The 71,166-nt window shown below is 38.2% G+C and overlaps 4 protein-coding genes and 1 non-coding gene across 13 annotated transcripts; 2 read left to right on the top strand and 3 right to left on the bottom strand.

The window, feature by feature from the left end:
• The first annotated feature begins 14,128 nt into the window (after nt 1–14,128).
• Nucleotides 14,129–30,459, top strand: LOC122297172 (nucleolar protein 6). Of its 7 annotated transcripts, none has more exons than XM_043107166.1 (29): nt 14,131–14,560; nt 14,689–14,747; nt 14,901–14,974; nt 15,767–15,929; nt 16,041–16,202; nt 16,420–16,585; nt 16,662–16,778; nt 16,889–17,022; nt 17,113–17,263; nt 18,900–18,967; nt 19,287–19,385; nt 19,564–19,679; nt 24,982–25,156; nt 25,245–25,355; nt 25,456–25,534; nt 25,666–25,809; nt 26,590–26,703; nt 26,926–27,047; nt 27,132–27,214; nt 27,296–27,420; nt 27,504–27,624; nt 27,744–27,884; nt 28,237–28,333; nt 28,450–28,575; nt 29,315–29,407; nt 29,494–29,599; nt 29,679–29,821; nt 29,896–29,982; nt 30,090–30,459. In XM_043107166.1, the coding sequence occupies exons 4-29, from the start codon at nt 15,801–15,803 to the stop codon at nt 30,219–30,221; spliced, it is 3,141 nt and encodes a 1,046-aa protein (XP_042963100.1). In that variant the 5' UTR covers nt 14,131–14,560; nt 14,689–14,747; nt 14,901–14,974; nt 15,767–15,800; the 3' UTR covers nt 30,222–30,459. The 7 variants fall into 7 exon arrangements, 6 of the variants coding, with proteins under 6 accessions (XP_042963100.1, XP_042963084.1, XP_042963074.1 ...); XM_043107150.1 differs by having other exon boundaries at nt 15,761–15,929; XM_043107140.1 differs by having other exon boundaries at nt 15,755–15,929.
• Nucleotides 30,460–31,699: 1,240 nt separating this feature from the next.
• LOC122297168 (60S ribosomal protein L6, mitochondrial) lies at nt 31,700–33,171 on the bottom strand. The gene is made up of 2 exons (XM_043107115.1): nt 32,976–33,171; nt 31,700–32,282 (listed from the first exon to the last, which is right to left on the bottom strand). The coding sequence occupies exon 2, from the start codon at nt 32,242–32,244 to the stop codon at nt 31,936–31,938; it is 309 nt and encodes a 102-aa protein (XP_042963049.1). The 5' UTR covers nt 32,245–32,282; nt 32,976–33,171; the 3' UTR covers nt 31,700–31,935.
• Nucleotides 33,172–33,978: 807 nt separating this feature from the next.
• TRNAQ-CUG lies at nt 33,979–34,050 on the bottom strand. Its single transcript has one exon. It is a non-coding gene; the product is annotated as a tRNA-Gln (tRNA).
• Nucleotide 34,051: 1 nt separating this feature from the next.
• LOC122297163 (pyridine nucleotide-disulfide oxidoreductase domain-containing protein 2-like) lies at nt 34,052–42,239 on the top strand. 2 transcript variants are annotated; one of them, XM_043107092.1, is made up of 16 exons: nt 34,056–34,420; nt 34,581–34,742; nt 35,605–35,784; nt 35,959–36,016; nt 36,710–36,760; nt 37,643–37,725; nt 37,948–38,035; nt 38,524–38,565; nt 38,652–38,726; nt 38,922–38,990; nt 39,425–39,540; nt 40,222–40,334; nt 41,059–41,138; nt 41,319–41,439; nt 41,667–41,733; nt 41,836–42,239. In XM_043107092.1, the coding sequence occupies exons 1-16, from the start codon at nt 34,164–34,166 to the stop codon at nt 41,969–41,971; spliced, it is 1,698 nt and encodes a 565-aa protein (XP_042963026.1). In that variant the 5' UTR covers nt 34,056–34,163; the 3' UTR covers nt 41,972–42,239. The 2 variants fall into 2 exon arrangements, with proteins under 2 accessions (XP_042963035.1, XP_042963026.1); XM_043107101.1 differs by lacking the exon at nt 35,605–35,784 and having other exon boundaries at nt 34,052–34,420.
• A 3,840-nt stretch (nt 42,240–46,079) lies between these two features.
• Nucleotides 46,080–49,673, bottom strand: LOC122297154. Of its 2 annotated transcripts, none has more exons than XM_043107067.1 (7): nt 49,500–49,673; nt 47,909–48,016; nt 47,688–47,817; nt 47,391–47,575; nt 46,818–47,100; nt 46,510–46,676; nt 46,080–46,410 (listed from the first exon to the last, which is right to left on the bottom strand). In XM_043107067.1, exons 1-7 carry the CDS (start codon nt 49,633–49,635, stop codon nt 46,250–46,252), a joined length of 1,170 nt encoding a protein of 389 aa, XP_042963001.1. In that variant the 5' UTR covers nt 49,636–49,673; the 3' UTR covers nt 46,080–46,249. The 2 variants fall into 2 exon arrangements, with proteins under 2 accessions (XP_042963001.1, XP_042963010.1); XM_043107076.1 differs by lacking the exon at nt 49,500–49,673 and adding an exon at nt 48,106–48,269.
• Nucleotides 49,674–71,166: the final 21,493 nt, after the last annotated feature.

Genomic DNA, 71,166 nt, shown 5'->3' with positions numbered 1-71,166 from the left:
GAATTTTGTATGCCATGCCTCCCTATCGTCCTGTCAGACAAGGCATGATCGTTACTACATGTTGTACATTACACAACATGATAAAAACGGTAACTCATACTGATGAAATCATTTAGGGTGTAATGAATCATTGGTCAGAAATGCAGAATATGGCTACAGAAAATGAATCAGGCCAGACATCTCATGTGGTCGATATGTCCAGTGAATCGGCCCAAGCAATGGGGGCAATGAGGAATGCGATTTGCATCACACATGATTTCAAAAGAAAGTGACCAATCAGGAGATTGAAGAATAGGAGCAGTGGTTAGCAAAGTTTTAAGCCGACAAAAAGCTTCTTGACACTCGGGTGTCCAATCAAATTTTACATCATTCATCAATAGCTTACATAGAGGCTTAGAAGTAGAGTTAAAGTCTGTGATAAATCTCCTATAAAAACCTGCATGCCCAAGAAAAGATCTAATGTCTTTTATTGACTTAGGTGTAGGAAGTTTAGAAATCAACTCAATTTTTGCTCTATTTACTTCAATTCCTCTAGATAAAACAATATGTCCCAGAACAATACCCTGTTGTACCATGAAATGACACTTCTCCCAATTAAGTAGCAATTGCTTCTCTTCACACCTGGCCAAAACAGCTTGTAAATTGGTTAAACAACTCTCAAATGAATCACCAAATACAGAAAAATCATCCATAAACACTTCTAGGATGTTCTCAATCATGTCACTAAAAATGCTAAGCATGCATATTTGAAAAGTTGCTGGTGCATTGCATTAACCAAAAGGCATTCTCCTAAAAGTAAAAGTACCAAAAGGACAAGTAAAGGTGGTCTTTTCTTGATCCTCTGGTGCTATTTCTAATTGATAGTAACCGGAGAACTCATCTAAGAAACAATAAAAAGCATGTCCAGCAACTTTTTCTAATACTTGATCAAGAAAAGGCAAAGAAAAATGATCTTTCCTAGTGGCGGCATTCAACTTCCTATAATCTATACACATGCGCCAACCAGTAGGAATCCTAGTAGGAATCGATTCATTTTGTTCATTTTTAACAATGGTAAGCCCAGATTTTTTTGAAACTACATGAATGAGACTTACCCACTTGCTATCCGAGATGGGTTAAATGATACCCACATCAAGCAATTTTAGCACCTCATCTTTAACCACTTTCTTCATTGTGGGATTCAACCTTCTTTGCATTTACCTAGAAGACTTTGTATCACCTTCTAAATAAATCCTATGGGTACACTCCAAGGGATTTATACCTTTTATATCAGCCATTGTCCACCCAATAGACTTTTTATGCTTCTTAAGGACATCTAGCAATTTATCTTCTTGTTCACTAGTTAAGTGAGAAGAAATTACAGGGAAGGTGCTTTGTGGTCCTAAAAAAGCATACTTAAGAAATCATACTTCAATTCCAATGGAAGAGGTTTTGAAGTCCAAAGTTGGGGATTGCTCCTCCGAAAGCTTGAGGGTTAATGTCAATGATGGAAGTTGCTCAAATTTTGGCCTTCATGGTGATGTAACTTGCTGACCTATTGAGGAAACAAAAGACGAGTCATTAACATTATCAAATATTTTCAAATCTTCTTCAAATTCCTCTAAAGAATCAATAAGTTGAAAGTAATGTGCAGAATTTTCATCAATGAAATTTTCCAGCAAATTCACTTCATGAACGTCCTCAACTTCTTGCAGTTGCCTGCAAAGATTGAAAATATTTAGCTCCAAAATCATATTTCCAAAACTCAACTTTAAAACTCCACTTTTACAATTTATGAGTGCATTAGAAGTAGTCAAGAAGGGTCTTCCTAAGATAACAAGTGCTTGGAAAGTAGAATGAGTAGTCAATTGCATGTCGAGTACGACAAAGTCTACCGGATAGTAGAATTTGTCTACTTGAACCAAAACATCTTCCACAACACCTCTAGGAATCTTAATAGACCTATCAGCCAACTGCAATGTGATAGAAGTAGATTTCAACTCACCCAATCCAAACTGAACATAAACATTATAAGGCAATAAGTTCACACTTGAACCTAAGTCTAATAATGCTTGGCCTATTTTTGAGCTCCCTATCATGCAAGTTATGGTAGGGGATCCTGGGTCCTTGTATTTGGGAGGAGTGTTGGTTTGGATAATAGCACTAACCTGCTCAGTAAGAAAAGCTTTCTTTTGCGCATTCAATTTTCTTTTTACGGTGCATAAATCCTTTAAAAATTTAGCATAGGTAGGAATCTGTTGAATAGCATCTAACAATGGTATATTAATCCTAACTTGCTTAAAAATTTCAAGAATTTCAGCGTGATGCTTATCTTTGTGCAAAGGGGCTAACCTTTGAGGAAAAGGTGCAAGTGTAGTGCTTGGGACACTTTCAGATTCCAAAGGATCATGTGCCTCATTTTCAGAAGGAGGTTTAGAAGTGTTACCATTCTTTTCTACCTCTTGAGCTGGAATGCCAATCACCTTACCACTTCTCAAGGTTGTAATAGCCTTGACTTGCTTGACATTTGAATCTCTTGCCACACTTTGAAATTGCTGGTTTTGGCCTTGGGGATTAGGCTGAGATTGTGCAGGGAACTTCCCTTTCTCTTGAGCACTCATGGTTGTAGTCAACCTTGTGACTGACCCTCGAATCTCAGCAATGGCTTGTGAATTTTGACTGTTGATAGCAGCTTGGCCTTACATGAATTGCTGAAAATTGGTGGACAGCTGCTGGAAGTTGGTGGATAATTGCTGAAAATTGTCTTCAAGGTTCTTTTTCTGAGCTGAGACCATATGGTTAGCATATTGAGATGGTCCTGAACCTCCTGGGGTAGTGTAGGGTGCAAATTGTGAAGGACCAGCTATGTTGGGTGCAGGTAACGCAGCTTGTTCACCCCTCCAACTGAAATTAGGGTGACTTCTCCATTCCGAATTGTAAGTGTTGGAATAAGGACTTGAAAAAGATTTAGCAACCATATTAACAGCATTAGATTGATCCAAGAGAACTTCTTTAAAGGCAGGAATGGTCGGGCAATCATTAGTTGAATGCCCTTGGTCTTCACAAATATTACAGCTCAAGGTAATCTGAGGTACAACTTGTATTTCATTCACTTTCTTCAATTCTATGGTTTCTAATTTCTTAGAAATCATAGCCAACCTAGCATTCAAATCATCTACTTCCCTCAGATTATATTTCCCACCCCCTAAAATTTGCCTTGAACTTTCTGACTTATCATGAACATCAGATGTATCCCATGATTGTGCATTTTTAGCCAGATAATCAAAATATTCAAAAGTTTCCTCAGGTTCTTTGTTAAAAAACTTTCCATTACATATGTTTTCCACAAATTGTCTCATTTTTTATTGCAACCCCTCATAAAAAAAAAACTAATGACCCTCCAATTCTTATATCCATGATGAGGACATGCATTTAAAAGGTTTTTGAATCATTCCCAACAATGATAAAATGTTTCCACATCCTTTTGACAAAAATTCATGATTTGTCTTTTCAAAGCATTGGTTCTATGCATGGGAAAAAATTTCTTTAAAAACTCAGTTTGCATTTCTTGCCAAGTCCCAATGGATCTTGGTCTTAAAGAATTCAACCATGTCTTAGCCTTGTCTTTTAAGGAAAATGGAAACAGTTTCAATCTTATGACCTCATCAGTGCATGTTCTATCCATGAATGTGGAGCACACTTCTTCAAACTCTTTGATATGCAAATAGGGGTTTTCAGATTCCATACCATGAAAGTGTGGTAATAATGGAATCATCCCTGGTTTGAAATTAAAAGCATTTGCATTAATAGGTAAAATGATGCAAGAAGGTGTGCTAGTCCTAACAGGCTGAAGATATTCTCTAAGTGTCTTGTTCAATTCACCATTTCCCTATCATGATGCTCTTCTTCAGCCATCTTACTATGAGTGTCAAATGATGATTCAAATGCTAAATTAAGAGAAACAGATGATGAGGTTGATGATTCAGTCCTAGCAAGTCTATATGCGCTATCCCTAGCCCAACCAGACATGCAAGTTCAGCAAAAAACAAGATAAAAGTAAACAAGTAAAATGAGAGGGAAAGATATCACCCGGGCTGTGAAGAGGTTCACAGCTCCATAAACGTCCTCTGAGGAGAAAGAAAATGCTCTGATAAGCACCAGTTGTCCCCGACAACGGTGCCAAAAACTTGACTCAGTCTCGAATGTGCTTCCAAGTGTAGAAGTGTCAAGTTGTATCAAGGATAAGTCCAGGATCGTATTCCACAGAGACAAAGGGTTATCAAAGCGTATATGAGATTTTTGAGTAACAAGTGTGTCGATTATGAGAGATGAAAATAAAATTAAAATGCAATGCAAAAAAAATCAAAGTTGAAATTTGAGTTTCTAATAAAAAAGGCAAATTAACAAACACTTGGGTTGGGTGTGAGACTCTCTTTATTTTGAATCCTAGATAATTTTCTCGATTAACAATCCAATTAAGGCATTGATAAACAGAAGATAAAAAGTTGTGCTCAAGTTTTGCAATATTTTTCTAAGAGATTCTCTACTTTACTAGCCAAACACACATTAACAATCAATCGAGAGAAGTCTTGATAATTTTCAAACTTTTGTTGTGCCTTACGTCAACAACAAATCAAGAGTAAGAGCCGCAATCTATTTTCAATTTAAATCCAACTAGTAACATAGTGAAATCAACAGTTATCAACAAAATATTGCATTAAACTAGAACCTAAAATAAATTAAATCTCATTCCACAACCCAAGTTTCTAAAATTAGCTACACATGATGTTTCTAGCAGTAAAAATAAATCTAAGTTGAGTCATGACAAAATCTGAGAAAATATCCGAATGAGATAAATCCTAGAGATGCCGCCACTGCCCGCAGGAAAACAAACACTAAAATGAAAACTGAAATGTAAATTGCAAAAGATAAAATGAAGAACAACCCAGAAGAGAAATGAAGAAGCAGCCGAATGGAACTTAAAAGAAAGGTCTTAAGAGAAATAAAATGAAAAGCAGTCAACAATGCTGTCCAACCAACCGGAAATAAAACCGACCAAATAAAAACCAAGAAGGAATGAAAAAAAGAAGCAACTCAACGAACTAAAAAATGTAAAAACTTTGCCCACCGAACAAATAAACTAAAAAGCTGAAAGAAAGAATTAAAACTCTACTCTGCTGCCTCGGTCTGGAACGAAAGTGAGGTAAGAAAATGACATGAAAAAAAAACTACCGAACGAAAGCAAAAAGAAGAGGAAAATAGGAATAATGAAGCCGCTTGCTACCAAACGAAAAGAAAGAAAGAAAAAGCTAACAACTAATCTACTACTGCTGCTGCTGCTAGCTTCTAAACGAAAAAACAAAGTAAAATAAATATGTCTATTCCTCCGTCTAAAAAGCAAGAATGAATAAATACAAAACCAGCCGCCCAAGTCTAAACCAAGAGAAAAGAAAATAAAGAAACTAAAGACTCTGCTCCTCCTACCTCCTAAACGAAAAGTAAAGAAGAATAATATGAAGACTACCCTACTGCTACCAGCTAAACGAAAAAGAAATGAATAAAAACAAAAACTGCCGCCTAAGGGTCTAAACGAAAAAGTAAGCTCCCCTTACTCCTAGGTTTGAAAACCAAAAGAAAAAAATCATGCCACTGTCTAAACGAAAAAAAATAGCATTCTGTCTAAACGAGAAAAAAAATGAAATAAAGCTATCCAAAAGCAAATGATGAGCCGCTCCCCTTCTGCAGCCTGCGTCCAGCGTGTTCCTGCTGTTTTTCTCAGCTGAATGCACTTTATGAAAATTCTGAAATGCCCCTTCATCTTGTGTTGATTTTCTCTACTGTCCTACTCCTCATCCAGCTGGATTTTATTCTCTTTTAATATTTTCATAAATGCCCTGCAGTACATTAAAAATGAATTTCTTTCAAAGGCAAATATAGAACTTTATGTGTATAAAATATTGGCATCAATTAATTTGACATTCAATATTAGTATTTGATGCATAATTAAGTGTTCAATCCTTATTTGATAAAATAAATTACTCATTTAAACAATTTAATTATGCAATTCTAACCCTTTATCACCAGACATCTCATGTGATCGACATGTCCAGTGAATCAGCCCAAGCAATGGGGGCAATGAGGAATGCAATTGCTTTACCGATGTGCGCACATAGATTTGGGCAATGAATATTCTTGTTGACAAATCTTAAGAGAGTGCAAATGTTGTATGAGAATAAATCAAACAGGGTTTCGTATGTAGGCCATGTATATAATATGTTAATGTACTTGATAGAATGTTGAAAGACGTTGCATGTCGTGGGACTAGGAGTAAGGTTCGGTTTTGAGAGTGCAATAAGACAAAAAATTTAATGAATAATAATAAAATAGTACGTAAATGAGTGATGATACACGTGTCGTCCAGCAATGATTGTTGGGCTCGTATATTGGGAAAAATTTGTTGACTATTATTTTTTCCTTTTTTTAAAAGATTTTGTAACATATTTAAATATTTTATAAATCATAAAAAATTTCCATTTAAGATTTTTTCCTCTTTTTTAAGATTTTGTAACATATTTAAATATTTTATAAAAAATAAAAAATAAATAAATACACGAAAAGTCATTACTTAATCATTAAGTAAAGAAAAAAATTATATTCCAAATTAATTACTTGGGCGGTCAAAAATATTATTACTTGTTTTTTATTTTTTATTTGAAACATTGAAAAAGTTATGATGATTAGTTATTGTATATGTTAAATTTGAATTATGTTTGAGAATAAGATGGAATGAGATGAAATAAGTGTTAAAGAAATTTTGTGTCTCATATGATGTCCCAAACATGTCTTAGGATGGCGGAAAAGATATGGTAAAATGGCAAATCTGACTTCTTATTCTAAGATTTGTTGTTTTAATAATATTTCAATGGGCAATTTTGATAGAATTCGAGCATTGGTATTAGATTGGCCATCCTAATTTTAAAATTTTGTTTAATTTTAATTAATTACTCAAATTTTAAAATATATATTAGATTAGTCATTACACTCTCTATAATATCAAAAATATTATTCTTGTTATTTCTTATTTATATTTCTTTAATTATTTTTTTGTTTTTAAATGAAAATTATTTTTATTTTCATAATAATCAATAGCCTCTTCCAATCATATTCATTTTCATCAATTGACCGCAACAATTTATAAAATTAGCATCTAATTGATAGTTTTTGTAGATGTTAAACAAATACAATTATTATGCACATTCACAATTCCATAAGCAATAAAAAGATTGAGGTGGAGATGACTCGTCTATGACTCCATCAATTACTCATCTTTTCTAATATATCTAATCATTACAAAAAAGATCAATATATGAGAACCGTGCATACAAAATCAACTAATCTATAATATAAAGAATATTGTTGTATATTCCATCCTAGGGAACAGATTTTTGCTTGAGAGACATGTAACATCTATGACACACCCATGTTGAGCCGAATTGACCCCAAGTGCCCCCACATCAGTCAGATTGCATCAGGTATATAATAACAACCATTCTTTCTGGTAAGAGAATTTCTTCTTTCAACTCTCAAATTTGATATTGTTTCGTTGTTGTAAAGATCAATATACAACAGAACAAGGCATTTTGTCATTAATTTGTAGGCAGTCATGTGTAGGGAACAAATGTGTGCATAATAAGAAATGTATAAAAAAAAAAAAAAAACCCATTACACAGGCTCCATCAGCAATATGCATTGTGCAAAGCTTAAACAGTAGCCTTTCTTTTGCCCTAGGTGTCTCCTATCTTACATGCATTCAAGTTGTCAATAAAGCTACATATCATTAACCACATAGGGCATTAAACAAAACATGCATTCATGTTTTACCACTGGAACAATTATGTTGGCCCCCTGAAGCTTGATATCTAAATAAGATCGTAATCCTGGTTTTGCGTTTTACAAAAATCCCTTGTCAGAAAAAATCTACAAAAACCAAAAAGGGTAAAGTCAACACAATGCAATGTGCATACAGTTAATATGCACAACCTAATCAATACACATAAATTTGACAACACATTTATCCAAACCAAACAAAAACTATTACAAATGTTAAAACCCAATACAAACATAACAATTTTCGCTCTTGAATTTTTAGATTCTTAACTCTCTGTCTCACTTTTTCTTCCATTTTCTGAACATTATACTCGTGATGTAATACATCATCCCACGTCTTCGGTGCCTTATTCACTCTTGCACGGAAATTCTCCTCTAATAAATGAAGTATATCCGCCCAAACGAAAAATTCACACTTTGCATTTCCCTGCACCCAGTACGAACTCTCAATTGACATAATAAAAAGCCACCCACACGAAGCAAATCATATGCTTAAAATAATAAATATAAAATTGCTTTACCGTATTATAATTTGGGCAAGCAAAAAATCTCCTTCCAGGGTTTTTCCTTGTGTGGGACGTCTTTTGGTATATTTTCAAACCATACCAACAAGTTGGTGATTCAAGTACAAAGTTATTAACCAAAGATGATAATTGAGACGATGGCATGACTGTAGTTCTAAAAAACCAAATACAAATATCAAACACAAGATTCAAATACAAGATTCAAACACAAGGAACCATGTAGGAAGCAAAATAACAAAAACTTGGCATATAGTTACTGAAGTACCTACAAAACAATTTTATCTTATAAGTAATTTCAAATAAATATTAGCCCAAAGTTTAAAAAATTTATCTGAATATGTCGGAAGTAAACAAGATTTGGAAGCCTGATCCATATAGTGAGAAATGATATTCAAGTCTACAATTGTGGTAGAGCTATCTGATTAAAAAGGAAAAAAGAAAAACAAGCCCAAGTTTATATGGAATGTTACAATGAATGCGTATTGATTAGGTAATCAATACTCATTCATTGGTGCACAGTTTGCATATATATCTAATCTTTATGCCTAAAAAAAGTACGAAGTTAGCCTGACCATGAATTTAGAAAGACAAGTTAGAAAAGAAAAGGCATGCTTACAAATTCATAATAACAGGATTAAACTCTCTCTCAATGAGAAGGTTTAATATGTGAAATTTTTAATTATATAGAATTAAGTGTATGGTCCGAATTCGATTCTAGAATTTTTACTCTTATATTATATGAAATTACTACTTCCATAAAAAATTTAAAACAATAGAAAGAGAGATTTAATAATTATAAAATCTTAGCATGCATAGATCCCATTAACCTATGTTTATCTGTTCTTTATTCATGACTAAACCTTAGTCAATAGGTCTTGTATGAACCGTCCTTTTGTCTCCCTCAGCCTTTAGTTTACAAGACCAGTTTTTCTTTCGGTTCCCTCTTTCCAAATTTCACTAGGCATGAGGCCAAAATAGGATCATTAACTTTTCTTTTGTTCTTAATTAATTTTCCGTTCAGTGCCTTCTAATCTATCAAACTATAGGCAAGGCAGGTCTAGAAAAGGGATGCAATCAAATAAAAAAAACCATATGCTACTGTCAACATGTGAAGGAGATGCAATTCATAATACCATTTTAAAATTTCTTTCCAGATGTAAATAAAACAATACGCGAAAGAGATCCACTTGGATCTGAAAACAAGTCACACCAAGTGGATCATTGACCAGCACTACGCTAAATCCCTCAGTCTATTTGAGGCATTTTTTGTCGGCAACCAAACATGAAAGACAACAATTATATATAATGACCCATTTATATATAATCCCAAAATAATCACGCAGAGTCATAGACCCAGTGTACTCCCCCTGGGCATACCCAGATCATCATTTCGACAAAAAAAAAGGAGGAGGGGGGGGGGGGAAATGGGGAAGATATATGCTGAAAAACTAAAAGTTAGGGATAGGGGAAATAATAAAAAGAGATTATCAGGAGTACCGAAACAGAACAAACATTTTATAAAAATGAAATGGAAATTTTGATTGTTATTTTCCGACCAAATGGGTTGCTGCAAGAATGAAGCCAGGGGGAGAGGATTTCTACTTGACTCACAGGTGGCGAGGAGCTCGTTGCTGTGCTGTTTCGGACGTAGTTCGTTTGGGCAGGGGAATTGGAGCAGGTTGTTGCTTAGGGAGATCAGAGCACCTCGTTGATCAGTTTGGGATCGGAGCATCTCGTTGGTTATTGGTGCAGAGGAGTAGACCGAAATTTTTTTCCCTCTCCGTCGGGAAAAAAACCCTTGGCGTTCAAGAATGGAGGGCACAGATGCAGGTTCTGTCTCATGAGAAATTATTACACCAGTGGTATTGCGTGTGTCTATCACGTGTATGTTTTATATGCATTTCCGTATAATAGTCGTGGGACCCACTGCGTTCCCATTTCCAAAAAAGTAAGTTAAAATTTTCATCTCAACTTTTACTTCCAAACATATCTATATGGGACCCACACGAAATTTTCAACTCAACTCAAAATTTTTAACTCATATTAGCTTAACACTATTTACAAAATTCTCATCTTATCTCAATGGCCAAACAGAACCTAAATGTACTTATAAAAAACTTAGTTCTCTACGTGTAAGTTATTGATATGTTGAAAATCATGATATTTGAAATTCAAATTAAAAGGAAACTTTTTTTTTTGAAAGTTGAATTTCAAAAGAATATTAACAAAATGAGTACTGTAAATAAATATTTTTTTAGAGTAAAAACAATCCACATTCATTAACTTAGTAGCAAATCAGATATTACAAGTGCTCTAAGGCACTCTGGGATAGACCCCGTATTTACACACTTGGACATGCAAAGCAAAGCATCTTTAGCAAGTACATGAGCTATAGTCCCTCTTTACATAACAAATATGCCACTTATCTAACCCATTTAGAACTTGCTTAATTTCCTCCACAATGTGCCCAAACTTGGATAAGTTCTCCTCAGATCTCCTCGTAGCATCAATCACTAGCTTAGGATCTCCTTCTAGTATCACTTGATTAAAACCCATCTCACAACAGAAAACATTTGCACTCAAAATAGCCCTGGCCTCTGTTGAGGTAGAATCAACACAAAACAGCTAAGACTTTCCCATTCGAATCCCTTACTATCACCCCAATACCTATCCGAGAATTCACTTTGTCAATTGTAATATCCCAATTTGCCTTAACTTATAACTTGTTAAGTGGTAACCAATCTTACTATGCAACTTGTCTATAACTGCTATGGAGTACTCTTTTTGTCCTGGCTTTTTGGTATTCTTGCAACTGCTCCCTTACTTGGAAAACTAGGCTTGTAGGATGAAGAAATTATTGCTCATACATTACATCATTTCTCTTGAGCCATAGCTTCCTCAATATCATAGTCATTTTAGCAAACTCTTGTTGATCTAATAGCTCGTACATGTGATTCATAAAGGATGAAAAATCCATTCCCCAAACACTTAACTTCTATATCTTAATACAACCAAGACTCTAAACATCCATTGCTGCCTTATAGTTCTACAAGACATGAGTTACATCTTTAGCATATAGGCCACATATTAGACATAAATATGATGTAAGCACCCTCTTGTGCATTAAGTTGGCTTTAGTTGGTAATCCATTATAACATGTTTTGCAAATAAAGACTTGAAATACCTTTGGAATAGGTAGATTCCATAATTGCTTCCAGAACATGTCTTGACTTGAGTTGTTAGAAAATTCACCAGTATATCTAGTAGCAATCTTCTCCTATAGGTGATAAGCACTCTTCATAGAGAAAACTCCAATTTGTGTGTATTGCTATATTTATTTGTCTTCTTTACACATCATACCCAGAGGGATTTGCAATATAGCTTCAACATCATCTGCACTAAATTACCTCTTACCTATGCTTCATTCTACCTCTACTTATCAATATCCATCAACTCGGGAACTTTTGCTGTCATTGGCAACTCAGTGGGATGAGTTTGAATTTTAGAAGTCCAAGGTTTAGGAACCCATCTATCTTGAAATATAGACACTGACCTTCCATTGCCAATTCTCCAGGCCAGCCCTTTTTGTAATAAACTATTAGCCCGTAAATCAATCTCCAAGCATATGAAAGTTGACATCTCAAGCTGGATTGATGGAAATCTTTCTATTTGTAATACTTTATCTGCATAACTTTTGCAATAAGAGAAGTCGAATTCTAAAGTAATCTCCATCTTTGCTTAGTTAGAAGAGCCTTATTAAAACATTCCAAATCTCTAAAACCTAAACCTCCAACCCCTTTTGATTTACTTAGAATTGACCAATTTATCTATTGAATGTTCATACCTTGCTGTTTATGACACTGCCAAAAATTCTGTATCATCTTAGTTATATCTTGCAAAATACCTCTTGGGAGTTGAAGCACAAACATACAATATATAAAGATGGCTTGAGCAACAACTTTTATAAGCACTTCCTTTCCAGCCTATGACAAAAACTTTAGTTTCCAATCACTAACTCACTATCACACTCTATCCAATATGTAGTTAAAGTTATTTAAGTTTAAGCGAGCCGTTCTTTCCAAGATCTTGTGACTATTGTCCCTATTTCCACAGCACTCAAAACACCCACACTCAGATCTTCTTTTTCCAAATCCAGCCTCTCTATCTTATCTCCTTGTTCATTGGAAATAATCCCCAAATCTGACATTGCCGCACTAGGCTAATCTAGCAGGTGCTTACCATCATCATTATCTCTGTGAGTCTTAACATTCTTTCCAGTTTCCTTCACTTCATGCTGAACACATTCCACAACATCTAACAATTTCCCCCTAAAACTCTCCCATTGATAAGTTATTTTTTGAACACTGAGATTCGATTTTTGAATATTTTTTGAACTACCAATAATTGTCATACTTATCCCCTCAGAGGCCAATTTATCCTTCATATGATAACTGTCAGTAACTATCATAACTTTCCCTTCTAAAACCACAAAATCCTTCAACTGATAACTGTCATGAACTCTCATGGCTATTCCCTCTAAAACCCAGTTATCATTTATCAGAGAACTGCTCTTAACTATCATACCGCCGATGTTTAACTACTCGCCACCCACCATCTTCATTCGAAACATGTCCTCCTCTGATTGCTCAATTACCCTAGCCATAACTGAGTGTACCATTGTAGATTGCACTGCCCTAAGCCATACTCCATATGGCTTGGAAGAATTTGGCTTGGAAGAATCTGACTTAGAAGAATGCAATGGCTCTATAGGAACACAACCAGGTGAGCCATGGAGGATTACACCACAGGAAAAAATTTTTTTTGGTAACCTTTGATACTTCAAGTTACCCATAAATTGCTTCCTCCAAAGTTAACCATAAGACCTCGAAGTAATGGCTTACTTAGATCAATTAAAATTCGAACTCTCAAATACTTTCTCCATCCTACAACATTTTTATCAACATCAACCAATGGCAAGGCATCGATGGCAGAGATCCCAATCTCTCCCCTACCAACTTATTCATTCAACCTAGAGGGAGATTATGAAATTGTATCCAAAAAAATTCTTTATCAAACGCCATATCCTTTTTAGGTTTATAACCATCGAATTCTTGAAGTATCACCAAAAGTCTATCAAACATCAAAGAACAACCATGTTTAACTTTCAGTACATCCTCAAAAAACTGAAACTCCAAGATAAACATATTTGCACCAACGTCTGAAAAGCTTATAGATCCAACCACCTTCCAAATCTTCTACATGGTATTTCGGAAGATATCGAAATAGACTGGCTTTTCTGATATCATTTTCCCAATTAGGCAATGCTTATCCTGTAGCAGAGTTTCCTCGACATCACCCCACACTTATCATAACTTCCTCTCATTCTTTCTCTGTTAAGGATAAATTTCTATACTGCAACAACAATTCATCCGCCATGTTAATGCACACCAAACATCCATTGGTTTCAACTAAGGAGACACCTTGCCCATAGCAAACTTAAACTCTCACCTTCATTGCCCAAGAGAGCTTAAGAGAAAGATTTTTTTTCTATAAATAAAATTGTAAGTACATGTAATTTTACTATAAAATTATATGACCTTGCTACAGTAACAAGTCATATTAATCTTTGGCTTTGCCTTTACTGTAATTCATGGGCCAGATGATTTTGGTTTCCAATATATTCTAATTTATGGTAATATTACTAAATTAAGAGCTCTAAGTGTGCTAACCAATGGGATGCTGTAACTGGGCAAATCTCCCAAATAACGACAGAAGACAACAAGCGGGCGAGAAAGAGGCTTAAACCCTAAAACCCTAATTTTCTTCCCTAGGCCCTCTGACCCCACGCCCGTCTCTCTTCTCTCCTCCTGCGCAGACATCCCCTCCCCAACGTCTCTCTCGCTGCCCGTTTCCCTCTCTCACGGTAGTTCCCTCTCTTCTCTCTGATTGCCGCTCGCCGCCGCACTCATCTCTACGCTGTCCGTCTCGGTTCGCGCCGCGCAGTTCTCCGCAGTTCAGTTCCGACCGCCGACACCGTGAAGCTCTGCCGTACCAAGCCCTTGTTTACCAAGCCCGACACTCTCTTTTCTTTCTCTCCTCTGCACCTTTTCTCACCGTGGAACGTCCAGCAGCGCCGCCAACTGTCTTTCCCGTCGCCGATTGCAACGCCTGTAAGTCCTCCATCCGTATCTCTCTCGTGCTCTCATTTTCTCTCTCTGTCTATGTCTCATTCGCGACATCTCTCTCTCGTGCGCTCTCTTTCTTACTCTCTGTCGACGTCTCACTGTGTCTGTGTTAGGCTGACCCCGGCGACCGACAAAGGTCACGGGAGCCAGCGCGTGGCCCCTCGCCACCAAGGTATGTCTCGGTCTCTCTCTCCCGCTCGTCTGCCTTGGTCACTCCCTTGTCCGTCTCCGCTTTCCCCTCTCCCACTCCGTCCGGTTTTGTTCTCCCGCCGTGTGTTTCCTAACCATCTCGAACTCGGTTTTGATGTTGTTTTCAATGTCTCAGAGCATCCCGAAAGTCAATAGACAATGCCGCCACGCCCTCGACTCTGATCGATCACCACTTTGAGTCGAGTAAAGGTACCCTCTATCTCTCTACCCACGCTATTACCCTTAGTTTTCTTGACTGTTTGTACTTTTCAAAAAAAAAGTTTTCTTGACTGTTTTTTTTTTTTTTTTTGGCGCTACTGGAAGATTGGGGTTGTCTATGTTGGATGTTGGAATTGTGGTTTGAGTAATTTCATGGCTTGGTTGATGTTGGAAGATATGAGTTGTTGTTTTGATGTGTCGTTAGTACGAATGTAAACGTGATGCGTGTTGGAATGAGATTTAAGTGCATCGAAGGGGGTTGGGCTAATATATTGGTGGAGTAGTGTTTTCGGACGTTGTACTTGGGCCATTATAGAACCGAGGCACCATGATAGACTATTTTTTTTTTAAGGGTTTATATTGTGCTATAGTTTTGGGTTATAGAGTTTTGTCAATTAGGTTGGTTTTGTACTCGTACAAGTTATTAATATGTTAGCGATATTTTCCTGGTAGGTAATGATATTGCTATGGTTCGGGTTCAAAGCTTAGATATTATACTTCAAAAGTTAGGTTAGTGGTGCTCCTATGTTAGACTTTGCCTAAAACCGACTGAGGTTGATTACGTGATTTTGTGAAAAACCTTCATATTTTGTTATGAAACAGCTCCGGTTACTTTCTACACTAGTCTTTGTATCTGAACTTTGAAATCTGACATTTTATCATGACTGCTCTAGACATGAGCAATTTATGCACTCTATTTCTCTACTGCATAAAATATGAATATGAAATCTGAAATTTTTATCCAATTCTATGATATTATCTGATTTTAAGTGGCAGGAACAGACTCCTTGACCCTCCGGGTACGGGGCGTTACACCATGGACTTGAAAGTGAGGGAGCTCCTCAAGGAGGTCCGGCTCAACTACTCGCCTGCCTTCACCAAGCTCGTTGACGACACAGTTACGGCCATCAAAGACACCATTGATAAAATTCCTGAAGACTTGCTGGTCTTTATCTTTTCCTTTCATTTATCTTTTACAAAATCCTAAGTCAAATTTCCTATAGCTATAGTAGTTACTAGTTGAACTTGATGGTAGCCATTAATGAAAAATGGGCAGGTTACAGCGGATGAAGCTTCTGGTTTTGTCCGGGACATTGGTGCGGACAAAGTTGAGTTCAAGTTTAAGAAGCCAAAATCTATCAATGCTGGTGGGAGTTATGCAATGCAATGCATGGTGAAGCCTGATATAAATGTCGATCTTTTTATTCAGTTGCCAACGGTATTTGCAACTCTAATCCCCTAACACATATGTGTGTATGGAAATACATTATTTGTATGTTTTTTCATTATCAGTGGAAATACAGGTGTTAGCATTATTTGTAAGGTTCATCATTATTATTGTTTTGCACAATGTCAGGAGCTAAATGTCAATTTTAAGATATTGTAAATGTGAGAGTGTATTACACACTACTCACTAGCCAATTTTCTTCTTTCAGGAGTGTTTTCATGAGAAAGATTATTTGAATCATCGGTACCATGCCAAACGATGCCTATACCTTTGTATAATCAAGAAGTACTTGAAGTTATCTTCATTAGTTCGCAAGGTTGAATGGTCTACCCTACAAAATGAGGCTAGAAAACCTTTATTACTTGCCTATCCAGGTTTGTTTTTTCTGTAGTGCACTGCTGCACCTAATTCTTGGGATTTTGGACTGAACAAATGCTAGTGGCATTGCAGCTATGGAGCTTGTTGAAGTTCCTGAGTTTTTTGTAAGGATAATCCCTACAGCAAAATCACTGTTTGACATCAAGAAATTGAACCTAAAGCGGAATAATGTCCGTGCCCTGAATCATGGTTGTGTGTTTTCTTCACTTTTAATATGTTCTTATCTTGGAGATGTTTGATGATGTCTCTACCCAAACTGGCTGACTATTTATAGATTTTTCTTTTTTCTTTTGTCAAAGGGGGTATTCCTCAGGCTACACCGAAATACAATAGTAGTATTTTGGAAGACATGTTTTTAGAGGATAGTGAAGAACTTAATAGGAAAAATCTTTCGGGAAAAAAGGAGTTTGGAGAAGCTTCAATTTTATTGAAGGTATAATTCCAGAATATCAATATCATTTTAACAAAGTATTTAGTAGCTTTGTGTTGGGATATGGAAATATTGAGTGTCTTTCTGGTATAGGTTTGGGCTCGGCAAAGAAGTTCAATATATGGTCATGATTGCCTAAATGGATTTATACTTTCTGTGATATTGTCGTACCTTGCTAGTCAGAACAAGATTAACGCTTCTATGAAGGCAATGGAGATATTTCGTGTTACCTTGAGCTTCATTGGTATGTTTAGCTTTTCTTTTCACCCTTGTTTTTCAGATTTTTTCGTTTTTGTACTCCAAGATTTGTATTTTTAATGGTTGTTATGTACGCATGGTGAAATACATTCAGGTATTAAACTATTTAGGAATTGAACTTGAAGCTATGAGATTGACATTCCATTTAAATTGTAGAATTGCACATAGTGTATGGGATTAGGTAACTTATTTTTATGTAGCTTTGTGGATGACACTGTAATTCTTCTCAAGGTTAAGTGGTGCTTAGTATTGATGAATATTCTGGCACGTGTAAATAGTGTTCAAGAAAAAGAGTTAGGTTATTTAACTGTTAATCTATGCTTAAAAGCAGCTTGCTTGTTTTGTTAATTGGGGTTGAAGAAATTTAAATTGGGTACTTGTTGCCAAATTGGAGGATGCTAGTCAACCTGGCAGATTTTGTATTAGCTTTTGTGATATTTTTGTGTTTCTTGTTGCTAGTTTTTCTCTGTTTTGGTTACGACTAGGTTGAACTCGTGCCAGTTAATCCAGTTAATTGCTTTACCAAAGCAAAACAGAGGGGAAAGAGAGAGAGAAGAGAAAAAAGAGGGGGGGGGGGGGGAAGCAAATTTCAAGAAACAGTGTTATTGAAGAAGGTCAACTTAGCCTATAAAGTTTTTACTGCTGTTTTACTTTTTTTTTAATTAATCTTTATTGAATAGAAAGAAACTAGGCAATGCCCAAGTACACAGGAAGTATACAAAGTGAGACCTAATTACATTCTAGTAAGCTGGAAAGAAGACAAAAACTCATGAACATTCCCACCCTTCAAAACAATAGCAGAAAACCATTGAAAGAGAGAGAGTACAAAGAAATTCCAGATTTCCCCCACTCCATGGTCCTTATTGTTAAAACACCTATCAATCCTTTCCAACCATAGACACCACATTAAGCACAAAGGTATCATCCACCACACAGCTGCCAATTGTGCGCTTTTGTGAGGCCTATTCCAGCATGCAAGTAGCTCGACCACACTCCTAGGAATAATCCAACTCAGCCCGGCTCTACTAAGGATACCAGCCCATAGCTCCCCAGCCACCTCACAATGTAAGAGCAAATGATCTATCATTTCTCCACTCTTTTTACACATGTAGCACCACTCCATGACAATCATACCTCACTTCCTAAGATTATCAGCCATTAAAATCTTCCCCTGTGCAGCTGTCCAAGTAAAGAAAGCCACTTTAGATGGTACCGACACCTTCCATATACTCTTCCAAGGAAAGAAAGTAGGGTGTTGGATAGTCAAAACCTTGTAAAAAGATTTAACAGTAAACTTTTTGCTCCCCGTGGGAGTCCACAACATTCGGTCACCCCCATTGACACCTAGCTTTGCTGAATATAAATATCTGTAAAAATCTGCCAGCTCTTCAAGTTCCCAGTCCTGACCATTACTTTAGGCACTATCTTTTCAATAAATCCAGAAAAGCCAATATGTTGTTCTTAGTTACTGCACAAAGGTCAATATGGGAGGAACAATGCAGAAGAATGCAATGGAAGTGATGATGTTCATTAAATTTTAAATACTATGATTCTGAATACTTGATTGAGGTCATGCATCTATGAAAGGAAACTTCCTAATATGTATCTCTTTAACAATGCAGCCTCTTCAGAATTATGGAGCCGTGGGCTCTACTTCAAGCAGGAAGGGCAGAAGGCTATTCCAAAGGAGGTCTGATTACTTACTGATTGTATGATAAACGAAAGAAAGTATGTTTGGTATCAAAATAAATTTAGAATCTTTTAGAAAAAAAATTCAATTTCAATCCAAACATCTTTAAAACATTAAACAAATTTTCATTTTTCAAAAAGAAAAACAAATCAGTTAAGCATTAGACTGGATGCTCATGAAAAAAAAAAAAAATACAAAAACCAAAACATCTTTCACAGGAACCTAAAAAATTACATCTCAGAAAACTTATACTAAAAAATGTGATATTGCTCTTCCATCGTTGTTGTTTATGTATCAGCTATGAACTTTGGAACTGCAGGAAAGGATGCCGTATAAAGATACTTTTCCAGTTGTTATATGTAATCCATCAGCAGCCTTCAATCTAGCATTCCGCATATCAAGGATTGGTTTCATTGAGGTATTGTTTACCGGGACACTTAACTTCTGTTCAATATCTGTTATGTTGAAGATGAGAATTTGGACATACTTCTTATCAAAAAAATATTGAAGATGAAATTTCTTTTTCACATTTTTTTTTTGAATCATATTGACCTTAGTGAAATACCTATATATGCACAATTTTCTCAACATTTCAGCTCCAAGATGAAGCTGCTTTGACACTTACATGCTTAGAGAAATGCAGAGATGGTGGATTTGAGGAGATTTTTATGACCAAGGTTGACTATGCTTCTAAATATGACTATTGTATGAGGTAGGACTATTTAACTAATACCTTTAATGGGTTGCCAGTTATTGCTTCATATAATTTCATGACATTTATTAGGTAATAGTTTACACTAACCTTTTTGCCCTGGACTAATATGTAGCATCTTAATCTTTTTTCCTGGCCTTAATGACATGTAGCATCTTTATCAGTTTGGAAGTAACTGTTCCATCGATCAATAAAAGAAAGTTACTGTTCCATCAATATTATTTTTCCAAATATCATAGTAGATTTTATCCCAATGAGCTCAAACTCAAATATGACCTCATCATCCAATGTGAATTGGGTGGAGGGTGTGCTTTTGGGTTCACGTCCCATCAATCTCGAATAATAAAGTTTATCCCTCTATGATAAAATTTTATCTATCAAAAAAAAATCTCGAATAATAAAGCTATACCTCTTTCTTTTTACATGCGTTGTTTTAAGACAAGCTGTTGTGAATCAAGTGTAGGCTGTTGAAAAATAAATTTAGGCAGGTTGTCGACTTGCGTAGTTTCAAAACTTCATGCACGAACCATTTGGCAATTTAGAATATATAAGTGCAGTCGAAATAAGAATGTTAATGTCGATGATTGTAAATACCAGGAGATATAGTGTAAGGAATGAGGATATCTATTCAAATATGAGGTGATACCTATTCATAAAAAGATAAGGGATAATCGCCTGTTTAATGATTCAAGAAAAGCCCAAGCCAATCTGGGCCTATTTCCCAAAAGGATCTATTGATGTTACAATTGGAACCCCTTGGAATCTTTACAAAGGGCAAGAATTTCGCACTTCCAACATTTGTGGGATTCCATTCACCACATCCCAGTACTCAATCTTGGGCATTACAACCTAAGATGGTTTAACTATGTACAACAAAGTAAGATAACTACGATAGTTAGAATGAGTGTTATCTAATTTAAGGAGGGGGAAAGGCTGGAGATGAGAAATAATGTAGTTAAAAATAGTGGTGGACATGATAAATCGGAAGGTGACCTAGATTAGGAGTAGATTTTATAGACCTAGCGAAAGAGATAGATGTTGATGATGGATGCAATCGAGTCGGGCCCATTTATTTCATAGAACGACTTAGTTGAGTTGACTATATCAAGGATGGAATTTGATTCAATGGTGTCGTCTAGTGGTAATATACCTTGGGTTCAAGTTTCCTTAGGAGACTGTAGCCGAGCTATGCCTCATCTTATTATTATCTTCTGTAGCCCAAAATTGCCTCTCTTAATATTTCTCATGTTGTATGGGGATATTTATTTCATGTTGTGCAAGTTAGAATACTTTTTGTTCGGAAGGAACTGGGATTTTTGTGAACTGACACATTTCTCCGAGTTACAGTTGTCAGATGGCCCCCATCCTAAGAAATCATTAATTAAGGTTTTAACTTCAAGCATAATATGAGCTTTTTGTTAAGAGTGATGACCAAATAGGATGTTCCCTTTATGATGATAAAAATTGAGGATAATAAGTTCAAATAGGAAAATGATGATTTATTCAGCCCTCAAGTTCACAAAAGTCAAGCAAGTGACTACTAGATCTTATGCATGTTTCTTTTTTGGAAAATGATCAACCTACAACTCTCTTGTAAAAGAGTTGTAGGTATATCATCACTCTTCTTCTTTAGTACATGTTTGTTCAAATTTCTGGTGGAAAACCTAAATTAAATTCTTGGAAAATTTGGCAGGCTGGTATCGAATTGATTTTTTTGGGGGCATTCGCAGTATGGTAGATCACTTTCCCTATAAAATATAGCGTACAAAAATTTTGAGGATTAATATTTGACATAGATTTTTTTTTTTTTTTTTTGATAAGTAAACGGTATTATTAATAATAATAGGCATAGCCCAAGTACACAAGATGGTATACAAGAGATAAGACCTATTTAGGTCGCTATAGAAGTCGCAAGGAAATCATGTACATTTAGACCATTAAAGTCTATAGCTAAGGTCCACAGAAATAAAGTACTGAAAAAATAGCAACGAAGCTCCTCTGATGTGCGCTCCTTATCTTCGAAAGTTCTCTCATTGCGCTCTTGCCAAATACACCACATAATGCAAATAGGGATCATCTTCCACACCGCTTTGATTTGAGAATCTCCGCCCGGCATCACCCAACTGGCCAATAACTCAACCACCGACTCCGGCATTACCCAGCTTATCTCTACTCGACTGAAGACTTCATACCACAAAGCTCTAGCTGACTTACAATGTAACAGGAGATGGTTCACTGACTCACCAGATTTCTTACACATACAACACCAATCGGTAATGATAATCCGACGCTTACGCAAGTTATCGGTAGTCAAAATCTTTCCTAACGCTGCTGTCCAGGTGAAGAAAAGAGCTTTGGGAGGCGCCTTATTCCTCCACAAGCTTTTCCATGGGAAAAGAGAATTTGGTATAGTTGTAAGGGCCTTATAAAAAGATCGAACCGAGAAAGTACCCTTACCCACAGGTTTCCACCACAGCTTATCTTCATGCCTTCCGTTCATCTTCATAGAGTACACTAGATTGAAAAAATCCGCGAAGCTGTTTACTTCCCAATCCTGTGCTATTCTACAGAAAATGATATTCCAATGGACTTGGTCCCCAGAACGAACCAGAAGATCTGCCACCGAAGCTTCTGGGTCAGAAGCCACTCGGTATACTGACGGAAAAGAATCCTTCAAAGCCTCCTCTCCGCACCATATATCTCTCCAAAATTTTATACGTGTGCCCTACCCCACCAAAAATTTCGTATGGTTGGCAAAAACCCCCCACCCTCTTCTTATATGCTTCCAAATCCCCACCCCACAAGGCCCCGTCCCCTCTCTAGTGCACCATCCCCCCCATAAACTGCCATGTTTGCTCTCAACAACTAATTTCCATAAAGCTTCCGGTTCCATATTGTACCTCCATAACCATTTCCCAAGCAATGCACGATTGAAAGTTCTTATGTTCTTTAACCCCAACCACCTGAGGAAATAGGTCTACAAACCTTATCCCAACTGATTAGGTGAAACTTGAATTCATCTCCCATCCCACTCCATAGGAATTCACGGTACAACCTTTCTATCCGAGCTGCCACGGAAGCTGGAATAGGGAATAAAGATAGGAAATATGTAGGTAAGTTAGACAGAGTACTCTTAATCAGGGTCACACGACCTCCTTTTGACAAATACAATCTCTTCCATCCAGCCAATCTTCGTTCTATCTTCTCAATCACTGGGTCCCAGATAGCAACAGATCGTGAAACGGCCCCCAACGGTAGTCCAAGATAGGTCATAGGGAGATGAGCGACCTTACATCCCAAAATACTAGCCAACTGTCGAGTGCTACTGACATTCCCAACAGGAACTAGCTCTGATTTATCAAAGTTCACTCTCAAACCTGACGCTGCTTCAAAGCATAACAAAAGTGCTTTCAAAGTCCTAAGATGAACTTGTTCAGCCTCACAGAAGACTAAAGTGTCATCTGCAAAAAGTAAGTGGGATATCGAGATTAGACCCCTATTTAGATCACCCACTGAAAATCCAGCCAGCAGACCATTGGTAATTAACGCCGTTAACATCCTACTCAGAGCCTCCATGATGATGACAAAGAGTAATGGGGATAGTGGATCCCCCTGTCTTAACCCCCTCGAGCTGTTAAAAAAACCTTCTGGACTACCATTGATCAACACTGAAAAACTTGCCGTTGAGATGCACCATCTAATCCACCTACACCATTTTTCCCCAAACCCGCACCTCTTAAGTAAAAAAATTAGGAATTCCCAATTTACATGGTCATATGCCTTTTCCATGTCTAGCTTACAAATGATCCCTGCAATACCAGACTTTAATCTACTATCCAGGCATTCATTGGCTATTAAAACCGAATCTAGAATTTGACGACCTCTAACAAAGGCATTTTGTGGTTTGGAAATTATCTTACCAATGACTTCACCCAACCTGTTTGCTAGTACCTTTGAGATGATTTTATAGATCCCATTAATGAGACTAACGGGCCTAAAGTCCTTCACTTCCGAAGCCTCGGTCTTCTTTGGAATTAAGGCAATAAAAGTCGCATTCAGGCTTTTCTTAAATTTCCCCCACAAGAAAAGTTCCTTAAATACATTCATAATATCCTCTTTTACCACCTCCTAGCAAGATTGGAAGAAACCCATCAAGAACCGTCTGGTCCTGGTGCCTTATCTTTTCCCATTCGTCTGATCACTTTATACACCTCCTCTTCCTCAAAAGCTCTTTCCAACCATGAAGCTGTGTGTGGCTCAATCGAATCAAATTCAAGTCCATCCAATTTTGGCCTCCATCCCTCTCTTTCTGTAAATAGCTGTTCAAAAAAATTCAGCACATGTTCTCGGATCACAGGAACCTCCTCCGTACATTCACTACCATTAATTTTCAGCATCTCGATGGTATTATTCCTCCTATTAGAGTTTGCCATTTTATGGAAGAATTTTGTATTTCGATCCCCTTCCTTCAGCCACAATGCTCTTGACTTCTGCCTCCAAGAGATCTCTTCAAGAGATAAAACCCCTTCGAGCTCAGCGGTCAACACCGCCCTTCTAGAAATTTCCTCTGCGGTAAGCGATCTATCTTCATTGAGCCTTTCTAGAACCTGTAATTCCTCCATCTTGTTTTTCTTTTGTTCCCCAACATCTCCAAAACTTTGTCCCAAAGTTTTGGATCCTCCTTAAGAGCCTTCAATTTGCCTGTGAGAATATGAGAGGGAGTACCATTAAACTGATAAGAAGACCACCAATTCCTTACCCTGTCCACAAATCCTTCACTTTTCAACCACATGTTTTCAAACTTGAAATAACGACGCCCGCTATGAATGCCTCCTCCATCCAGTAAAATTGGAAAATGATCTGAACATAGGCGCGGTAATCGCCTCTGACATACCTCCGGATAATGACATTCCCATTCCGGCGATATTAAAAATCTATCCAACCGAGACCATGTTTGACTATTAGACCAAGTAAAAAGACCACCCATGAGTGGAAGGTCCACCATATTCAAGTCAAAAATGCAGTCGGAAAACTCTGTCATCGCTGGTCGTAGACGACTGTTTGACATAGAAAATAAACAGCTTATAGTTCAGAGGTTTCTCTAAATACCATTTAATACATAAAATGCACACCTTTCCTTTCATGTAATTTCTAGTTCCCATGTCTACAGTTGAGAAAATGTTTTACACAGTGCATTCATGTTACTAATTGTGTTAATTGAATAATTGCGGTGATTGCTTGCTTAGGATTGGTTTAGCTGCACTATATCTTTGATGCACTTTCACATTTTTTGCTTTTCAAGATTGAACTTGAAGGGGAAAAGTGAGGTTCATGCATCGGGATTTTGCATGGATGATGAATGTTGGAGGCTATATGAGCAGAAGGTGCATACTCTTCTGAATCAGGGGTTCAGTGATAGAGCAAAAATGATTCGTGTAACATGGAGAAACACATTTTCAGGATGCAGTATTGAAAATGTATGGAATCAAATTTTATCTTTGATACCTCTTTCCATAGATTAATTATGTCTTTTATAACCATTTTCTAATTAGGTTGTTGCTGCAGGGCTTATCAATATTTGATAGAGAGCCATTACTCGTTGGAGTTTCAGTGAGCTCTTTGGAGAAAGCTTTTAGGGTGGTTGATATTGGTCCAGATGCTGAAAATAAGAATGAGGTATTTCAGTTTTTTATTTTTATTATTTTTAAAGAGGGAAATGGGGATAGGGCAAATTATATATTCTGATTTGTGTGTTGATTATACTCATTTTCACTAGGCTCTCAAATTCCGGATGTTTTGGGGGGAGAAGGCTGAGCTTAGGAGATTTAAAGACGGTAAAATTGCAGAAAGCACAGGTAAGACATTACAATTCTGTTGGCGTTTAGTTCAGTTTAGTTCCTTTTGGATGATTTGAAAGCCTTTTTAGCATCTGGGCTAATATTAATTGTCCAGACAATAACTAGAATTTGTTTTTCTAATTTCATAGTATGGGAAAGTGAGCAGTGGACAAGACATCTCATTTTGAAAAGAATTTCTGAGTATGTGCTTGTGCGGCATCTTTCCGTAACAAAGGAGAATATTGTGCATGTGGTGGATCAGCTTGATTTCTCACTGCTTCATGGTGTTAATGGTAATGCTATTGGGCACAAACTTCTTGTAGTTTTTGTGAGTTTTCTTCCATGTTCTTTTCAGTGTTGGTAAAGCATGCTTAATGCAAACTGCCAAGGCAAAGTGCATTTGCAATTGCAAAATCACGTGCTTTTTGACGCTTTGTATATATATATATATATATATTTATATATAACTACTGCATTTGTCTGGACCATTAATTTAGATGAAGTAGATGAGGAAGATGATAAGGGTTACAAATCTTTTGATAACAATGATGATGGTCCTATGCATAATAATGAGATGGTTATATACTTTAGAATTGCATTATAATGCAATTTGCTTATGTTAGCATTTTGGTCAATACCTATAATTATTGTGCTTTTTTTGTTCATTGCCTTTTGGGTATATATTGATTCAACCGTGTACCTTATTTTGGTTATGCCATCAAATATTATGTGTATATTTTGTAAAGCACAAGATAATTATATAAAATCCTATGTTCAAATTTTTTATAGTTAATTAATCACTTGATTGCATGTTGCGTAATATCCTAACAATTTGAGTCGATAGGCCAAATATGTTATTTTCTTGCTATTTTTCAAGCTTTCGATGTTTTTGATGGATATTATGTTATCATGCATTATTTTTTAAAACTTGTGCACTTTACTTCAATCATATGCGAGCTTGTGCATTGTGCCTAGACTCTGGATGGTGTTTGCACTAGTGTGCCTCACATTTTTACCAAGACTAGTTCTTTTTCTCTTAGAACTGCTGTAAAGATAAAATTTTATTTGTTCAGATCCTGTATCATTTTCTGGAAGTTTGCTTGGAGCACTTGAAGTTTTAACAAAGCGCCTAGGTCTTATCCAAGACATTCCGTTGAAGGTTTCTAGTGTGCAGCCAATCGACCCAGGTTCGCTTTCTATAGCCGGAAAATTTCTTCACGTGTTACCATATTTATTAAAGAGATTCTTTTGTTGTTTGATAAAGTTATGAAGGTAGCTTGGCTCAAAAAATATTGTGGAGCATTGTTTTCATACATAATTTAGTTAAAGTAACATCTTCATTTGGTTTATCTTTTATAGCCAGTTAGTCTCCCTCGCAAGCAATACTATGTGCTTATCAATAATTACAGCTTTCAGGTTTACCTCTGTCTTCCCTCCCGAACCTCATCCGTTGGTTATTGACAAGGGTGATGTTCCGAGGACACATAAGTTACTGTCATCACGTATTCAGCCTCTGGAAGTTATGATTCAGGCATGATTTCTTGTTGATCAGTCATGATTTCTTCATTAATCATTGTTATTTAATTTCTGAAAGTTATTATTTTTTATGATATAGTTGGAAGGTTCTGGGAATTGGCCAATGGATGACTTAGCAATTGAAAAAACTAAAATTGCTTTCCTTCTTAAGATTGGTGAGAGGTGGGTCAAGCTGGGGTTTTTTTGTTCACAAGGATGCTAATATCCTTTTAACAAATCTATCTAATGATACTACCTTGGCAGTCTTCAGAATTCCTGGGGGATGAAATGTACTGCTACTGAAGATGATGTGGATGTTTTTATGTCTGGATACGTATTTCGTCTTAGAATATTGCATGAGAGAGGCCTGAGTTTGGTGAAAAGGGAAAGTAAGAACTCTTACCCTCACATGTATACAGGTGTGCTTGTAAGACTCTTGTGATGTTGACTAATTAAACAAATTAATTTGCAGTTGGAAGTGACCAAGTTAAGCAGGTCACTTCTGCAGACAAGAAACTTTTTGTTCGTAGTCAGCATTCTAGCATGATTAATGGATTACAGGGTCGTTACCTGATATATGCTCCTGTTGTTAGGTGAGCATTTGAATTTTCATGCTAAATTATTTTTTGATACGTAATCAATATTTTCATTCTAAATTATATTTCTAGTTTAGTCCCTAACTTTTCGTAACTTGTTTTGGTTATTGGTGTAGGCTTGCAAAACGATGGGTTGCTTCACATCTTTTTTCAGCTTGCTTGGTAGAAGAGGCTGTTGAGCTGTTGGTAGCTTACATCTTTTTAAAGTCCTTACCATTCAATAATGCTCCTTGCTCCCGCATAACTGGATTTCTAAGGTTGAGTTATCTTTTCCTGCTTTAAAGCATTTAAATATTTAAGTTAGTTCTGCTGAAATGCTTGTTTTGCATCTTAAATCATTGATATTAACTTCAAACTGGGACCCTTTTTACTTATTAAAAAAAAAAAACTGGGACTCTTTGTTCCAGTTCTCTCTGATATGAAATCCTAAATTAATGATTGAATTAGAAACACATAAAACTTAATTATTCATTTCTGTTGGTCAATATCATTTCTGGTGGGTATGGGCTTATATAACATATGGGTTGGATTATTATATCTGTGAACTATTTAACAGTCTTCTTGGGCCTAAAGTTGTAATGGTTATATGCATGCCTACTTCATTTACAGGTTCCTACGATTACTGTCAGAGTATGACTGGACCTTTTCTACTCTGATTGTTGACATAAATGATGACTTGAGCATAAATGATGTGAAAGAGATTAGTGTAAGTTCTGCATCTGAGTGAATTATTACTGAAAGTATGATAATTTTAGTTTGTATACTTTAGAGTGTGTGATCTTATTCTTCACTTGACATCCATTATGCATGTCATTTTTTTAGGATAACTTTATGTTGAGTAGAAAAGCTTCCGAAGAAAAGAAACAAAATGTAAGTGCAGCAATGTTTCTGGCTACAGCTTATGACAAAGCATCTGAGGCTTGGACCAGATTTTCCCCAAATTCATCGGTTAGCAGTTCTCCTTTGAATTGAATTTTGTAGCTTAACTGTTCATAAGTTGAAGCTTTCTCTCATATATTCATGCTTGGTAATTAATCATGGCTGTTTTCCCTCCGTTGTTCCTGTTTGCTTCATAATTTTTTCAACTCTCAGTTAACCCCTAGGAAGTGGTAAGGGTCTTGGTCTTGGTGGTGTGCTACTTTCAAGTCTAAGGTTTGAACCCTTGGGGGCAAACAATTTCTAGGGTCTATCGGACTGGAGAGCTTTCCCTTGAATTACCTAAGGTGCACTTATGGGAAACTCTTTGCCGAAGGCTTGTGCACTCCCGTGATTAGTCGAGACGTTGTTCCTTGACACTCGGAGCCAGATAAAAGAATATTTTTTGAACTCACTGTTGGCTGCTCCTCTTCCACTAAAACATGTTTTCTGATTTGCTTTTGTACCCTGAAAGATTCTGGTTAGTTTTTCTCGAAGTCTTAATTTATTCACACAGGATGGTGTTTTGTATGGTAGAGATTTTGTATAACGTTGGACTATGAGTGAACTGTAGCCATAGGGAACATTGCATTGAACAGAAGTTCCAAGATTGACTTATCTTTTAATCTTTGTCGGTCTACACTGTCCTAGAGGCACTCTCAAAAACTACATGCCTTCAGCCAACTCTTGTTATTACATAGAATTAGATTCATTATTTCATGGCATTCCGGGCCTATTCCTCATTGACATTTGGAAATTGTTGACTTACTAGGATCTGAAACGATTGGTGGCTTATGCTCGAAGCAGTGCAAACTTGTTGACCAAACTCATATCACAGGAGCAGAACGATTCTTATAAGTGGGAAGTGAGTGGTTTCGTTTACTTACAGCTCCCCCCCAATCCCCTACCTTTTTGTGCAAGTGTTGTTACAACAGAGATTTTGGTTTGCAGTGCCTTTTCCGAACTCCTTTGAACAACTATGATGCTGTAATTCTTCTCCACAGGGACAAATTACCTTATCCCCAACGTATTCTCTTTCCTTCAGAACTAAACCAAGGTATACTTTTACTGCCTTTTTCACAAACAGTCCTGAATTTTTGGTTTGGTGAATTCTATAATGCACGTGTCCTGGGCAGGGAAGCATGTTGCCCGTGGTAATGCTAGCAAGTCTTTCCACCCTTTGATGTTGCCCAGAGACTTAAAGGGGAGCTCAGAGGAAGTTAAAAAGAAGTTATTAGTGGACTTTGATCCATTGAGGTGCTTTGTCGAGGATTTAGAGGCAAGCATTTTCATTGCGTCGACGTTAATCTTTGAAGCATGGCTCTCCTATTTACATTGTCTTTTTCCATGCAGAATGAGTTCTCCAGCACGTTCAAGGTATGGTATGATTCTCTGGGAGGTGATGCTGTTGGCATAACGTGGAAGAGCTTTTCTTCCAAGGTATACTCGAATCTCTCCTAAATTCTAATAAGAACATTATGTGATGTCTATGGTTTATTTAAATTATCAACTTATCCTCTCCTCGTGAATTTATCTACTACTTGCAGAAACGTGGCCGGGAGGAAGCAGGCGAGGAAGGAAAAGAAGATCCAGTTGATGTGTTAAAAGCTGTTGGTGAAGTTGGCAAAGGATTTGTCAGAAGTGTTTATTTCCTGAAGGCACCAAGGCTTATGAATTAACCCTCTAGTCGTGGCCTAAAAGTTCTGCGATCACATATTCATGTTGCAAGTATGTTATAGGTAAATTTTGGCCCCATTTTCCTATTGACACTACAGTTTCCATTTTGTAATATTTGTGGATATTGCTTTTTAGAAGGAATTGATTATTTTCAATTGTATCAAGTTCAGTTAATTAAAGTGATTAGGGTAATATTCCATGAATTTTATACAATCATAAGCCAGTTAGATACGCTCCTAAGGTTGGTTTGTTTGTTTTTGTTTTATTATTATTATTATTTTAATTTTTGAAAAAATAAAGAATTTTTTTTTGACAACTTGTTGGGAGTTGAGTTACATAATTCAAACAATAAAATTGTCACTGGAGAAAGCATGCTAGCCGACCAATGGACCCTTTCAAAGGCAATTAAAAAAACCTTTTTTCCTGATTGAGATTTTATATTTAGTTAATCTAAAGTTAAATTTATTAAATTAAAAATATTATATATAACTTCGCTACCATATTTTCGGGCTTGATTTAATAAATTGAACATTTATAAGACTTTAACTTTATAATAAATTTTGAGCTACACTGTAGAGGCAAACCGAAAAATATAGATTAAAGTCCGCCGCTTGATTGCCTGGAGTCCTGGACAGTGTCTGTGATTAAAATATTAGAAAGCGAATTTTAATTCTCTCAAACTATCTATAAAACTACGGAAGTTGTTATTTTGCCCACCAATTTGATTGTTAATATTGAGTTAGGGCACTGTCCCGAAGTAGATTTGCTAGCATAAGAGCCATTCTTCCTGAGTAGACATTGTTTTTTAACCGACCGCAACTATGGGTTGGTGTTAAGTGCATAATGACTTTAAAAGGTATCTTGGAATTTCTCAAGTGGAAATTTGTTGCCTTTTCCCGATTGACGTTCTCCTGAGAATCTATGAACTAACATTGCTTGCTGGCATTGAAAAAAGAAGAAGAAATAAATAAAAGCAAGGGGTCATAAAGCAAGCTTGCCTTTTTCCAACGCTTTAGGCACTGAACCAGAGCATTTAAACACATTTAAGGACTTGGCTTATAGATTGAAGTAGGAAGAGTGTGAACATGTGAATCTCACTGACTACTACTCTACTGCCGGCTGGTGATATACATAAGTCCTCTAGCCTCGACAGGGTATGGCATGGCTATGGAACAGTGTTCTATCCATGGTTAAGCTTACATTCTGGTTTTAGCTTCCCTTGGCTTTGATGAGCTCCTTTTTCTGATAATTGGCTTTGATGAGCTTCTTAACAGAGTAATGTTACTCGTCATTTTAATTCTCATCATTATCTCATTATCTCAGATTTGACATTAGATGATTGTAGATTATTTATTATATTTCACTTATGAACCAATCATTTAATGACACATCTTGGGATGATGAGAGAATGATGAGAAAATGGATGATAAATATATTTTTTCTTGGATCAAATACTTATTTTTGCAAAAACACTTTCTAATGAAATAACATGGAGAGGTTTTAGTATCTTATTAGAGAGAAAATTCCATATTGATTCAGAGAATACCTGATCAAATGTATTACACAGATCTGACAACTAGTTTAGAAAAAGGCTGTCCATGCTGCAAGGATTCTCTGATTTCTACAGATAGGCCAAACTCATCTTGGAAAAATGAGGCACTGACCATTCACAAACTGATCTAAAACATTCTCCAGCAATACTTACCCTCTTTGCACTCATTTTGATTTCTTTCCTTGCTTCTTCTTGATAACTTCGTCAACGTACATAATGCCCTTGCCCTTGTACACTTCAGGCGGCTTACAGCTACGAACAGTAGCAGCAAACTGGTGCACTCTTTGCTTGTCCAATCCAGTGCAACATATTACATTGTTCTTGAAGCAGAAAACACGGACAGCCGGAGGAACAGTCAATTCAACCTCATGACTGTATCCCAATTTGAGAAACAAGAGGCGTCCTTCAGCTTCAGCTCTGGCTTTGTACCCAACACCCACAATCTTAAGAAATCGAAAAAATTTGGCTTCCATTGAGAATAAACCAACAATAAATGATCCCCTGAATTCTTCTGAGATAAACATGTGGCAGCAGTGAACAAAATTTTAGCATGAAAACATAAACAAAAGGAACCAATTATTTTCTTCATGCCTAAGGGAAAATATATACCTTTCTTTGGAGCCAAAAGAGAGTATAAATAAATTAGCAAATGCATACATAGATCATCACACTGATAAGATCAGGATCACAAGTTGAAAGGGAAAAGTATATTGGGTTTTGGAAGCAATGTGAGGTATTCAACTCAAACCACACTATTTGTGCTCTTCATGGCCATTGGCCAACCCTAGTTTCCAAATCGAGACTCAAAACTCCGACATTCATTCATACAATAATAACCCATGGCAACCAAGTTTAAAGTTAACAGTTCATCTCCAAAATCCCAAAAAACAAATCTTCAAATATTTCCTCCAACACATTCATAAAAGCCTTGCAGACATTTCTCTATGGGGTTTCGGCCTCTTCCGCGCCCCCTCCCCACATAAATAAAGGTGTAAACCAAATCCCATACTCCTCAATGGTTGAGCACAGTAAACTCCCAACAATCACACCCTAAGACCAAAATTTCTGACTTTTCACCTCCCCAAAAACCCCCAGTTCCGGCCCTTTCAAATCACATTCAACCTCCATTCATTTGCATTAATCCATACCGCCCATACGTATAAACATGAATCAAGCATTTCGATTGAGAAGTTTCAGAGATTACCTTAATTTTGAGGTAGCGAACCTACAGACGCTAGCTTCTAGCTCAGGTGAACTCTTCAGGATTTCTTCGCCGGAGGATAGTTAGTTCCGATGACCGGAGGTGACGGCTGGAGCGTGTGTGTGCGCGATGGAGTAGAGTAAAAGAGAACGATGGACTGCGCCCCTCAGGAGCGTGGAAGGTTTTTTCTTCTCTTCTTCGCGATAAAACGATGTCGTGTTTCTACCAAGCCCATGTCTAATCCTAGCTACTTGCTCGGCATGAGCTGACCCCAAAAAATTTACTGAAGCCCAAGGGCCCGATCCACTCAAATAAAATAAAAGAAAAATGATAAAATTGCCATGTTTTTTTATTTTTAGCGAAATATTATTACGCTCTCTAATTTATATCACTTATTTTTTTTATTATTTATTTATTGTGATATCATTACAATATAATGTAACGTGATTTATTAATTAATTATTTATAAATAGTAATGATAATGACTTATTATCACTTTTAACACCTTTTGAACGATGATGGACGTAAATATTTTATTTAGATGTTAAGAATATATCAGATTATTTATGAATAATAATGAAATTTATAAATAATAATAATTTATTTGTAAATAGTAATAAATTAATTTAAAAAAAATCTAAAAACAATTATGTTAGGAAACATGGGTTTATAATTTTAGAGTATTTGTTAGGGTTCTTCTTATTCTTTCCATTATCCGTACTACCTTTTATTTTTAGAGTAATGCTATATATAGTTATGGAGTATGTAAACGTTATGTAATCGTTTTGAAAAAGAGTGAGGTCTATAATTAAAAAGTTAGTTTTTTTAATGTAGGTCTCATATCAATTTATTTTTTTCAAAGAGACTACACGATACTTGCACGACCACGATTACAATATATCATTTCTCTTATTTTTAATATATTGTTGTTTAAAAAAAAAAACAAAAGGGAAAGGTAACAAGCCAATATATATAACAACTGAATAGAAAACAGTCAAAGCCGAAAAGGTCCCACCGAGATTTGAACTCGGGTTACTGGATTCAGAGTCCAATGTCCTGACCACTAGACCATGGGACCAACGACGTGTAACTTGGTCACATCATCATCATTTCATCATCTGACAAAGTTGCAAGGTTTCTTCCAAAATATACGATCGGCCAACGGTCCCCAGTCCGAACCGAGACAACGACATGTGGTCAAGAGGCATCAACGGCAGTGCGACTGCAACGCGCCGTCTCAAGGAGAAGAAATGGGACGCGCTGGTCATCGGCGCCGGCCACAACGGTTTGATAGCAGCCACTTACCTCGCTCGTGGAGGCCTCTCTGTGGCTGTGCTCGAGCGCCGCCATGTTATTGGTGGCGCAGCCGTGACAGAGGAACTCATCCCGGGATTCAAGTTCTCTCGCTGTAGCTACCTCCTCAGCCTCCTCCGTCCCTCCATAATCAAGTGGGTTCCCCATTATGCCTAGAAATTACAGCGTGCCTGATTCAATGATTTGTTTCGTACTTGAAAACAGTAACTTGACGTGTCTATGCGATTTCGCGGTTACTTGTTGCTGTCTCTAAATTGTACCTCCTTTTGTTATTATGGCTTATTGGAACCGAAGGGAATTAGAGTTGGTGAGACATGGGCTGAAGTTGTTGAAGCCGATATCTCAATCATTTACGCCTTGTCTTGATGGGAGTTATCTTCTTTTGGGGCCGGATGACGAACAGAATTATTTGGAGATGTTAAAGTTCTCGAAACGAGATGCTGATGCTTATCCAAGGTGAGATATTACGTCGTCTAGATAGATAGCTTTTTTAAACTATGTCTGTATGTTGTTCCAACTTCCGTAAATGGATCCAGAGCATGTGTCACTTTAGCTGCTGTCAACTGTCATCAGTTCGTAGAATGTATAGCAGAATATCGCTCAATCCGCTATAATATATGTAACATGTGCATTGAATATCAAGTATGCTCCAAAGCACTTTCTTTTTGTTTTTTATTTTTTAGGGAAAGTTGCGAGTTGATAGTCACCAGGTTGATAGTGGTGCAATTGAGGGGCTTCTCTGGCTCTCCCATCCCTTGGAGTGTGAATGGCTCTATATGCATCTTGTATAGAATCTAATGAGTAAATGGATCATCATGAATTGGGGCCATTGGAAATGTTGGGGCCTTCATCTTGTTCATTTTGGATCCTTTTTGGTTACACTGTTAAGATGAGATGAGATGTTTTGAACAATAATGAATAAAATATTGTTATAATATAATTGTTTTAATATTAGTTTTGTATTGGGATTTAGAAAAGTTAAATTGTTTATATTATATTTTATATGAGAATTTGAAAAAGTTGTAATGATTAGATGAGATGAGATGAGATAAGATTGTTTAGTTTTGGTTAACCAATCCGGTAATTCTTGAAAGATGCTCTACAGAATACAAATGGAACATTCATCTAATGGACTACAATATATTTACTTTGTCAAATTCAGTAATACGACAACTGAGTTTGTCCTAAATTTTTTTGAATAGATGTAATATGCTTCGGGGCCTGATTTCTTCATACCATCTCATGTGCCTAGCAGTGCACAATACTGTTAATTTGGTTTCTGTCGTGAAATCGTTTATATCTTTTTACTGATTTCTAGATATGAAACTCAACTGCAAAAGTTCGGTAAATTCATGGATTTTCTTTTGGATTCACAAACCCCTGAAACTCTGCAATGGGATTCATCTTTTAATGATTGGCTGAGGGATAAGTTGCACAAATCAGTTTTCTGGACTCATTGCCTAAAGCATGCTCTCTCCTTGGGGCAAAAAGATATGGTGTAAGTGCTACCTTTCCAAATGAACAGTATGTTGGAATATTTTTTATCGTTTCTGTTTGTGGGATTCTCATGTTCCAAACCAACTTGATATAATGATTATAGGCCATCTTTGCCTGGTATGACTTGAATTTTGAATTTCATATGGTATTTAAGCAATTTCTATGATTTTGACAGGGATTTTTTGGACCTTTTGCTCTCCCCAACATCAAAGGTTCTGAATACGTGGTTTGAGGTTGTCACTTGATCACTTTGAAGTGTCATTTGTCATTTGTTTAGTATATCCGAGAGGATGATGCCATGGTGTTTTAATTAATCAACTTTGATGATTCCAAGGTACTGGCAAATATTAATAAAGATGACAGTTTCAGCTGTGCGACCTTGTAGGCCTTCAACTTTGCTCCATGATGATCATGTAAAATGAAATTTTGATGAATTTATGTTGAGTTTTGAGTCCCAAGGGAATTTCCTGGCCATAATTTGATGGTGAGAGCAATGAGCACTCAAAGCCAGTTTCCATTTTTTTAGATATGGTCACATACCAGCTGTAAATGTGGATAACTACTTAATAATATGTCCAATGAGCTCTTACGCAGCAGGTAATTCACATCAATATAATCTGCACCTGTATCTGAGATTATGTTTAGAAAAGAGATAAGTATTTTTGTAGAGGACTGAGGTGCTAGGTATAAAAAAAAAAAAAAGTATGTACTAAATCAGTGGATAGTTGAAGCTTCAGTTGGAGGAATGAGAGTTAAATTTCTGTGAAATTGAAGATTATTATCTAAAGGTTATTAGAGCTGCCAATTTATTGTTTCGTATGATTCCACAAGTTTTTTAATAATTTTATGCAAGCCTTATTATTACTCACTTAAGAAAAGATGTTGACCTTCTTTTATAATAATATATGCTATTAATTTGGGTGCAGTCGGATGTAGTGAAGGCAACACTTGCAGCTGATGCTATGATTGGAAGTATGGTAAGACAAGACTTCTATGCTGGATGCATTGTGTCGCTGTTTAATTGTCATTTGCATTTGACCATGAGGGAATACAAATTGATATTTCACTTAAAAGGTCCCAACTAAAGACAATGATTCACTACCTAGAATAAATGTTACATTTTGTCCTTTAATGCTCTTCAATTTTATTTATCATACCTATCAAAAAAAAATTTTATTTATCATAATGTGTATTAGTGATAATGCTCTATTAATACATCGAGGACTTGCTATTAGCTTTCAGGCTGCAACTCTTGTTATGAGCAAAGCATTCTTCTTTTGCATTTGTGTTTGACATTGATGTTTCCATACAGCATCTGGTTGCACTTAAAACTGTTTTTTGAAGTTGCAAAATTTGCTACATGCTAGAAAACAAAATCCACCACAGGGTACTTTTCACCTTTTTTTTTTAGGTCAATTCCTTTTTTGTTTTTAAATGGGAGATTTCATTTTTTATATGAAAAGGAGTTTTCACAGGAGCAAGCTGTTCATAACTTATCAAAAAGAATTTTGTAAACTGTTAAGTACAAGCATCTAATACCTAAACTTGACTTGGGCACTTTGTTTAAGTATTATCTATTTGCTTCCCATAAAGAAAACTTTAATACATCTACTTCAACAAATTGCATGAATTTCTTAACTCATACCATTGACATTGACTTATTATCATCCACACTCTTGTTGTCAGTAAGTGTATTTATGCATCAAAATGATTCATATTTTCATTTCCATTGTTTTGTACAGTTTATATTTGTTTGAATCAAAATAACATGAGCAGTGTTCCCATCTTTCGACTTAGAAAAAGTGGGTATTCCATTTTTTCAGTGTTAGTAAAGTGGCATTCTCAGTTTTGTTTCATAGGCAAGTATCCATACACCTGGGAGTGGTTATGTCCTGCTACATCACGTGATGGGTGAAACTGATGGTGAACATAATATTTGGTCGTAAGTATCTCATATATATCTCATTTTTTAAGGTCTTTTTATTGGAAGATCAATTTTGTGATTATACATTGTAGAATAGCAAGCTCAGCCCAGATATATGTATATTTCTGTGTGGTATCTGGTTCTACTTATCTCATATGTGATACCTATTTCTGTGTTGATATTCGAGCTATTTACCTCACCCATGCTTTTATCATCCTTATTGTTGATTTAATGTGACAGGCATGTTGAAGGGGGGATGGGTACCGTATCTCTGGCTATTAGTAATGCTGCTAAAGAAGCTGGTGTTCATATTTTTACAAATGCAGAGGTATGCATATGATTATTATTTTTATAAGATGTTTATTAACAGTATTATGATGCATGACCCTTTATTCAAGAGTTTCTTCCTCAGTGTGTTTATTTTTCTTCTTCTTTCACATTTCCGAGTATCATTTAGGGGAGTTTATACTCAAGAAATGTTTATTTTGATTGATGTGGAAAAATGATGTCATTTCTTATTTAAATGAAACATACTTCTTTAAGCCAATTAGCTTTAAATTGGCATATCCTTCCTCCAGAATAATTGAGTGGAAGGTGAGGTTATTGGTTTATTATCCTCTTGCTGAATGTGTAAATTACTAGTTGAAAAGGGGGAAAAAAAAAAAAACTAGCTTAGCCTTTTTCATAGTTAGCTCATGTTCAATAAGATGGTTTAGTTTTCATCACTCTCTATGTTGCATCTGTATATGCAACAATTCACTTTCCTCTGTTACAGGTTTGTTGTCGCTCAACTTTGAAAGTTCATTTTCTGTTCAGGTTTCAAAATTGGTCATTGAAGAGTCTGGCATAGTAATTGGGGTTAGTTTGGTTCCTGAATTGCCTCAACTGAGTAATCTCAAAGCATTCATAAAATTTTCTGAGATCTATATTGTGTTGACAATCAGGTATTGATGGTTGATGGGGAACGATTGCATTCTTCAATTGTTTTGTCAAATGCAACACCTTACAAGACTTTCATGGTTAGAAGCTTAACATTGCTGTTTTTGCATTTCCTTACTGGGAGTACCATTGACAATCACGTATTATTAAGGAACAATGTAAACAAATTATCCATTGAAGGTGATAGATAATAGATTCAAGTCAGCTTCACAAATTTTCTATCATTAATGTTTGTTTGTTTTAATTTGGTTAAAGGTTATTCCTTCATGATACAGGAGTTGGTGCCTCAAATTTTTCTTCCGGATGAATTTGTTCGTGCTATCAAGTACTCTGATTATAGTTCTGTAAGATTCCTTCACACATGGGAAATTATTGAACATATATTTTCTCCTATTTTTAGGATAACTATATTTGAGCTGTTGGTTATGTGTTTTTTTAGGCGCCCGTGAGATCCTTAGAGCACCACTGTTTCTGGATTACTTCTAGATAAAGAAGAAATCAAACTGAAAAAAAAGGTCTTTTCTTTGCCACAAATTTGTGGCCTAAAGAATAGTAAAAAGGGTAGATGAAGAACAATAGTGTAACTATAAAGGATAAAAAAACTTGTACTTCCTGATGAGTTTCAATCAAGAGTTGGGTGTAATTTCCATTAAATGTTAGTTCTACGAGGTGATGTGACCATTTTTTCGTTTTGTTATGAGACAACTTTCTTTTGTCTATGTTTCAAATGATTTCCAGTTATGGAGGTTACGACATCTTATGTCACTGACTGCTACAGGGAACAACAAAGATTAATGTAGCTGTTGATAAATTGCCGCAGTTCCAGTCTTGCAACTTGAATCATCCAGAGGTGGGCCCTCACCATACAGCCACCATTCACATTGGTTCGGAAAGGTATTCTAGCATGTACAACATTGCAATTTATCTTGTGTGCATGCCTGTGTGACTCATCACTGGGAAACGAACAATTATGTTGTAACTTTGATTGCTAACTCAAAAGTGGTCTATTTCTGACTCCAAAAGCATTGCTCTTGATGTTGATAGTGTAAGTCTCATTAGATTGATCTCCTAGTAAAGCTTCTGCTAACCTGGTGTTGTTGATATTCAACCACCTGGCCTGCTTGTGTAATTAGTACCAATTCGCTATTTATGTTGTCTATTAATGGTGGAAATTTAAAAGTTAAGAGGATGTTGGGGATCTAAAAGTTTCTCAAATTTTTCTCACTCTTAGTCCAAATGTCTTTGTGGAAAAACAATCTCAATTATCAAAACATAGTACAATTTTCGTAACAAACGAAATCAAACAAATTTCACAAAACTCAACAAGAACTCTCACAAAAATATTCTTGCCATACAATATTTTCAGTGGGCCTCACCACTTTCTAAAAAATCCCTGATAAAAGACATCTTTAAAAAAAATTCTCAATTCAAAGGTATTTTTAGTATAGCCCACCATTTTCACAAAAATTGTCAAGAAAATCTTATATCCAAACATCCGCTAAATATTTTCCCAGTAGAGAGTGATGTATATTATCTTCGTACTTTTTCCTGTCCTTTTGGGTCATTATTTGCTAGTATGGAGGAGATTGGTTTGGCTTGTCAAGATGCTTGGAATGGTTTACCATCACGGAGGCCTGTTATGGAGATGACAATTCCTTCTTCATTGGACAAGACAATATCTCCACCTGGTACGACCAAGTTAATCATCCTTTTGCTATGCATTCAGTCATAGCAATTTGAGTAATTTTTTTACGATCTGTGTTTTGATCACTAACTGTATGCACCTAGAAGAACACTAAAAGAAAAAACAAAGCTTGATAGAAGGTGATGTATTCCTGTTTATCCTTTCCATTTATTATTAAAGTATAGGGAAAACCACAAAAAATTCCTTAGAAAGAAAAATGTATTATTTGATTTAACGATGTTGGTTTGATCTCCATACGATCCAGGTTTTGGTAACAAGCATAGACAGAACATTCAGAAACATGCAAATACTCTCCTGAAACAAAATTTCATACAAATTGACTGAAGAATGATTAGAGGACCAGTTGTTCTTGTCGATGGATCGATGTATTCTTCATTTTTTAGTGATGCGGATTAAATTTTCTACCACTTCAATCCATTTTTCTTAATAAATTCTACTTAAAAAAATCCTTTATAAATTCTAGGAGACCTTTCACTTTTTATGGTAAGAATTGAGTGCACGCAGTTGAGTTGGATGTAATAACGACAATACCTAAAATGGACATGAGTCCTAAAGTGATTAATGGTTTTTGCTGTTCTTGTGCTTTAGCCATTGCAGTTTGATGCATGGTCGCTGTTAATTCTTCATTTTTATATAAGCTTTGTGGTTATCCTGGAGTAAGTTATGGAGCTTTACTTGTAAAATGTCAACTCTGTATCTTTTTGTAGGTAAGCATGTGGTCAGCTTATTTACACAATACACACCATATAAACCTACGGATGGTAGTTGGGAAGATCCTACATATAGAGTAAGTTGCTATTCTACCTTCTGAGAGTGTGAAGCATGATGATGCAGTATTTAGCACTTCAAAACACTAATAGTTATACTGGTTTATTTATTTTCCTTTTCTGAATGCAATGTATAAATCATTTTCAACTCATAACAAAAAGCAGACCTGCACAATTCATTGATGATTCTCTGTGCGTAGGAACTATATGCACAAAGATGCTTCAATTTGATTGATGAATATGCCCCTGGCTTCAGCTCATCAGTCATTGGTTATGACATGCTAACACCACCAGATCTTGAAAGGGAATTCGGTTTGACAGGTGAAATATTCCAGATACTCTGTTCTTTATAATTGAGTATGATGTTTTGAATTGTATGTTTTTTTTTTTTTTTTGAGACTTACATCTTTGTTTTGCCTGTGGAAAAAGTAGTGGTTGAATGGATAAAGCATGCTTTTATGTTTCCTTGCTAGACTATGAGGACATGTGAGACATTGAACATTTTTGCTTTTCCAATTTTATTACTGGATGAAAATAAATGTTAACAGGTGGGAATATATTTCATGGTGCTATGGGTTTGGATTCACTTTTCTTGATGCGACCTGTCAAACAATGGTAATCCTAACAGCCTTTGGAAGTTAATATAGGGGATGATGAAGGATATTTTAATGCAAGCTAGTCTGTATGAATGCAAATCTGTTTTTCTTGTGGACACAGGTCAGATCATAGGACGCCAATTAGAGGGCTGTATATGTGTGGAAGTGGATCACATCCTGGAGGAGGGGTGATGGGTGCAGCCGGCCGTAATGCCGCATATGTGGTTCTTCAAGATTTTAAGAAGCATTCTCGTTAGAAGTCGCTACACATTTATGATTGATGCATCTCTCTCCAGTTGGATTGCTTTTGTTATTTGTAACAGAACCTTCAGTTATCTTGGATCTCTCCGCAGAGCTTAGTGGTCAAAGTGCTCGGGATCTGAGTTGTAGGCTGTAGTTTTTAGATTTGATTCCATATTTGGGATACTCAATGTTTCATTCTAGCGTTGGGATCGCGTATTTAAGATTTAGCCAATGCTTGGATGCAAGTAAAAGTAATCTACAGTTCACTAGTTTGCTAGTTTAGATTCGATTCCAACAAGCAGAAACAGATCTGGCTACCAGGGCGATAGAACTGGAGGCAGTTTCTAACCTGCATTAATCGATGTCTGTATAGATGTGCAACCAAACCTTTGTCTCTTCAACACGCATGCTCAAAATCGATCTTTATGACAGATGCAGCCGTGTAACAGCCAATCACCCGAAATTGCGAGCATGCGTGCGCGGGCGTGTTTGTACCTTCGGGTGTGTGTCGAACTTGTTTCCAGCACCTAGGCAGCCAAAAAATCTATCATCTAGAATAGTATGAATCTTCCCAAAACACAAAAAAAAAAAAAAAAAAAAAAAAAAAAAAAAAAAAAAAAAAATGAAAAAATAATACACAAGGGCAAAAGTACTCAAGTATGAAGTTAGAGAGACATTAAATAGATATGGACTCCAACTCAATATTTATTAATATATTAATATATATTGTGAGAATTTTATGAATATTAAATATTAAAAAAATATTAAATATTTTAGCTACAGTGCTAATAATATTTTATGTCTCAACAGAAATAATGAGGGAAGAAATTTTTAGGAAAATCTAGCTTGAATAAACAGTTATTTGTCACGTATTTGATCAAACACAAATAATCTAAAGATTATTTTCATAATTATCTATTGTCAAATACATAGAGACGAGATCCTTCTGGTCGCTATTGATATTCTTCCCATTTGTTTGGAGTACCAGTCTCCTAGAAACGAAAATGAAAAGACTTGAGACTTTATAGTACGTCGGAAACCAAAACGTAAACGAAGTAAACATGCAATGGTTAAGTAGCCTTGGGATTATGGTTTAATTGCAGCTTCTTTGACTGCTCTTGATCTCAAGAATGATTTCTTCCAATGGTCACCTTCAACCTGCCTTTCAGATACTTAAAGAGTGTAGTCACAACACCTCTAGTCCTTGCCCTGCTTGATTTCTCCAAAAGTTCTGTTATAGAGTGCGATGCTAGTGGTGATGGAGTAGAAGCTATATTAATGCAAGAAAGCAGACCTTTACCTTATCTTATCCAACCTTTAGCTTGTCCTAACAAGCAACCATCTTTAGTTGTTCTACGAGATTTAAAGCTTGCCCTTGCTTCTTTGGTCCATCTCGTATATCTCCTCCATCGGATTGGTCAAGTTGCCTATAGACTGGACTTACCCTTAGATTTCAACATTCATCTTGTATTCCATATTTGTTGTTCGAAGAAGAAGTTGAATAATTGTAACGTTGCTGTACCAACTTTGCCACCAGTAGATCTGGTAGGAGAACTTAGCCTGAGCTAGAGAAGATTTTACAGAGGTGTAGTCGATAGAAGGCTAATCATGCCATTGTTGATGTTTTCGTACAATGGTGTGGTGCAAGTACTAAAGGTCTACTTGGGAGCCCTATTGGTTCATACGGAACTGTTATCCTCACCTTGTTGGGAAAGTGCTTTTGATGGGGAGAGGTATGTTATGGACCAAATGAATGGTGAGCTTGGGAGTAGGGAGATAGGTAGTGTAATTGAGTGAGATAAACAAAAGCGTTTTGGAGGATTATTCTAAATGGGAAATGATGATGCATTGGCTGTAAAAACTGTAAGATATAGTAGAAGTGGGCAGGTTTTTACTTGTATGGACCAAGCCTATAACACTGTAGAACCCAAAGTGAACAAGGGGGTTAGAGCTGAAAAAAGTATATATTAGCGTGCCAAAAATAGAGTCAGCTTCCACAAAATTGCTTATATTCTCAGTGCATAAGATCGTTTCAGAATCAAAACTTAAATGGAACCCCACAAAAAATATTTATACCTTGATCTTCATAAATTAGAATTGAAGGAGGACTGCTACAGGTACCCGGCGATGGGTACCTGTTGCGGAATCGGCTGACGTGGTATAATGCCACGTCAGCCGATATAATAAATAATAATTAAAAAAAAAAAAAACTACGACTCGAGGTGGGCCTCCTCCAAAACTGTAAATTTTTGAGGATGTAGTCTCTCCCCACCGCTGGTCAAAATCTCGACAAGTCACCTCTCGCTACATGTCCTCTTCCTCTTCTTCTACTTCTACGCCTTCTTCGACTTCCAATTCCCGACGATGTCCATCGCCGTTGGTTTCTCGAACGACTACGATGATGCCAATGCCTTCGATATCGTCTCTGGCTAAACGTTCACAGTCAGTGGAGAGGAGGAGGACGGCCACTCCTCGGCCCAGTTCTCTGGACTCGAGAGCTGGGAGCGGCAATGGTGAAGTGTCCGCGGCTCAGAAGCTATTGTTCACTTCGGCGAGGAGCTTGTCGGTGTCGTTTCAGGGTGAATCATTCTCGCTCCAAGTCAGCAAGGCGAAGCCTGCGCCGTCTCCATTACCGAGCGTGAGGAAGGGTACTCCGGAGAGGAGGAAGGCAACGACACCGACCAGAGCTGTCGATAAGACTGAAAACTCGAGGCTGGGGACGGATCAGCAGCGATGGCCTGTGCGATTAAGGCAAGCGAATTGTATGAGTAGGAGCTTGGATTGCACAGACGAAAGGAAAAAGGTTGGTGGACCCGGCAGTGTCGTGAGGGCGTTACAAAGTTCAATGGCGGATGTTAGGGTCTCTTCGTTTGACGGGAGATTGGGTTCAGAATCGGGAAGGTAGGATGAGGAAAGGGGGAAATACACGACTGCAAAATTTTTTTTCCTCTCTGTGCTGTGCCCATCGACGACGACTCCTCCAACGGGACGACCTCCTCCACCATCGACGGAAAAGCAGCAAACTGGGTCTCTTTCCAAATAGATTCAAGTTTTTGCTACGGTCTCTTTCCACCATCGACGTCGCAGTGCTCTTCTCCTCCACTTCCCATCGCCGGCATCCTCTCCACCATTTACAGAGCAGGTAAGGAAAATAAAAAACTGAACAAAATCAAAATGGATCTCTTTCCAACCATAATTGAAATAAAAATTCATCAAACTTGACTAAAAAAACCCAGAAAGCTTCGGGAAGGAGATGATAAAGCTTGATCTCAGAGAGAGAGAGAAGCTTCAGTGAGAGAAGCAGTTATTATGTGTAAAATCAATATTGGGTTTTGTAACAAGGAGAGAATGGAGCTTCGTTATTATCGGAAGGGGGGGAGAACTGGTGTATACGAAACACACCGTTTCATTTGCACACGTAGAGGGACGTGTACGCAGGGGGTACGCATTGCCGGGTGCAAATAGACTTTTTCTTGGCAGATTCTACGTTGATAGCAGACTACTTTGAGAAGGCATATTAGTACAAATATGGTAAGAAACAGTAAATATTTTTGAATATTTCTTGGATTGAGCCAATATTATACATGCGTCAGTATTTTGATTATAACTTTGACTACGTGTATCATAATCGGGCATATGATTCCAATTTGGAAAGCGCTTTTCAATGCACATATCATGGTAACTGCTATGCCCATTGGTCCATATACAATTCGATCTTGAAATTGTGAATTTAAGTTACTTTTTACCTTGTATGAAAATACTTCACTTTCATTGTTAAAGATGATTTTTATTTTATTTGGCAAGATTCTTATTTTAGGTATTTGATTTTTATGCAATAATTGGGATTTTGGCCTTTTTGAGCAACATTCTCATAATTTTGGATTTTTATAACTATTTGAGCCCGGATCGTAGGTTTTAGAATTGGGTTATGTACTTCATCAATAAACAAATTTACTTTCAGATTTTTTTAATATTTATTTATTTATTTTTCCCATATTTTGCATATTTTTTTAATCTCAATTCCTAGTTTTTGTTAATTAACTAGACTTCAGAATAATTATAAATATGTTCGGCGTCTGAGAGAGAGAGAGAGAGAGTATTTATTCTATTATAAATATCATGGATATCAATCCCTCAATGATATAGGATATAGAAATTGTTTAATTTCTTTCACTTATGAAATTACATTTTACATTTGTAACAGTACATGTTGCGGAGCTTGTGTTCAACTGCACAAGTAGTAATGAATTATTGTATATTGATATATATATATATATAGCTTTTATCTCCAATTACTTCGGGAGAAACTCCTTAGCAACATATATGAATTCAATTCTGCATTGAACGGACAAAGCATCACCCCTTAAGTAGCCTTTTGAGGTATCCATGAGATCTCTGAGGGACAAAAAGCTAGGGAAACCAAAGCCAACATTGTCATAGAACCAGCGCTCACCTGCAAGATATATATTGGACATAGTGTTTTCAACCTCAAAAAGAAAAAAGAGAAATTAATAAGCTTTCCACGAAGGACCCAATTAAGAGATCATCTGACCTGTTTCTTCAAGGTGATTGCCTTTAACTTCGTCCCTTAGTTGCAGCCTGTAGTTTGCGTACAATCTTCGGCCAAGAGTTAGAGTTTCTGAAGCATCAAACTGGAGATAGAGAGACAAGAATGCGTCTTCTACGCTTTTGATTCCCCTTAGATTGAGCTTCAACCTCCTATATATATATACACATACATATAAACCTAATTATGACAGGGTTTACTAACTGATAAACCTAACCCACATGAAATTCATGTTATATGCATGGATTTAAAAAAGCGAGATAACAAACAAAAGATAGTATATAAAAGAGTACCATTTACGGCCTTCAACAAGGAAGACATGAGAGTGATAAGAATAGTCTTTCACTGGGTCAAATTTGTCAATTTTCCAATTGAAATGATGGGAAGTAGGATATTCCTTAACCATTGATAAACACTCTCCCATGCCAGTCAATTTAAGAACAAAAACTTCAACCCCAAAAACGCACATGTCATCAACAATATAACCATTTGAAGGATCGTCGAGCAAGTCGAGTGAAAGTAATTGGGCAAATCCCCATTCAGTTTTTAAGTTATGGAAGCGTCTTACAATCCCATCTGCACTTAACAAAACAAATATTTTTAAAGAATATATATTATAAAACGGCAACTCTCGAAAAGTAATAAATGCTGGAGATCTAGACATAAATGAATACGGAAAATAATAAATATAATGTTATAGAAACTAATTTCTTATTTTTGTCCAACTCAACATTTAGTATAGACTGGCGAGAATATTCACGATATATAACATTAAATATAAGAAAAAACATTGTTGAAGCAACATCATATTAATAGAAACAATTATATATAAGCGAACTAAATTTTTGGAAAAGCTACGTACGTACCTTGAACACACAGGTAGTTGTTGCGTATTTGATCAAACACAAAGAACTTGAAGTTTACGTTAACCTCCCAACCAGGCAAAAGATTATTTTCATTTGCTATTGCCAAATACAAAGAGATGTGATCGTTCTCATGATTGCGATATATATTCTTCTTCCCATCTGTGGGAAGTTGTACCACTAATCTCCTGGAAATGAAGAAGAAAATGGTCAGAATATTTTATTGGAAATCAAAACAAAAGCGAAGAGAGACCAACTAATCAGAGTTCGGGCATCGAATCTTCAAAATGCAGTACTTACCATTGATAGCCGCCAACTTCAAACTGGCCTGATTCACATTTTTTAACCTCGTTCTTAAACAGCAACGAACAATTCCTGATTTGAAATGTGTAATGAGCAGGCGGAAGATCTCTAGTTGATCTTACAAGTCCTGAGATACATATATAGAAGATAAAAAAAAAATGTATATATATATAAACTTACTACAAATTTTACTAGCTATTTAATCGGAATATATATACCATTCGTGGCATCATGGTCATCAACAGGCCGATGTTGTGGTCTTGCAGCGCCGTGATCACTAATTGCACAGTCGGAGGAAGCTGTTTTCATGTATATGTCTTTATTTCCTGCATCAATAAATAATGAATTCAATTTATAAACAAGAAGACACTAATTAGAAAAGATAATGCCTGCAGATAACAATTGTTTCAATGACCTTGAAACAAAATGGCAAAAACCATTAAGAACCCAACAATCATTAGGTCAAGAAACGCAAGATCACTACTAGCCAATTACAAGAATTCCATGAAAATAAAAATGTCTAATTCAATACAAAATCAATAAACAAGAAAAAAATGAAAACAATTGGTTTTCCGTCCATGCTTTCCTTTTGATAAAAAAACATCTTTCTCCTGGCCATCCTTATATAAACATGAATTGGAGAACTCTTCTTATAATATTATAATATATATTTGCTTTGTTTGTGAGTTAGTAAAGGAATCGAATGAATAAAGTAATAGATCGAGTTAAGAAAAAGAAATGAATGCTTGCGATATTGCAATAAATATAACGAATATTAATGAAAAAGAATAGAATGATACGAAAAGTAATTAACTCAAATTATGATTAAGTTTGATAAGAAGGAACGGAAAGGAACTTTTATAACAACATGATTAATATTAATATGCCCTTCATTTCTAAGTTATCAATTTTTATTCATAAATTCACTACAATAAGTACTGTTTTTTCCCGGGAGGGACTGTGGTTGGAATTGAAAAAGTATGACCTTAGTGAAAAGAAGCGATTTTCTCACCGACTTCTTTCATGGAAGACTCGTGGTATATTATTGGTGACGTAAGGTCTCTTTTTCCACCTAAACGACGGCATTATAAGCGGAGAAAGCATTCAGATTTCCCCACAAATAAGTCTTGATCTGGACTTCTCTCGTGAGAAAAAAGACAGTTTTGCATGAAATGAGGTCGTGGATTATTGTTTTATCCGTGAACCGTTTTTGTGGAAACTGGATGTTGGACCTGTATGAGCGGAACCTTGTAGCATAAGTTATTTAATGTTCATCTCTTTTGCTAGAACATTCTGCCTTCTTAAACTATAAACATCAACCACTAAAAAATTATAAAAACTATACATTTTGCATTGTCTTAAAACTACATGGCTCATCCCGATACTTCACATGACATCCAACCACACCACAACTTCAGATAAACTCATCACTTCACAACTTCAGATAAACTATTCACAGACCAACACATTCGATACATACATTAAATCTGTCCATATATTCAGGTCCATATTTTTTTTTTTTTTAGGTTCAGTGGTAATTTAAACAAGCAGCCACATCTCCAACCAAATTTCATGTATATATTTGTCTTTATTTCCAGCATCAATAAATAATGAATTCCAATAAACACGAAGCATTAATTAAAAAAGATAATGCTTGAATATAACAATAGTTTCAATGACCTTGAAACAAAATGGTAAAAACCATTAAAAACCCAACAATCTTTCTTGCCAATTACAAGAATCCCATGATAATAAAAAGTCTCTAATTCAATAAAATCAATAAACAAGAAAAAATGAAAACAATTATACCAGTCACAGCAGCAGGCAGATCACAATGGCAGCTTGCTTGTCTAGCTTCCATGTAATCGGAAGATATACCATGACTCGCATGATATGGTCTTGCGCAAGAGTCGCTGCATGGAGGGACTCTTGCTCTTACGTCCATGCTTTCCTTTTGATCGAACACTTCTTTCTCCTGGCCATCCTTATATATACATGAATTGGAGAACTCTTCTTATAATATTATAATATATATTTGCTTTGTTTGAGAGTTAGTAAAGGAATAGAATGAATATTGGAATCAAGTAATAGATTGAGTTAAGAAAAAGAAAAGAATGCGTGCGATATTGGAATAAATATAATGAATGAAAAAGAATAGAATGATCTATTCTATTCTTTACTTCTCGTACCATGATACGAAAAGTAAATAACTCAAATTATAATTAAGTCCCATGGAGGAAGATACAAGAAGAAAAAAAGAAAGAAGAAGGTGGCGGCGGCTAGAAGTATACGATGAAGCCCTAAGGGTAGTGATCCACTTGCATACAGGCTGGGCCTTTTTTGGCTTAGATTAGGCACATATGTTTTAACAGCCATTTTGTCAGTTTTTTGTGTTTGTATTTTTATGTATTTGCAGGACTGTTATTTTGTTTTAGTTTAAAAATAAAAAGAAACAGGCTATCGAACTTGATGTCTAGATGGATCATCCCAACTGAAGGGCCCTGGAATGTATAAGAAGGCTCATAGTATAATAAAAACCAAGAAGCCCAGAGGATGGGCCTAGGGGTCATAGAGGAATAGTCAAGAAGAATTTGAAAAGAGATATGCATGGCGCCACCTTGCGCCACCTTTAACGGAAGGATAAAAATAGCAAGGAGGGATGCGATTATTCAAAATCCTAAGCCTTGATCCGTTCCGATAAATCCTGAATAAGATAAGTACAGCAAACGAGCCTATATATATAGGTAATCCTTGATAATAAAAAAACTCGAATATGATCACATCTTAACTAACTTTAGCATCGGAGTGTTTGTAGGAGGAGCCCCCCTCGAGTTTCATCAGTGAAGATCAACCGAACAGTGGAAGATTGGAAGTGAGACACGTCCCTAACATTTGGCGCCGTCTGTGGGATCTATGTGATTCAACGTGGTTCTCACATGCCAATTGTAACACGCTCGGTAGCAAGCCGAATGATGGATGCCGGACCATCATCTGTGGAAGCTCGACTAGTAGAGGAAAAGTTGAAACAAGCTCTAGAGGCCATGAGAATCTTACAAAAGGAGAATGACGACTTAAGGCAGAAGAACGCCAATTCCCTTCATGTCGATGCGCTCGCTCACAGTGAGCAAGGTGAGCAAGAAGCACATTGCAGGGTCGAAAATGATGCTGAACGAGAAGAGAAAGAAATGATGCATGATGAGTTAAAGGAGCTAGCATGAAAATATGAAGAGATGGTGAAAAAGATGGGTGGTTTTTCCTCGGTGGAAAGTCTACTACACTAGACAGATCTGCCGTTCAGTGCACGAATTATGGTTGTGCCGCTCCCGCTAAAGTTTAAAGTTCCCTAGATAGATATGTACGATGGGTCCAAGGAGGTAGATCATCCGGAAAATTTTAAAGCTCATATCATGCTCCATGGTTTCTAAGGGGAGATTGCATGCCGGGCTTTCCCTCTGACCCTGAAAGGGACGGCTAGGGGGTGGTTTGGGACCCTCAAACCGAAGTTAATAGACAACTTTGAGGACCTGGAAAAGCAGCTCGTAACCCAGTTCATGCCTAGCCGGAGACGTCGACGCCGAGCCCGCCTACCTGTTAACAGTTAAGCAAAAGGAGGATGAAAATTTAAAGGCCTACTTGGCCCGTTTCAACAAAAAGCGCTTAACAACGAATGACCAAGATGAGAAGATCACTCTGGCCGCCATCTTAGGAGGAGTATGGTCGCGCAGTCCTTTCATGGCTGAGTTGGCCCTGAGGACTCCTTCCACCCTTAGGAAGTTCATGGACAGGGTGGATGATTTTGTCAATGCAGAAGATACTCTGCAAGCTTTGGTGGACCCTTGTAAAGAAAATACTTAGGTTGAGCGGAGAAACAGGCGGGCTAATAAGAAGGGTAATCCAAGTAGGCAAGAAAGAGTGAGGGAAGGGCAATCAGATCACAACCTCAGATTGGTGCACAATAACCTGGGCGTACAGGAAGGAGAGAGAGAAAAGGAAAGCTGCCACCCTATCAAAACAGGGGGTTGGTACTGCAAGTACCATCAGACGAGCTTGCACTGGACTGAGGACTGCACGACCATGAGAAAGAGAGTAACTGAGTTAGTAGGAACTGGTGAATTGGAGTGAATGGTCATGGAGCGGTCAAAGCCTAAAAGGTGTCAGGAGACTAGGCAAGGAGCAAAGCGAAGTTTCAGTCCAGAAAGAAGGCGCCATATTAATAACTGCCAGGACAGGAGAGCGAGGTGGCCCCCAAGAGGCGATCGGAACAGGGTGCCCATAGGAGAAATAAATACTATAGCGGGAGGTTTTGCTGGGGGTGGTATTTCCACATCCAGCCGAAAGGCGTATACACGGAAGGCAATATATGACGAGGTGTTCATGGCGGATAGAGCACACAAACAACCAAAGCTTAGCAATGAGCGAATGGTGATACCCTTTGAAGAGGTGGATGAGGAAGGAATCATATATCCGCATGATGATGCTCTAGTAATAGCTCTCGTAATAGCCAATTATACAACTAGGCGGGTCCTAGTAGACAATGGGAGCTCGGCTGATATACTGTTTTGGGAAGCGTTTGTCAAAATGGGGATTGATGCTGGCAAACCGAGGCTCTCCCCTACGCCATTAAAGGGTTTCTCAGGGGATACTATCTAGCCCATAGGGGCAATCACGCTCCCAGTAACTGCAGGCACGGGGGCGCGAATAGCAACCACCATGACCGACTTTTTTAGTAGTGAAAGCTCCTTCCTCTTATAATGCTATATTGGGAAGACTCACACTCAACCATTTGAGGGTGTTAACATCCACCTACCATCTCAAGATGAAGTTCCCAATAGATGGCTGCGTGGGAGAGGCCAGAGGTGAGTAGGCCTTGGCTCGAGAATGTTATGTGTAAGAATTAAAGAAAGTCAAGAAGGAAGTCTGCACGGTGGCAGGACAGGATGGGGCCTTGCCGCCCCTGCCACCACCTGTAGTGGTAACTTACGAGAGAGATATAGAAGTCAGGGATGACCGGGTTCAGCAACATGCAGAAGTCAACGAACCTCTGGAACTCGTGGCATTATACACTGATCGCCCTGGGACCACTACCCGTATCGGGACACAAGTCCCACTAGCAGATAGAGAAGCCCTGATACAGTTGTTCGTAGAACACAGGGATGTCTTTGCATGAAGCCATGAAGAGATGCCTGGCATAGACAACGACATCATTGAGCATTGCTTAGGCGTAGACCCAATGCACAAGGCAGTGCGACAGAAGAGGAGATCGTTCAGCACAGAAAAGTACGCTGCCATTAATGAAGAGGTTGAAAGGTTGCTCGCGGCCGACTTCATCAGGGAAGCCCACTACCCGGAGTGGCTATCCAACGTTGTTATGGTGAAAAAGGCGAATGGGAAGTGGAGAATGTGCATAGATTTCACAGATTTAAACAAATCTTGCCTAAAAGATAGCTTCCCCTTACTGCGGATCGACATCATCATAGATGCTATAGTGGGTCATCATATGTTGAGCTTCATGGACACATGCTTGGGTTACAACCAGATACGGATGAATGTAGCAAATGAAGAAAAAACATCTTTAATCACAGACCGAGGGCTATATTGCTACCAGGTCATACCCTTCGGACTGAAGAATGCAGGGGCGACCTACCAGAGGCTGGTGAATCGGATGTTCAAGGAACAAATTGGGAAATCCATGGAAGTATACATGGATGACCTGCTGGTAAAGAGCAAAGAGCTCGCCTAGCACCTTGTGGATTTGCGAACGGAGTTTGGAGTCTTACGCAGTTACAAAATGAGGCTGAACCCATCGAAATGTGCTTTCGGGGTCCAGTCCGGGAAAATCTTGGGCTTCATCATGTCTGAAAGAGGGATTGAAGCTTCTCCAGATAATATAGAGGCCATTATCAATATGAAATCGCCAAAGAATCTGAACGAGATTCAACGACTGGCGGGGAGAGTGGCCGCCCTGGGAAGGTTCATAGCCCGGTCAACCGATAAGTGCCTCCCTTTTTTCCAAGTATTGCGGAAGGTGCATCCTTGAAATGAATAGTGCGACGAAGCGTTTGAAAAGTTAAAGCAGTATCTGGCCAATCCGCCCTTTTTAAAGTGACCAGAGAAGGGAGACGTACTCTATGCGTATCTAGGAGTCTCCCTGCACGCTGTATCTACTGTCCTCGTAAAGGAAGAAGGAGCCGTGCAACATTCGGTATACTATGTAAGTTGAGCACTCAAAGGAGTAGAAGCAAGGTATCCTCGAATTGAGTTATTGGCATTTGCCTTGGTAGTGGCGGCTAGAAAACTCCATCCTTATTTTCAAGCCCACACGGTAAGGGTACTGACGGAGGCTCCATTGGCGAAAATTCTGAGGAAACCGAATTGCACAGGGAGGCTGATAGGTTGGCCAATCGAGCTAAGTGAGTTCAATGTAGAGTATGAGCCTAGAGAAGCAATTAAAGGGCAAGCGATGGCGAATTTTGTGGCAGAGTTCTCAGACTTTCCTCAGGAGGAGGCAGTAGCACCATAAGGGAAGCCTAATAGGCGGATAGGCGGGTTTTGGTGGATATTGTTTATAGACGGGTCGTCTTGCTGGATAGGCGGAGGCTTGGGGATACATTTGCTGAGCCCTGACGGCCAGGAGTGGTATTACATGATCGCACTAGCGTTCAAAGTAACGAACAATGAAGCTGAGTACAAAGCGCTGATAGCAGGGTTGTCTGTGGCCGCCCAAATCGGGGCAACCAAAATAGATGCCAGGTTGGATTCACAAGTGGTAGTAAATCAGGTTTTGGGCCTGTAAGCTACTAAGGGTGAAAAGTTAAAGAAATATCTGGCATGAGTTTGGGAAATACGCGATCTCTTCTCATACTTCGCTATAACTCAGATACCAAGAGCGGACAACGAGGTTGCAGACAGATTGGCATGAGCGGCAACAGGAGGGGAGGAAGTACCCCTACCATGGCCAGTCGAGAGAAGGGTCATCGAGGTCCCAGCTGTGGGTGTCGAGGTAGGAGTTCTGGGGTCAAGCACCCCAGATTGGGAGAATAGTGTAGTGGTGTACTTAAATGAAAGAAAATTGCCGAAAGCAAGAGAAGAGGCGAGAAAGATAAAGAAAATGGCGGCAAGATTCCTACTTATCGATGGAATCCTTTATAAAAGAGGCTTCTCGGGTCCTTTACTGCGATGCAACTCTGCACAAGAAGCATAGTATATCCTAGCTGAGATACACAAAGGGATATGTGGAAATCATAGTGGGGGAAGAACCTTGGCTAGAAAAGCGGTCTGGGTAGGATATTACTGGCCTAATGCTCTAAGGGATGCATGAGAGTTCGTCAAGAGGTGTGCAAAATGCCTAGCAAAATGCCAGACTTACGCACCCGTATCACATGCCCCTCCGGAGGAGTTAACATTCGTAACAGCACCATGGCCATTCGCCCAGTGGGGGATAGATCTGGTAGGACCCTTCCCGCCAAGAAAATGTGGTGTTAAATTTATGATAGTCGTTGTTGACTATTTTACAAAATGGGCAGAAGCAGAGCCATTAGCAATGATCACAGGCAAAGCCGTGACAAAATTCTTGTGGAAGAATGTCGTTTGCAGGTTCGAGATCCCCCAGAGTATTATAACGGACAATGGGTGCCAGTTCGACTCAGATCACTATAGAGAATGGTGTGCGGAGCTAAGGATTAAGGCAAAGTACTCATCCCCAGGCCACCCCGAAGCAAATGATCAAGCTGAGGCGACAAACAAGGTGCTACTCTCAATCCTCAAGAAAAGGGTAGCAGAGAAAAAAGGAGATTGGGCAGACGACTTGACAGGGGTACTCTGGGTGTACAGAACTACAACAAAAACTCCGACAGGGGAATCCCTGTATACGTTGGTGTACGGATGCGAGGCGGTTACACCAGTGGAAGTAGGGCTGCCAACCTACAGAACGAGCCATTTCTCGGGTACCTGGAATGACAAAAAGATAGAAGAATACCTCGACTTACTCGAAGAAGAAAGAGAGATAGCCGAGGCTCGGATGCTGGAAGAAAAAAGGAAAGCTGCGTAGTACTTCAACAAAAGAGTAAGGCCTACGACCTTTAAAGTGGGCGACCTGGTTTTGAAGAAAAGCGGGGTAACTACCCAAGGCGAGGGAAAAATGGGACCCCAATGGGAAGGTGCTTATTTAGTAATAGCCAACAACCGGCCTGGATCGTACGGACTGAAAGATAGCGAGGGTAAGAAACTACTGCACCCATGGAATGCAAACCACTTGAAGAAAGTTTGTCAATAATTTTAGTAATATTTGTTGATTTAAACATTCATTCTCTTTATTTTTGTCCGATTTTTGCGTTATCATTATTTATGAATAAACTTCTTTTTGATTCATTGAGAATTCTGGGCAAAGGAAAAAATTCCCAGGGGTGTATTTAGAATCCACGAAAAAAAGGGCGAGAAAGGTGAAGGACCGCTCGATCCTAAACACCAAAGACAAGCCTTAGCAGCTTGTAGTGCCATGAAAAAAGGGCGAGAAAGGTCAGGGACCGCTTGACCCTAAACACCAAAGACAAGCCTTAACAACTTCTGGTGCCATGAAAAAAAGGCGCACAGGTCTTCAGACCACGCCGACCCTAAACATCAAAGACAAGCCTTAGAAGCTTGTGGTGCCATGAAAAAAGGGCAAGAAAGGTCAGGGACCGCTCGACCCTCAACACAAAAAACAAGCCTTAACAGCATGTGGTGCCATGAAAAAAGGGCGCGCAGGTCCTCAGAACACGCCGACCCTAAACACCAAAGATAAGCCTTAGCAGCTTGTGGTACCAAGAAAGGTTAGGGACCGCTCGACCCTAAACACCAAAGACAAACCTTAGCAGCTTGTGATACCAAGAAAGGTTAGGGACTGCTCGACCCTAAACACCAAAGACAAACCGTAGTAGCTTGTGGTGCCATAAAAAAAGGGTACGCAGGTCCTCAGACCACGCCAACCCTAAACACCAAAGACAAGCCTTAGCAGCTTGTGGTGCCATGAAAAAAAGGCGAGAAAGGTCAGGGACCGCTCAACCCTAAATACAAAAAACAAGCCTTAGTAGCATAGGGTGCCATGAAAAAAGGGCACGCAGGTCCTCAGACCACGCTGACCCTAACCACCAAATACAAGCCTAAGCAGCATGTGGTGCCATGAAAAAAGGGTGAGAAAGGTCAGGGACCACTCGACCCTAAACACCAAAGACAAGCCATAACATCTTGTGGTGCCATAAAAAAAGGGCACGCAGGTCCTCAGACCACACCGACCTTAAACACCAAAGACAAGCCTTAGCAACTTGTGGTGCCATGAAAAAAGGGCGAGGAAGGTTAGGGACCGCTCGACCCTAAACACCAAAGACAAGCCTTAGTAGATTGGGGTGCCATGAAAAAAGGGCGAGAAAGGTCAGGGACCGCCAGACCCTAAACACAAATGACAAGCCTTAGCAGCTTGTGGTGCAATGAAAAAAGGGCGAGAAAGGTCAAGGACTGCTTGACCCTAAACACCAAGGACAAGACTTAGCAGCTTAGGGTACAATGAAAAACGGGCAGGAAAGGTTAGGGACCGCTCGACCCTAAAACATCAAAGACAAGCCTTAGCAGCTTGTGGTGCCATAAAAAAAGGGCGAGCAGGTCCTCAGATCACCCCGACCCTAAACACCAAAGACAAAACTTAGCAACTTCTGGTCCCATGAAAAAAAGGCGAGATAGGTCAGGGACCGCTCGACCCTAAACACCAAGGACAAGCCTTAGTAGCTTGGGGTGCCATGAAAAACAGGCGAGAAGGGTCAGGGACCTCTCGACCCTAAACACCATAGATAAGCCTTAGTAGCTTGTGGTGTCATGAAAAAAGGGAGAGAAAGGTCAGGGACAGCTCGACCGTAGACACCAAAGACAAGCCTTAGCAACTTGTGGTGCCATGAAAAATGGGCAAGAAAGGTCAGGGACCGCTTGACCGTAAACACCGAAAATAAGTCTTAGCAGCATGTGGTGCCATGAAAAAAGGGTAAGAAAAGTCAAGGACCACTCAAACCTAAACACCAAAGACAAGCCCCAGCGGCTTATGGCACCACGAAAAAAAGGGAGAGAAAGGTCAGAGACGGCTTGACCCTAAACACCTAAGACAAGCATTCGCAGCTTGTGGTGCCATGAAAAATGGGCGAGAAAGGACAGGGACCGCTCGACCCTAAACACCAAGGACAAGCCTTAGCAGCTTAGGGTGCCATGGAAAAAGGGTGAGAAAGGTTAGGGACCGTTCTACAGTAAAACACCAAAGACAAGCCTTAGTAACTTGTGGTGCCATAAAAAATGGGTGCGCAGGTCCTCATACCACGCCGACCGTAAACACCAAAGACAAGCCTTAGCAGCTTGTGGTGCCATAAAAAAAAGGCGAGAAAGGTCAAGGACCGCTCGACCCTAAACACCAAGGACAAGTCTTGGCAGCTTGGGCTGCCATGAAAAAAGGGCGAGAAAGGTCTGGGACCGCTCAACCCTAAACACAAAACACAAGCCTTAACAGCTTGTGGTGGCATGAAAAAAGGGCGAGAAGAGTCAGGGACCGCTCGACCCTAAACACCAAAGACAAGTCTTAGTAGATTGTGGTGCCATGAAAAAAGGGCGAGAAAGGTCAGGGACGGCTCAAACTTAAACACCAGGGACAAGCCTTAGCAGCTTGTGGTGCCATGAAAAAAAAGCTAGAAAGGTCAGGGACTGCTCTACCCTAATACACCAAAGACAAGGCTTAGCAGCTTGTGGTGCCATAAAAAAAAGGCGCGCAGGTCCTCAGACCACGCCAACCTTAAACACCAAAGACAAAACTTAGCAGCTTCTGGCCCCATGAAAAAAAGGCAAGATAGGTCAGGGACCCCTCGACCCTAAACACCAAGGACAAGCCTTAGCAGCTTGGGGTGTCATGAAAAACAGGCGAGAAAGGTCAGGGACCTCTCAACCCTAAACACCAAAGATAAGCCTTAGTAGCTTGTGGTGTCATGAGAAAAGGGCGAGAAAGGTCAGGGATAGCTCGACCGTAGACACCAAACACAAGCCTTAGCAACTTGTGGTGCTATGAAAAAAGGGCGAGAAAGGTCAAGGATCGCTCGACCCTAAACATCAAGGACAAGCCTTAGCAGCTTGTGGTGCCATGAAAAAAGGGAGAGAAAGGTCAGGGATTGCTTGACCCTAAACACCAAAGACAAGCCTTAGCAGCTTATGGTGCCATGAAAAAAGGGCGAGAAAGGTCAGGGACCGCTCGACCCTAAACACCAAGGACAAGCCTTGGCAGCTTGGGGTGCCATGAAGAAAGGGCAAGAAAGATCAGGGACCGCTTGATCCTAAACACAAAAGACAAGCCTTAGCAGCTTGTAGTGCCTTGAAAAAAGGGCAAGAAAAGTTAGGGACTGCTCGACCCTAAACACCAAAGACAAGCCTTAACAGCTTGTGGTGTCAGGAAAAAAGGGCGAGAAAGGTCAGGGACATCTTGAACTTAAACACCAAGGACAAGCCTTAACAGCTTGTGGTGCCATGAAAAAAGGGCAAGAAAGGTCAGGGACTGCTTGACCATAAACATCAAAGGACAAGCCTTAGCAGCTTAGGGTGCCATGAAAAAAAGGCAAAAAAGGTTAGGGACTGCTCGACCCTAATACACCAAAGACAAGCCTTAGCAGCTTGTGGTGCCATAAAAAAAGGGCGTGCAGGTCCTCAGACCACGCCGACCCTAAACACAAAAGACAAGTCTTAGCAGCTTATGGTGCCATGAAAAAAAGGTGAGAAAGTTCAGGGACCGCTCGATCCTGAACACCAAGGACAAGCCTTAGTAGCTTAGGGTGCCATGAAAAAAGGGCGAGAAAGTTTAGGGACTGCTCAACCCTAATACACCAAAGACAAGCCTTAGCAGCTTGTGGTGCCATAAAAAAAGGGCACGCAGGTCCTCAGACCACGCCGACCCTAAATATGAAAGACAAGCTTTAGCAGCTTGTGGTGCCATGAAAAAAAGGTGAGAAAGTTCAGGGACCGCTTGACCCTAAACACCAAGGACAAGCCTTAGTAGCTTGGGGTGCCATGAAAAAAGGGCGAGAAAGGTCAGGGACCGCTCGACCTTAAACACCAAATACAAGCCTTAGCAGCTTTTGGTGCCATGAAAAAAGGGCGAGAAAGGTCAGGGACCGCTCGACCCTAGACACCAAGGACAAGCCTTAGCAGTTTAGGGTGCCATAAAAAAAGGGCGAGAAAGGTTAGGGACCGCTCTACCCTAAAACACCAAAGACAAGCCTTAGTAGCTTGTGGTGCCATAAAAAAAGGGCGTGCAGGTCCTCAGATCGCGCCGACCGTAAACACCAAAGACATGCCTTAGCAGCTTGTGGTGCCCTGAAAAAAAGGCGAGAAAGGTCAAGGACCGCTCAACCCTGAATACCAAGGACAAGCCTTGGCAGCTTGTAGTGCCATGAAAAAAGGGCGAGAAAGATCAGGGACTGCTCGACCCTAAACACAAAAGACAAGCTTTAGCAGCTTGTGGTGCCTTGAAAAAAGGGCAAGAAAAGTCAGGGACCGCTCGACCCTAAACCCCAAAGACAAGCCTTAGTAGCTTGTGGTGCCATGAAAAAAGGGTGAGAAAGGTCAGAGACGACTCGAACTTAAACACCAAGGATAAGCCTTAGTAGCTTGGGGTGCCATGAAAAAAGGGCGAGAAAGGTTAGGGACTGCTCGACCCTAATACACCAAAGACAAGCCTTAGCAACTTGTGGTGCCATAAAAAAAGGGCGCGCAGGTCCTCAGACCACGCCGACCCTAAACACAAAAGACAAGCCTTAGCAACTTGTGGTGCCATAAAAAAGGTGAGAAAGGTCAGGGACCGCTTGACCCTAAACACCAAAGACAAGCCTTAGCAGCCTGGGGTGCCATGAAAAATGGGCGAGAAAGGTCAGGGACTGCTCGACCCTAAACACCAAAAACAAGCCTTAACAGGTTGTGGTGCCATGAAAAAAGGGCGATAAAGGTCAGAGACCGCTCGACCCAAAACACCAATGAAAAGCCTTAGCAGCTTATGGTGCCATGAAAAAAGGGCGTGCAGTTCCTCAAACCACGTCAACCCTAAAGACCAAAGACAAGATTTAGTAGCTTGTGTTGCCATGAAAAAAGGGCGAGAAAGGTCAGGGACCACTCGACACTAAGCACCAAAGACAATCCTTAGTAGCTTGTGGTGCCATTAAAAAAGGATGCGTAGGTCCTTAGACCACTCTAACCCTAAAACACCAAAGGCAAGCCTAAGCGGCTTGTCGTGCCATGAGAAAGACAAGAATTAAAAGAACACAGCAGCCGAAGCATTCAACAGAACAAAATCAAAGTCCAATTTTACAAATGTACAAGATTTAGAAATACCAAAGAAAAAAAATTATCCACAGTCAAATACATAAAGGGAAAAATTAGTCAAGGGGCATCCTTAGGCGGGAAGGCTCGGGGCACGTTTGCAAAAGCATCAGGCATATTTTTCCGCCCAAACTCATGAATCGTGCGGCGGGAAATTTCCTCAGGATAGAACAACTCCCAATCGAGAATCCTAAGGTTGGTGGCAGGATCATTCATAAGACGGTTCCTTAGCCTCAAAATGCCGCGGCCATACCTGTAAGCAAAAGTATTGTCCCCCGTAGTAGGGACGTGGGCCAACTGGGCTTAAAGCTGTGCAGCCTCCTTTTGAGTAGCTAGTAGACTCCAAGGGCCAAGTTTGCCTCCTGAAGACTCTCATAGGAAGACCTGCAGCTGTGTTGAGAACGGGCAGGTCTCCATGAAGAGAGGACAGTGCTTCATCACGGGCAGCAAGCTCAGAGTTCAAACGAGAGCTCTCAGCCTTAAGGCTCTCCTCAACCTCTGAAAGTTGCCACCTGGATGAGTCCCTCTCCAAATGGAGAATTGACAGGGTGAAGTCATTTCTAGCCTTGGCCTCGTTTGCTAGGTGGACTGCATCGCGCAGTGCAAGGAGTTCAGCCTCATGTATCTCAAGATCGCCTTGCAAAGAATGGAAATAACCCTCAGATTACTCTATCAGGATCTTCAGCTCCTCCCTAGCCTTAGCTAAGGCTGCCAACTTAGCCCTGTCAACCCACCATTTCTCAGAGGCACGTTTGGCTATGTAGCACAACTTCCGATGCTCTTTAACCTCGTCCTCAAGACGGGAGCGGTCGGCCATTATCCACGCAGCCAAATCATTGATGCCTTGCAAGAAGAAAAACAAGCAACCAATGTGAAAATAAGCGAAGATACGAAAGAAGTATAGGCAAAAGGGGACAAAAGACATAATACCTCAGAAAGCCAATTTTTCAAACGGTTAGCCATCTGGGCAGTGGCCTCGACCTGGGAGATGACACTTGTTGAAGAATCACCACTGCTAGCATCCCCCCTCATGATCTCGCCAGGGGCTGGAAGGGTTTCTCCCTCAAGCCTCACAGACGAAGCCATTGTCCTCCCCGATAAATCAACCAAGCATAAAGGGGGCATAGGAGGTGCTGGTTGAGCCAGGCCAGCCTCACAAAGAAGGGGGTCTTCCTTTAAGAAATTCCCCCACTTCTCCTCAAGGAAGGAGTCAGTGTCACCGCCAAAGGAGGAGGCATGGGTAGGAGGAAGAGAGAGTCTAAGCCCGCTACCAATTGTCGAAGGGGTTTTTTCCCCAGAGATGGTGTCTGGTAAGCTCTCTGGGGAAGTTTGGCGTGAACCAACCTTGCCGCCTATTTCAGCCGGGCGTGGAGGGACACTCCTTGTTGCACCTTCCGCCGCATCTGAAGGTGAGGTGTCTGCTGACTCCATGTAGCCACTTATGGGCAGAGTAGTGGCCACCTCAATATTAGAAACGGTGGAAGAAGGGGGTGAGCAAGCTCCCGCCTCAGTGACTGAGTCAAGATTAAGGGCCACAACCACTCTTGCGCCCAGCTCGAACTGACTCGCCCACCCTTCCAGCATAGGAAACTCAAACGCAGGGGCAGGTCTCGTGGCAGGCTCTTGTGTCCTAGGCACGACCTCAAGTTTCATCAGTGAAGATCGGCCGAATAGTGGAAGATTGGAAGTGAGACACGTTCCTAACAATGTCCATAGCAGTAATGTCCCACTCCCCATTTGAAGGAAGGTGGATGATTGTACTCCTCCTCCTTAAAAGGAATGAGTTTGTTTGTACCTCTCTTCTTTTGGAAGAGAGGTTGTTTAGCTCTGTTTTAATAGAACGCATTATCTATTGACTTTTTTCATGAGAGAGTTTATAGAAGTTAAGATAATGTCCGTCACAAAAAAATTTGTTGGCGGGGGAGCCCCTAACAGATAAGTAGTTTGGCTGGTAACCTGGATTTTCCCTGTATTGATTAGTCACATATGTAAATTAGGTCTCATTAAATGAAATGAAGTCTATTTCAAAAAAATTAAGAAGGAATGGAAAGGAACTTTTATAACAACATGATTAATATTAATATGCCCTTCATTTCTAAGTTATCAATTTTTATTCATAAATTGTAACTTATTGAGATGGACTTCTGTATATTGTTTGTACTAAAAAATCACATACAATTAATATAATTCAATAATCTATAATTTCTTGATCTCCCCGTGGCTCAAGCCAACTTTGAAGTACGTACATGATCTTGGGTACTTTTTCTTGTACATGAAGAGGTGATACGTACAGTTGCCAATTGGTGAATGGGGGATCGACCGAAGAGTAAATTGATATTTGGTATGGTCTAAGGTGTTCTAATTGATAGGGTGGAGAATGTGCAAAATACCAAGCTATTTTTGCTAGAAGTCTAGTCGTGATATGTATGTTCGGATGTCTTTAAAGAATCTTTTCTACTTATGGCACTACAAGAGTTTGGGTTTTTTGAGGCAAATCATTTTGTCTCAAAAAATCCAAATTTCATCCCAAAATGTTTTTGGAAATGAAAATTTTTTGTCTCTACTTTGTCTTGAAAGGACTGTCTCGAAATGTATATGGAGATGAAAATTGATTTTTGTCTCAAAAAATAACTTTTAGGAACGAAATTGGGCTGACCCAATTGAAACAATTCGAATGGGTTTTTTTTTTTTTTAGACGAATCATTTTCGTCTTAACAAACCATTCGAATGGAAACCTATCTGTTTGAACTAGCACGTACCATTCAAACTATATGAATTTTTTATTCGAACTAATGACCATATTTGATCCTGTTCGAACGAAATGAATGTTCGAATAGATTTTATGCGTTCGAACAAATAAATTTTTCAAATGATTTGTGTTTGAACATAAATTTTGTTCATTCAAACAAACTTTTTTTTTCAAAAATTCTGTCTGTTCGAATGGGGTTTTCCACATTAATGTTATATGAACAAATATTTTATTGTTCAAAACCGCTGTACGGACTGTTTTGCTCGGTTGTCGTTAGAATTGGTTAGTTTTTATTTGAATTAGTATTTTTTTTTGTTTGAATGGATTTATAAATTGTAATTTACCATTCGAACAAGTTATCTACTGTTCAAACGGTATTAATCATATAGAACATAATTTATTAAAAAATATCATACTAATATTGCAGAAATTGTAATTCAAACATTACAATTGTTCAAATGTTTTGGAACATCATAATTGAAAGACAATTAAAAATAAATAAATTTTAAGATTGTGGTGGTGGCATAGAGTTTTGAGACATCATTAACTGCCATTGTTCAAACATTTTTTGGTTATTCAACTCCAACCTCTTCTGCATGTTCTCTTCTAGTCTCACCTCAAGATCTACTACTTGATCTAATTGGGTCAGCAATTCTTTTTCCTTGGACCTCGAACGTTCTATCTTAAGTGTTGCTTCCTCTAATGCTTTAATCTTATCATCATTTGATTTGGCTTTAAAAGAGGATGATGTCAAGGATGCCTTCATGCAACATCCTAAGCCTCTCAAATATCTAGATCGTGATCCAAGAACTTGAGAAATGATCTAAACATCATCGATAGATGATTTATTAGATGGATCCACAACAGTTTCCTTAAGAGATATCATCTTGTCCTACAAAAAAAAAAAATAGAGTTAGTGTAAGTAACAAAAGTATTGTATTAGACTTGAATTAAATAAACTTTAATTTACATAATTTGCCTTTGCTTCGGAACTAATCCAAGCACCATCACGATTTTTATGTGCTTTAGCATACAATTAGGTCAGATCATAGTTAGCATGACTTTCTTCTTACTGCAAAAGGGAAATCTAGATTAGAACTTAAATCAGAAAAGTGTATATGTTAATATTTAATGAGGACTAGAATAACTAACCATTTTTTTATACAAATGATGAAAAGATCGAGAACTCGCATGATGGTGTATCGTTAAATTTGATCTATTTGCTTTGTTCATAGTACTCCGTTGCTAAAAAAATATTATAACAATATATTTAATACATCAATCATTTACTATTAAAAAAGATAGCAGGATCTTCAAACATATCACAAATCTTCTCCCATTCGTTTGGTGGCATTGCTTGGAATGGATTTAGACGCGCCTCTGTCATAGTACTGAACTTTTGATAGTGTGCATGGCATCGACTTTTGTACCTTCGGAATGCATTCGATATTAGCTCCTCAACAATTAGTCGATCCTCTCGTTAGCCAAAATTAAGTTCAAACTTGTCTTTTCGTAAATTATAAACAATTAGTATAAATACAAACTAACTTTATCAACATGTTAGAGTTAGTTTCTTGGGATGTAGCATATTACCAGACAATATTTTTTGATGTGGTCTTTTACATTTTGGGGAACGTTGACCCAGGAAGATGTAGTCATCGGTGTATACGTGCAAGTAAGTATACAACATAAGAAGCAAGCCAAGCTGCCGAATCCCCGAAGCCATCGGTGTGATCATCTGGAAAATCAACTTTAATTTTACTCACTTTCCTTACTTTCTCTATGCAGACACCCCTCGTAGTGCCTCGACCTCGGCGCTGGCTTACAATAGCTATATATATAGTAATTAAACCATATATTTTTATTAATTTTTTTAATTTTAATATATAGATTACTTAAATCAAGTATTGAATGTGACATTTAATTTGATAAAATACCTTGTTTTGGATCTGGTGATGTTGGCCCACTATTGATGGCAGGTGAACCACACGTAGAGTCGATAACGAATGGGGATGGTGCACGCGTTGCTTTGCGTTTGGGAGGCATATCTGTTTAAAATTGTAATAAATTATATATAGTATATACAAACGTTGCGGGTATTTATAAGAACTATACTTACACAAATATTAGAATATTCATTCACTATCAGTTTTGCTAGACCAGTCTCCCTCATCCTCATTACACACTTCAGTTGATTCATGTTCTTCTGACATTTCACCCTTAATTATTTCTAGTTCAACATCTTTTCTACGCAATGGGACCATGTCATTTTGGCTTAGATCAACAAAAAGATTGATGCCTGGTTCATTTTCTTGATATGCTTCTTCATTTATTGGACAATCAAATTCTTCATGTGATTCGTCTACCTTTGGAATGGAATCATATACATTTCTTGGTGTAAACTTCTCCACTACTCTGTACGCGTTCCCGTACTATGGATCATCCAAATAAAAAACTTGATTCCCTTGGCAAGTGAGAATGAAAGGATCATCCTCATACCATGTGCGAGATGTATTCACACTGACAAAATATTCATCATTATGCACTCTCAACCTAGGATTTGAAACATCCCACCAAGTACATTTAAACAACCAGACCATATATCCCCCCCCAATGTACTTTAATGCTATGATATCTTCTACAACTCCGTAAAAGTCAATATTATTATTCCCATGGCTTTCTTTGATAACAACTCCACAATTTTGAGTTTTTTTAGATCTTTCTCTATCACATGTGTGAAATCTATATCCATGCACCAAACGTCCTGAGTATTGGATGGCTCGTTTGGACAGACCACATACCAATGCATACAATTATGGTGAGATTTCACCAGAAATTTCATCATATTTCAATAGAATCTACATCAATAAATACATTTAGTTATATTAGATATAAATAGAAAAAAAAGTATAGTATAGTAGTACGAAGTTCGTAGATACCACCAAATTATATTTTAGAATAATATCGTATGTTCAAACCATGAGGTGAATTCCTCTTCTTGCTTCTTTTCTACATCAGTTACACCACTCGTGAGAAGTAATTGTAAATGTTCGCTGTGCATGTTTATGTTAACTATTAATTTGTATCAAGTTATACTATATTATATGACTGGAATATGCAAAATTATATTGATATGGAAATGCATCACTAAACTCAAGTAGTGCTTAATTTCTGCACAGTTATTCAAGACATACCATCATGTTCTATCAAACTCTTGTTCACTTAATTCATAGCCCCCTTGTGAGCTTATGAGACATAAGGTTTGAGAAAACACTGAAAATGATGATGAGACTCCCATTTGTCTACCTTTATAATTTTAATCCAGTCTCGCAAATCTAGTATCAACCCCATAGAAATACATTGAACAAAATGTATGTAATTCATTATCAATGTATAATTCTACAATCAAACCTTCTGGATGAGCCTTATTCCCCATAGATCGCTTAAGTTTTTTCAAAAACCGTTCAATAGGATACATCCATCTATATTGAACCAGGCCAACAACTAAAGCCTCACAAGGTAGATGCACAACCAAATGAACCATTACATCAAAGAAGGAAGGCAGGTGCAAACTTTCTAATTTACACAATATCACTGCGATGTCAACTTCCATTTTTAACAATGCATCAACTTTCAACGTTTTACTACAAATGTCCCTGAAAAATCTTCCTAATTCTATGAGACCTGTACGAACATCTTGAATAAGCTTTTCACGCAAACCAACTGGCAACAGACGCTGTAGAAATACATCACAATCATGACTTTTAAGACCAGTTATGTTCCAATCATGAGTTCGAACACATCTTGACATGTTTGAAGCATAGCCATCAAGTAATTTAATTTTCATGAACCAATTATAAAATTCAATGGCATGTAGTTATTAACTAATTGTTAGGAAAAGGTTGTTTGCATTTGCTGATGCTTGAATTTTTTAATCGGATTTTGGTTTGTTTTCAAGGAAGAATTGCAACGACAAGGGTTGGAGTTGTTGGAAAGGGGCTACATTCATCAGAGTATGTGCCTATGTGCAGTTCCTATCCTCTTAGTATCCAAGAAAGATGGTTCATGGCGAATGTGTGTGGACAGTAGAGCCATTAACCGGATCACCATGAAGTATAGATTCCTAATTCCCCCTGGATAACATGTTGGATCTATGGATCAATTGTCAGGCTCTAAAATCTTTTACAAAATTGACCTTAAAAGCAAGTATGATCACCAGATCCGAATACACCCTATTGACGAATGGAAGACGACGTTCAAGATGCAACACGGTCTCTATGAGTGGTTTAGGGGTGTAACCGGTCCGGTTCGGTTCGGTTTTGTACAAAATCTAGGACCGAACCGGTAGGCACCGGTTTTGTATTTTTCAAAACCGATTACGCACCTATTTTCCTCCTAAACCGGTATTCCGGTTTTACCGGTTTCCGGTCCGGTTTGGTCCGGTTTTCCGGTTTTAATAAAATACAAATTTTTTATAAAAATTCTGTTTAAAAGAAAAAACTGATTTAAAAAATTCTGCTATAAAAAATCTGGTTTATAAATTAAAAAAAAAATCTGCTATGTAAAAAAATTCTGATATAAAAAATCTGTTTTATTAAAAAAATCTGTTATATAAACAAAATTCGCTATATAAAAAAATGCTATAAAACAAAAACTAAAATAAGAAATCTAGTGTAAAAAAAAAATCTGCTATAATCCTATATTAGACGATTAGTATTAGTATATATATATTAGTATTAGTTATAACTATATAATATATTAGACAATATAATAGTATTAATATTAGACTATTAGTATAGCTATATGTTAGTATTAGTTTTGATGATTTAGTATAACTATATTAGTATGAGTATAACTATAATCTATAGTAGAATATTAGTATTAGTATATATGTGATTATTTTTTATGTGATTAAAAATTATATATAATATAAAATATATTATATATAATATTAATATATAAATAGTACCGGTCCGGTTCGGTTCGGTCCGGTCCAAAACTAACCGAAACCGAAACCGGACCGGTTCCGGTCGGTTTTTCATTTATGAAAATCGATTCCGGACCGGACCGGCCCAAAACCGGCACAACCGGTCCGGTCCGGTTTGGTCCGGGCCGGTTTTCTGGTTTGCTGGTTTTTTTTTACACCCTTAGAGTGGTTGGTCATGCCTTCACTGTATGAGATTTTTTTTTTGGGCTACCCAATGCACCCAAAATGTTTATAAGATTTATGCATAAGGTAATGCGGCCGTTTATGGGGAAGTTTGTCATCGTCTACTTCGATGACATCCTCATCTGCAGTTTGACATGGGAGACACATGTAGAGCACCTCCGAGCTATCTTTGAGATGTTACGAAAGGAGTGTTTGTTCGTTAACTGGAAGAAGTGTTCATGTTTCACCACTTCAATCACATTCCTTGGATTTTTTGTTTCTACAGATGGTATCCATGGACATTTATCCAAAGTAGAAGCCATTTTAGAGTGGCCAACACCCAAGACCCTACACAATGTGTGGAGCTTCCATGGATTGGATTCCTTTTATCATTGGTTCATTCAAAATTTCAGCACTCTAATCACTCCCATCATAGAATGCCTGAAGAGTGGAACATTCTAGTTGTCCGAGGAAGTAGAGATCAATTTTTGGTTGTTGAAGTAGAAGATGACAAAACACTAGCTATGGCACTTCTTGACTTTGATAAAATCTTAGAAGTGAACTGCGATGCTTCCTGAGTGGGTATTGGTGGTGTCCAAAGTCAAGAAGGGCAACCTATTGCATTTTTCAATGAGAAGCTATGGGGATCAAAGAAAAACTACTCCACATACGACTTGGGGTTCTATGCCATTGTACAGTCCCTAAAGCATTGGCAACACTATTTGATGCAAAAGGAATTCATTCTGATTAATGACCATGAGGCTTGAAAGTACATCAATGACCAACACAAGCTGAGCAAACGACATGCCAAGTGGATTGCTTATTTGCAAGAGTTCACATTCTTGCTGACGCACCAATTAGAGAGTTTCAGCTGGGTTGCAGATGCTTTAAGTTGATGTGTATCACTCCTCACTACCATGAGTACCAGAGTGGTGGGCTTTGACGCTTTCAAGGATTTGTATGCAGAAGCTCCTTCCATTGGCAAGATTTTTATGGAAGTAATTGAGGGTTAGGAGAGTGATTTTCTTTTCTACAATGGATTTTGTTTCGACACCTATAGTTGTGAATCCCAGAGTGTTCTGTGAGAGAACACATCATACGGAAATTACATGGAGAGGGACACTTTGGGTGAGAAAAGACTTTGGTTTTGATCGTCACATATTACTATTGGCCTTAATTGACTAGTGATGTGGCATGTTACATGGCTAGATGTTTTGTGTGCCAGAGAGTGAAGGGGACCTTCATCAATACTGGGCTTTACACTCCACTACCTATACCTAATGGTCCATGGCTTCGTCGTGGTCAATTGATTTTCCAAGATGGTCCATTTTGTAGCTTGCAGGAAGACCATGTATGTGATATCCCATTTTATGTGTATTTTTATTGAGTGATTTTATTTAAATTATTATAATTAGTGATTTTCTTATTTTAAATTAAAGGTGATTTTTGCAATATTATTTTATAATTTTTAAGTTGTAAAATTATTTTAACGTGCTTTCTTGTTATTTATTATTATATTATATTTTAATTTCTTTTTAATTTAAATTAGTTAATTTTGGGCTTTAAAATTATTGTGTTTTTAGATTTTATTATTTTATTTTATTTAATCACTCTGTTTGAATTATTTTATTTAATTTACTGTTTTGAAAATAGTTTTCGTTGAATCAGTTTCTTGACCCAAGATGTGAGGATTGGACCTCATTTCTTTTCCTTCATTTTTCTTTTTCCTTTTTTCCTTTTTCTCCTCTTTTTCTTTTCTCTTTTTCTTCTTTCGTTTTCTTCTTTCTTTTTCTTCTTCTTTCTTTTTCCCCTGCTTCTCTCCCGCACAACGTCCCCCTTCCTTCTCTCCCTGTCATTTTTTTTCGTCCACCCCTAGCACCGCAGTCACGCCGCCGTGTACCACACCACCCCTAGTCCCATTCTCTTCCCCTCTAGCCGGTGAACCTTCTCCTCCATTTTCGAACCACCTCGTGCAGCCGTTAGCAGCCACGCACGGCTAGAAGCTGCATCATCGTTTCCTTCTAGCTCCGTCGTGTGCCACCCATTGCCGTCACTGTTGCTTCCATTCTCTTCCTCACCCACCGGCAACCTCATCCCTCCATTTTCAGCCCCCTAAACGCCACCATTAATAGCCATGAGCACCACCCAAGCCGCACGGTTTTGTGCTCCCCGCACAGCCGTGCCTCCACCGTTGGCCACCATTTCTTTACCACATC

This window comes from Carya illinoinensis, chromosome 2, assembly GCF_018687715.1.
Source record: "Carya illinoinensis cultivar Pawnee chromosome 2, C.illinoinensisPawnee_v1, whole genome shotgun sequence".
Classification (NCBI taxonomy): domain Eukaryota; kingdom Viridiplantae; phylum Streptophyta; class Magnoliopsida; order Fagales; family Juglandaceae; genus Carya; species Carya illinoinensis.
This window is presented reverse-complemented; position numbering and strand designations above follow the sequence as displayed.

Coding starts and splice junctions, on each gene's coding strand:
- LOC122297163 (XM_043107092.1), top strand. CDS start 34,164: ATGTGGTCAAGAGGCATCAACGGCAGTGCGACTGCAACGCGCCGTCTC. Junction 38,036..38,523: donor ATATTTTTACAAATGCAGAG/GTATGCATATGA, acceptor TTTTCTGTTCAG/GTTTCAAAATTGGTCATTGA. Junction 39,541..40,221: donor ATTCACATTGGTTCGGAAAG/GTATTCTAGCAT, acceptor ATTATTTGCTAG/TATGGAGGAGATTGGTTTGG.
- LOC122297168 (XM_043107115.1), bottom strand. CDS start 32,244: ATGGAAGCCAAATTTTTTCGATTTCTTAAGATTGTGGGTGTTGGGTAC.
- LOC122297172 (XM_043107158.1), top strand. CDS start 15,801: ATGGACTTGAAAGTGAGGGAGCTCCTCAAGGAGGTCCGGCTCAACTAC. Junction 16,586..16,661: donor TTTATTACTTGCCTATCCAG/GTTTGTTTTTTC, acceptor GTGGCATTGCAG/CTATGGAGCTTGTTGAAGTT. Junction 19,386..19,563: donor CAAGGATTGGTTTCATTGAG/GTATTGTTTACC, acceptor TCAACATTTCAG/CTCCAAGATGAAGCTGCTTT.
- LOC122297154 (XM_043107067.1), bottom strand. CDS start 49,635: ATGGACGTAAGAGCAAGAGTCCCTCCATGCAGCGACTCTTGCGCAAGA. Junction 48,017..49,499: donor TCTGCCTGCTGCTGTGACTG/GTATAATTGTTT, acceptor TTATTGATGCAG/GAAATAAAGACATATACATG. Junction 47,818..47,908: donor TGACCATGATGCCACGAATG/GTATATATATTC, acceptor TATGTATCTCAG/GACTTGTAAGATCAACTAGA.